This window comes from Lygodium microphyllum, chromosome 11, assembly GCF_053477565.2.
Source record: "Lygodium microphyllum isolate KBCC chromosome 11, Lygodium_microphyllum_v1.1.10, whole genome shotgun sequence".
NCBI lineage: Eukaryota > Viridiplantae > Streptophyta > Polypodiopsida > Schizaeales > Lygodiaceae > Lygodium > Lygodium microphyllum.
The window spans coordinates 113,642,046-113,714,134 of record NC_141145.1 but is presented as its reverse complement, the minus strand read 5'-3'; the positions used below and the strand labels follow the sequence as shown (position 1 = coordinate 113,714,134).

General features: G+C 41.4%; 1 protein-coding gene across 1 annotated transcript; it reads right to left on the bottom strand.

The window, feature by feature from the left end:
- Window positions 1–35,135: 35,135 nt before the first annotated feature.
- Window positions 35,136–38,510, bottom strand: LOC148029254 (chaperone protein ClpC1, chloroplastic-like). Its single transcript, XM_087688027.1, has one exon. The coding sequence runs from the start codon at window positions 38,400–38,402 to the stop codon at window positions 35,601–35,603; it is 2,802 nt and encodes a 933-aa protein (XP_087544153.1). The 5' UTR covers window positions 38,403–38,510; the 3' UTR covers window positions 35,136–35,600.
- Window positions 38,511–72,089: the final 33,579 nt, after the last annotated feature.

The window sequence follows — 72,089 nt, the reverse complement described above, 5'->3', positions numbered from 1 at the left end:
CCTTGATAGTCCGACGGTGTTTGAATCACCGAGAACTGGCGATTCGGCCCTTTCTTGTGTAAAGCGGCATTGACTGTCGCTCTTTCGAATTCTGCTTCCATAGTCGGATCTTCCTCTTCTTCTGCTTCGCATCTTTGCCTATTGATAATGCAGGCAGTTCTTCCTCTTCCACGGGTGGCGGCTCCTTGACCGCGGCCTGCACCTTGGAAAGGCGTTTGACGATGTCCCCCGCTGAGCTTGGGACATTGCCTTTTGAAGTGACCGAGTTCGTTGCAGTGGAAACATCGGAGGTTTCGGCCATTACTTTGAGTAGGAACAAAGTTGTTGACGTTATTTGTCCTTGCTTTCTTCCTTTGTCCCTGATTGTGACCTTGAACTCTCTTCACTTGAGGTCTGAATGCTCCTCTGTTCGGGTCACTATAGGACCAAGTTTTGTTACCCCTTGGTCTAGCTTGCACCTCCTGAATTATAGGTGCCGCTCGAATGAGTGCATCCTGAAGATCTGACGGATGCATAGATTCGAGACGGGTATTTACGGGTGGATTTAAGCCCGCGCAAAATTTGGACACCTGCTACGTCATGTCCATTTGTGGCGCATACTTTAAGAGTGAGACAAATTTAGAGTAGTATGCGTCAAGGGTGAGTCCTAGCTGTTTTAGCTCGTAGAACTCATTCATTTTCTGTGTACGATATGTAGGTGGCAAATATCTCCCCTGCACGGCTTTCTTTAACTTCTCCTAGGTAACGGACCCCTCTGAAGTCCCTTGATCCCTGCACCATTGTTTCCACCATAGTCTAGCTTCGCCGGTGAGTTTTAACTTGGCGAGCATGGCCTGATTGGTAGGTGCAGTACCAGCTGCTTCAAAGTAATCCTCCATAGATTCAATCCAAATTTCAGCATCAGACTGGACGAATCTACCTCTCCCGTCAAACTCGGGTGGCTTTATCTGCTTGAGGAGGAACTTCTTCTCCTGGCTCACAGCAGTATTTGATGTAGGGGGCGAATTTGGAACCTGTACCTGGGGTTGTGCCTGGATAAAAGTTTTCTTAACGTTATTATATGATAATTGACGTTAGCTTATCTTTAGTTCAGCTATCTCGTAAATCATGAAGCTACTTAACTTTTTTAACAACTCTGATGCACAGCCAGATATTGATAAAAGAAGTCCTTATTTATATTTACATGGGCGTAGCCTTATACCACGTCTCGTGTGATGATAATTCAATCATTACATTCAGTTTGGGGAGAACAACGTTGTATTGCATTTGTCTACAGGAACTGTGTAATAGTAGGGTTTTGGGTCATGGATATTTAGGAATCGATAATTCATTGGAAGTTCGGGATACCCTTTTCGTTGGAATCCATACTTCTCATGGCGGCCCAACACTTTAATCCTGTCGGCTGGGATTACACGGGTTACTTCCTCATATACATATGAGTTCATTTCAACCCTCTGACCTTGGATATGTAAAGTCAAATTTACGTGAGCTTCCACAAAAATGAACAGCTTCACGACTTTCAAGTCTTCCAACCACTTGATCCTCTTTAGGTTGGTCTGTAGATAAGCGAACCGGTGGGCAACTATGTAGTAGATTCCTGAAGACCCCGTCCATCTTCGTTCTATGTATAAAGGTGATGGATTATAAATCTGCTCCAGGATGTTCATCATCCCAATTCTTTGTCTATAAAGCAGAGAATGCATTGCAGTCATAAACATGACCCGAAACACCAAAAACTTGTTCCATGCTTCATAGTTCTGCAAGACAGCATTTGAAGATGAGGAAATGTTTGGACAGCAATAATTTCTTTATTTCATTTTATTGAGAATTCATAAAAACAATTCCGTTGTTGGTCGGCTCTGATACCAACTGTAACGTGTCCCTAGTATCATCCAGGACACGTCTTAGCAGTCCATCGGAAAGGATGTCTAGAAGGCTCCGCCCGGCACTCCCATGGAATGTTACGGGTTTTGCGATCTAGTTCTTCCCACGTCTGCCACGTAGCGGAAGTATCCTGGCCGTTCCCACTTAGGATCGACCGGAATTAGGGTTTTCCTAATGGGTCATTGGCTAACAGCAACTAGCGTCAGACCCGAGCGAACTACTTTACGCAGAAACGCCAAGTCCGAAGCGGATTCACGCTGCACTTGGTTCAAGGAGAATGGGAAACGAGAGGGATGCAAAGCTCAACCTCTCTGCCATAAGGCATAGTCCCATTCCGTTCCCCTAAAACAGCGTAGATCGGGTAAGAGGTAACTCGAGGTCATCGTTCTCGTTATTCCTTTTTGATGATGATGATCATTCCGCTGTTCTTCGAGATTTTTGAGAAAAGTTCCCGGCTAACTGGGACCACCCAACCGTAGGATGGACCCATGGCCCATCCTCCGCACTTTCCTCGGTTTGTTTTAGTTACGTAATTATCTAACACATTAATTTGACATATAACAATCAGCTTCTTTAATTAACCTTGTTAAGCACTGGTTCCTTCACGTAATCTTATCACGTGACATAGAAAAACAACATCAAGCAAGTTCTTTTAACATTTCATCATTTTATCTTTGAAATACAAGGAGTTCCGCCCGTAGGCTTTTCCATAATCTGCTCGAAGGCTAACAAGTAATCTCCAGGGATCACTATTCCGCTTTCGCCCGTCAACTAAAGTGCAGAGTCGTCATTTCTATCGAGTCTGAGACTGTTTCAATGCTATTTTATGTGTTGCCCAGTGCTACAGACGCAGGCATGGAGTCGCTACTCGGGAAAACCTTCAAAAAGAAGACTCACTGCAATGTTGATTATGAGTCGCAGCACATCCACCTAGCAATCGGCAACGTGCGCATTGTCATAGCTTTCAGCAAGGGCTACGCGACACCATCACCATCCATAGGGCCACCGATAGAAACATCCGTAGGCAAGATTAAAGGGGGGTAGTGCGCGTTCGCCACTCCCCGACTTCCATAAACCGCAGCCCACAACAACCAAAGCAAGGACCCAATAGCCTCGCTTTCAATGGGTGCCTAAACAGCTGCAACAATCGCCTAGGAGTCGATGCACATATCTGCATAAGACCCAAAACTCTAAACCTAGGAGGCCAAGACGCAATCACCGAAAGCGCCCCGTGATTAAGCAAATATGGGTCCCTAAAACCCTCTTGCGTGCGCAAGGCTACTATGAGGGAAATGCCTCACTGTGGATCCCTAAGGCCCTCGCGGCCAAAGGCACTAGTCATACGCCACCCTCAAGCTTGATCAGTCCACGTCCCCCAACACCTCAAGACCATAGGCTGCAGTGCTCTCTAGAGCCCCAGCCATCCGACTCATCTACGCTTCGGCCCAAGAGAGTCGCGCAAACCTATCGGCCCAAGCACTAGCCACCGTCACAAGTGGCATCATCCGACCAAGTCAATCCGACTCTCCGCAGCAAAGCCGACTGCAGCAGCCCAGCTGCTGTGACTGATCCTAACCCGCCCATCTTCCAAACAGCCCGGTTGTAGGCTCAAGAAAACTCCCAACCGCAACTATGTACTGTCAAAGCCTCTAGTTCTAGCAAAACTCAACCGCCCGTCGGCCTTATGCCCTCCTATGAATGGAAGTCATTTCTAGCGCTAGCCGCTGACCTTGCAGAGGACACCGGAGATGATGTGGTGGACTGCATCAAACAGCTCGATGCCACCTTCATGTCGCTAGCCCTCAGCTATGACCGCTTGGACTTGGGTCTATTAGAGGAACCCTTTGCAATGGAAGTGCGCAATATGCCTTGCTCTTGGGAGACTTTTGAATTCGCCTTTGCATAGGCTTCTCGCTCTGCTACTGAGTTGCTCGGTAGCGAGGTCTCCAAAGAGCAAGCCATTAAGCAATGTCTCATTACGTCATACGATCCATGGACCACTTCTGCTATCACTAACCAAGAGATCACAAGGTTATCCCACCTTGCTGATACTAGATCACCCTTCTTGAGGCAGTGGTACGCTCTTAGGTTGCAATGGGAGGTTGACGGATGTCGCATAATAACCAACACCGAGCAAAGCCGAGCCATCAAAACAGCCGATTATGATCCCACTTACGTTGCGCCTACCTCGTATAGAGTGTTAACCACTCTCCGTGGGGCAACCCATGGACGAGCACATCAAGGGGCACCCCTACCTTGACCGTCTCCTAACAGAGGAAGAGCTCCACATTGCAAGTAGGGTCGATTCTGGCAATCTCCTAACTGATGTTCTGACATACATCACGCATGTCGGTATCCGCCCATTTGAATTAGACAGGGAAGCTCAGCTAGAGTATAACCCCAACTTCTACACCTGGCTCCTACACAAATAGACCGACGCCCTTTATGCTGAACGCCCTTGGCCTCTCAACCTCCAATCCTGGGATGAATTCTTCTCGTTCCAAAGGGGAAAGGGGGTAATAAGGTGGAACGTAAAAAATAAACAAGGGAAATCTAAAAAGTAAACCAAGTATGAAATGTCAGTTAAATTTGAAATGCAAGGGTAAGATGTGATGGTAAAAGTCTGAAAAGCAAAGTTAAGGCTATGTTCAATAAAATCTGCCACGCTTTTATTCCTCCAACAAATTAGGTGTCAAAAAGCACTAAAAGTGGAAATGGCTGAACTTGCAGGTAGCGATCATGGCAAGCCAGGACAAAGCGGGCAAGCTCCCCTTCTCGGAGGAGGAGCAAGCGAAGTATGGCCTTACGGTGGAGACAAGAGCCTTCAACCAGTTGAAGTTCTGTCACGTCTTCAACCTTGAAGACATGGCCATCGAAGAGCCGGCAGTACGCTAAATCATAGATCAGTGCCACCTGTAGAAGTACCTAGACGCAGTGAGCCGGAGGGTGGACTACACCCAGTGCACTGACTTCTTGCACACCTTCAATAGGAACAGAGGCACCATCACAGTGCGCAAAAATGAAGCCACCAGACAGGTGCAGATCGAGCTGACCCCCGAGTTGGTGGAAAGGGCACTAGGTCTGCCGAATAAGGTGGAAAGAAAGCCGAAAAGAGACATCTACGCCATGTTGGGAATGGACAAGGTAAAGGTCCATACCAATGATGGGATTAGCCTGGCGGACATCCCCAACCCAGAAATCTAGCTGCAGGCAAAGATGGTGCACGCCTTGTTCTCAAGCCAAAGGTACAACAGCATAATGAGCTGAATCAATGTACCTCTACTACTCGACAACATTGCGGAGCAATCACTGGACGAGGTGAACCTTAATGGGTTTGTGAGGAAAATAATAGAGGCTTCGGCTAAGGCCCTGGCAATAGGAGGAAGAGCCATTGGAGGGGAGTCCCCGTCGTCCCAATCAACCCGCAAGGCATCATCCTCCAAAGCCGCAACCATAGGGCTTGGAGGTGTCCTTACAGCCATCATCCAAGAAGCACTAGGGCAAGGACGAGAAGGAGGAGACAAGAAAGGAGGTGACGAAGGAAGTGACGGTTCACTGTCACAATCCCCACCTCACACAGAAGAGCAGCGAAGGTCGTCAGATGAAATGGAGACGGACGTAGACGAAGAGGGGGAATCCCAGAGCACCCCACAGAGGCACGCGAAACAACGAACCAAAGCCTTGCATGGAAAAATGGAAGAGGAGCGAAAGAAGAAAGAAAAGGAAGATCCGGAGAGGGCTCAAAGGGAGTCAATCAAGGATGAGGATGAGAGAAAAAAGAAAATCGAAGAGGAGCTGAGAAGGAAGGAAGAGGAAGAAATAGAGCTGGCCACCCGTCGCTCCATCGAGGAGCAGCACAAAAGAGACGAGGAAGGTGCAGAGATCCTGCACCGAACGGAGGCACCTGGTTCCAGTACTAGTGTGCCGAAAATCGCACCCCTGCCCCCAGCAGAAGGAAACGGAAAAGATCCGATGATGCCAACTCTCCCCCTCTTCATACCTTCCATGCCAGCCACTCCTATCATGACGACACCCACTGCCACCGCCACCCAAGGTTCCACCCAAAAGTCGATGAGAGCAACATGGTCACTTGGCTACAATTCCTGGTGGAACGGGAGCTGGCAAGAGAAGCGGCCGTGGCCACCCCAGCATCAGGAGTCAAAAGGGCAGCCACGGCTGAACAGGAGCCAAGGCCGGAGCTAAAGAGGCAGAAAACAGAAGACGTTGTCACCACCACCACCATGCCCCACCCCCCACCTCTAGCAGGCCAATATGACGAATATGTTAAGGAGCTGCTCTCGCAGTTAGAAAGGGCCAGGGAAGAAAGGAGGACAGCCGTGGAGGAGCTAGCAGCAGAACGAGAATTAGGAGCCACTCTCTAGCTGGAGAGAACAAAGCAGATAACAGAATACCAACGGGAGATCGCTGCGCTCAGGGAGGAAGCCAGCAATAAGGATGCAGAGGCATTAAAGGCCCTAAAGGAACATGACATTGCTTGGGAAGGAAGGAGAAAAATCTTGATGGAGTGTCTCAACGGGGAGAGGGAGACCAATGCTCACCTGCGGCGCAAGAATGATCAGCTATCTGCAGTCAACCTGGAAGCACAAAGCCAGCTTGACAAGATCAGACAGGAGGCTGCAGAGTTGGACCAGTTAAGGGAAGAGCAGGTGCGAAGGATGCAGGTGAAGCTGGACCAGCTCAATGCACAGATCGCCGATGAATGCCAGGAGCAGTCCCGCCTGCACCGTGAGCTCGAGGCCCAGTAGCAACAACTCATGGCTATGACCCTCCATCAGGGAGAGAGACTGGAAGATATGGAAAAAAGAGCAAAAGAATGGGCTCTGATCACAATGAGGGGAGAATACGGGACTTGGCACGCCAGCTAGCCAAAGCCGAAGGAGATAGGGTGCTGGCTAAGAATCAGGCAGAGGCAGCCCAGCTCTCCATGATAGCCCAGCAGCACACCTTCCTCAATATACTGCTCCACTCCACCAAACCGGAAGGAAACAAAGCCAATGATCAGCTGTGCAGAAGAAGTTAACCATTGCACGCAGAGCTCTAACAGCAGGCCTGCACATGCCACTGCAGCTAGGAAGCCCACCGCAGAGCCTAGAGGAGCAAAGAAGATATCTTGCACAGGTGGGCCTGACGGCGCAGGAAATAGATGAACTCGGTTTCACAGAGGCAAAGGCACAAGAAGATGTGCAAGCAGAAGGGGGTGAACCGAAATTCGATATGGGACCTCAGGAGGAGGAATACGTCCCACCACCCCCTCAGCCACAACAAGTGGAAGTGTAGCCTCCTGATACGTCTGCTGAGAGAAAAGCAGCCCAGGCTAACCGCAAGAAAGAAATGGTAGAGAAGGCAAGGAAAAAGCTAAATGTTAGACCTATTCCAAGACAGCCTGCCCCTCTCCTACCACGCCCTCAAGTTCCCCCTACTGAATTCCATGCCGAATTGATTATCTGGGAACAGAGGGAATATAACCGCGACCCCTTCGACTTGAGCTTTGAGTTTCCCGCTACCTTGAACAGATTATTGCCCATTCAACTTGTAAATGACATCATCGCTATGGGTGCAAGGCTCAAGGCCAAGTGGTTAGCGGAGCGAGAGGCCCATCCAATTGCTTAGGGAGCTGAGGACCGCGAATTTTGGCAGGATAAAGTCCTCCAGGTGCCTAGATCGGTGGAAGGCTATAATTGCCAACCCACCTGGAGAAGACGCATTTTTGACGTCAACCTTAATGCATGGATGGCATTTTGCAACACCCTCCCTTCTGAGAGAAATGACCCTACTTTCATGCCGTATCCTAGAAGGGTAGGGGTCAACTTTATTTTGTCCATCCACGGCAGGTTCGACTTTCCCATTATCTATAACGCCAATAGCACCTCCCATAGGGATGCCCTTCTCTTCACCCTCCCTGATTTGTACAGCTCTATAGATAGATTTCTTAGCGATTTCACCTCTCCTGTCCTGACCCCGCCTTCATAACCACTTGTAATTATCTTAGACTAATTAGGATCCTAGTCCACCAAGAGCCCGCATCTCAAGAACGCCACCTCCCACCCCTCTACTTTGACCCCAATGCCATAAATAGCAGCACCATGATTCGCCTCATGATACGCGCTTCTCTTTTGCCATCTTTCTGTGTTGCAGTGCTCGAAGATATGAGCGACAGCAAATTCACCCAGTGCAACCACCCTTCCTTTCTACCACCACTCTCAAAACCCGCCTCAACCTCAAGGGCTACTTGTTGAGTCATAGATTCCTTAACAAGGCCCCCCGCCCTCCGCCATCCCCTACCCGCCATTCGGATGATGAGGAGTAAACTCCCATCATGCCCTTGTATCACATGTCTCCATGTATAAGCCTCTTTATGTTTTTTTTTTAAAAGAAAGAAGCACCACAATCACTGCACCTAGGGTTCTCCCTAGCCCCCTCCCCACTTCATACTTAGGGCACATCAAGGGCAAGACTTTCAAACCTGTCACCCTAAGACTTGCACCGCACCTCCAACGAAGCACGAACTGGGTCCTCAAGTGTGGGACATTACCAAGGGCTTGCCCAAGGTTAGACCCATCTCCCAGTTCCACTGCCACGGGCACCACACACTACACGGCGAGACAGACACACCCTTAAGGAGTGCACAAATTTTCTTACAGGTTATGTTCGAGTTTCAAGAAATGGCTACCCGCGGAAGAGGATCACCCACTGCATCCTTTAATGACCAAAACTTCTTTTCATGTGCCGGCATCCAGCCATCTACATGCTAATGGCTACCATGATTGAACCAAGTCAACGTAGAACTGCCATTGGTATAGATCTTGGAACCTCATCGTCCAATGATCCATGCCCAATGCCTCAAGATCTACGGATCGCTTATTGATTCCACAAGCCTGCAGACCTTCAACTCAAAACTAAAGACCTTCAACTCAAAGACAAGGATCTTCAATCAAAGCCACGGATTTTCAAGGCAAACATCGTTCGGGGGGTTTCTCCAGAATAAATCCCTCCAATACCATCCTCCTAAGGGATTGCTTATTGCTTCAACCGTTTCTGATACTCAAAAGATGACCGGCTACATAAGGGGTGCCACAACACTATGAAAGATGCCGAGTATCTTCATGGAGCCTAAAGCACGCCGGAATCTTTCATGGTCATCGTCCTTAAACTCCATCACCTATCATTCACCCAACCACATTAGAAGCAGTGTCACCCACCTACCTGTTCCGCCTAGCAGCCGACCTAACTAGCCACTACGTCCCACCGCAATGCTATGGGACTGGCACTTGGCTAGGAGGGGGGTAATGTTACCGTGTTTCCCGCAGCACAGAGGAGCGAAAAATAGAAAAAAAATGGAAATAGCAAAAAAGGCACAGGATAAAAGCAGAAAAAGGCACCTTGACCGGTAACCAGTCCCTGAAAAATTTAAATGTTCGGGCACGACCCTCAGAAAGCCTCAGTGTCGGCCCGAGACAACAAAAGAGAAAAAGGGTGCACCATTAAAATGTGGGAGCGCCCCCGAATCTTTGTAAAAGAGTGCCAGGCTCGCTCCTGTGCAAAGTGTATGCATTAGTTGGGAATAGGATAAATTAGAATGATGGAAAATGGGAAAAAGGGCCTAGGCTACGGCCGGCCATGTAAAAGAGGGAAAAGGGGATGACCGCCCAAAAAGGATTTAGGGCTTTGTATATAAAGTTGAAAAGTGAATGAGAAGCTCATTCTTTGGTGTGTGGCAAAAAGATTCTTCTTCTTCCTCTCTTCTTCTCTCCTTCTTGCTTGTGTGTGCTCTTGAGAGAGGGAGTGTGAGAGTGTGAGGGAGTGAGTGTGTGTGGGAGTGAGGGATCAAGAGGTGAAGCTCTTCACCATCTCCTCTTCTCTTCTTCTCTTCTCTTCTCTTCTCTTGTGCGCGTGGCTATGGAGGATGGAGCTTGGAGATGGAGGAGCCTTGAGGATGCTTAAGCTAGCATCAAGAATCGTGGAGCTACCGGAGTGCAAGGGAGAGGAGGGTACTCGATCAAGCATCAAGGTAAGCTCACTACACTCGTAGGATCGACGGCGCGTCGGCTAGGTGAGAGATAGCCATTAGAGCTCACTTGGAACGCTTGAAGTAATAAGTGGTCCGTGGGTCTTGGCAGTTGAGCGAAAGCTCCCACAATGATGCAAACGGGAATGCCTTCTATGCCGCAATCTCAGTCCTCTCTTGATGAAGCGAAAGTAGCTGATATTATTGTAAAATCCCTAAGAAAGTTGAAGGAGGAAATTATGAGTGCAATGCAGGCACCTTTGAAAGAAATTTATTCGATACCAACATAGTCTTCTAGTGCACAACAATCCTCGAGTAGCTCAACTCCAAACCCACCTAGATCTAATATCTGGTGTGGTAAGTGTTATGGGTATGGTCATGTCGCTAATACAAAGTGTCCAACACCTTCAAGACTAATGCCTGACCATCCACCGTTTTTTACCTTTTGCCTTAAGACAGGGCATCTAGATACAAATTGTTGGCACAAGATAGGTCAAGAGCAACAACAAGCTCGTTTAATGCAAAACGAATTACAATTACATGGATCGTAATAATACGACTTATGCGATTGGACCACCTAATCAACCCTTTAGGCCGAGAGGATTTCCAACCCAAGGTAGACCCCCAAGACCCCAAAATAATTACAATAATGATGGAAATAAAGGAAGAGATTCTCCTTTTTGGAGAAATAATGATACTGTTCATAATCCAATGGGGCAAGGGGGACCACAAAGGCCTAGGGGATTGGTAATTTGTTATCGATGCAAACATGAAGCTCATATAGCTACATATTTTCCAAATGCGCATTAAAATTAGGAATATACTCCTTTATGCAAGAGGTGTAGTGGCGAAGGACATCACGAAGAGGATTTCCCTAAGCAAGAAGATAAACAACCTAATGACAACGGTAAGAAAATTTTTAACAAACCTTCAACCTCATCTGTAAATTTAGTTGAAGTAGAAACAACAAGGCAAGGGAATGGAGATAGGTCTAAGTTCATACCCCGTAGGGTGACCTTTAAGGCTGACCCCATGATTGGTGTGGTTACTAGAGCGCAAAAGTGGCAACGAGAGGAGCAAGGTTAAGAGGAAGAAAGTTTACAATTAAAAGAAGCAGCAAGTGACAAATCTAAGGATATAGATCCTAATGTAGAGCTACCTGAGTCAAATTCTCCACAACATTCCCTCTGACCATCCATTATTAACTATGCCTTTAGCAAATCCTAAGATTCAAGTAGGGGTAGCTCCTTTTCCCGAAAGACTGATATCTCCTAAAAGGAAGGAAGTAAAGAGTAGGTAGAAGTAGTAAACAAGACCTATGATCTTTGGGTTGCATTAGAGCAAGCATCTTTGACCATTAACCTTCAGCAATTGCTAGAAACAGCGTCTACATATTGAAAGTAGCTTTATCATAAATTAGTTCGGCATTGAAAGAAGAGGATTAAAATTAACATTCCTAAAGTAACCATAAAGTCTTCCAAAAGAAAATCAATTAAGGACATGAAAATAGTAGATTTGTTTGTGGATCCAGGAGCTCCAGTTATAGAAACTACTATTAATGGCCACTGCTAAATGAAGCCAATACAAGGATTTGAGCTAGTAGCGACGCCGATTAGCGACGGCGGATAGCGGCGTCGCTATTGGCGTCGCTATTTGCATTGCATTTGCGACGCAAATAGCGACGCTCCACAGGGAAAAAAAGCGGCCGAAACCGAGCGCGGTTTTCATTTCGCGTTTGCTCCATTGTGAGTTTTGAGAGCGAGAGCGAGGGAGAGAGCGACGGTCGTGAGAGAAGGAGAGGAAGAAGACTTGTCGCCGTCGCCGTTGTTCGCGAAGGAGAGGAGGAGCCTTCATCGCAAAGAGGAGCCGCCCCACGCTCGCCATATCTCATCGGTGAGTCTCCCTCTCTCTTTCTTTTGCTTGTTTAAGGTTTAGATCACTCTCTTTTGCTTGTTTAGGAGAGGAAATGAGAGAGAAAGAGAGGGAGAGGGAGAGGGAGAGGGAGAGGGAGAGGGAGGGAGAGAAAGAGAAAGAGAAAGAGAGGGAGAGGGAGAGGGAGAGGGAGAGGGAGAGGGAGAGGGAGAGGGAGAGGGAGAGAAAGAGAAAGAGAGGGAGAGGGAGGGAGAGGGAGAGTGCATTCTCTCTCTCCCTCTCCCTTTTGCTTGTTTAATGTTTAAATCACTTTCTTTTTTGCTTGTTTAGGAGAGGAAACGAGAGAGTAAGAGAGAAAGAGAGGGAGAGGGAGAGGGAGAGGGAGAGAGAGGGAGAGAAAGAGAAATAGAAAGAGAAAGAGAGGGAGAGGGAGAGGGAGGGGGAGGAAATGAAAGAGGGAGAGAAAGAAAAAGAGAGGGAGAGGGAGGGAGAGTGCATTCTCTCTCTCCCTCTCCCTTTTGCTTGTTTAATGTTTAAATCACTTTATTTTTTGCTTGTTTAGGAGAGGAAATGAGAGAGAAAGAGAGGGAGAGAGAGAAAGAGAGGGAGAGGGAGAGGGAGGGGAAGGAAATGAGAGAGGGAGAGAAAGAGAAAGAGAGGGAGAGTGCATTGTCTCTCTCCCTCTCCCTTTTGCTTGTTTAATGTTTAAATCACTTTATTTTTTGCTTATTTAGGAAATGAGAGAGAAAGAGAGAAAGAGAGGGAGAGTGAGAGGGAGGGGAAGGAAATGAGAGAGGGAGAGAAAGAGAAAGAGAGGGAGAGGGAGAGGGAAAGGGAGGGAGAGTGCATTCTCTCTCTCACTCTCCCTCTTGCTTGTTTAATGTTTGAATCACTTTCTTTTTTGCTTGTTTAGGAGAGGAAATGAGAGAGAAAGAGAGAAAGAGAGGGAGAGGGAGAGAGAGGGAGAGAAAGAGAGGGAGAGGGAGGGGAAGGAAATTTAAGATAATAGACTTATCGATAATGGTATGCAATGTGCTTTGCCATGGGCCACGTACATTGGTGACTCTTTAAGATGGCTTAAAATTGGTCATGTCCTTCATAATGTCCAAGTAGGGGATCTAATTGTGATATGCATAATTCATTGTTTTTGTATTAACTTTATAGGCATAACAAATTAGAAATCATGCCAACTAGTCAACGGAAGGACTAAAAGAAAATGATACCCTAGCTAATGGTCATTACGGTACTTCATCAAAATGAACCCAAAAGTATTGTTATAGAAAAAGAATCCCTTAAATTGAGTATAGGATATTTTCTCTCAGGTCTTATGACTATGAGTAGAATTGATTGAAATAAATTTTATTACTATAGTTGATAAATTTCATAGATGGCATTAATTTTAATACGCGATCCTAGGACAAAAAAACCACATTTCTAAGATGCTTTTTGTTGAGACTGATTTATTATTAGACTAAGAGATCCTCAATGATGCTCATAAATGGATTACTTTCTCATCGAAGAGATTGGGATGAGTGTTTATATGAGGCATTATGGGCCTATAGAACCACTTATAAGGTGACAGTGAAAAATACACCCTTCAATTTAGTTTATGGAACTAATGTTATTTTTCCAATTGAACAAGAGTTGCCTACTTTACGAATTGCCCTCTTATTACGATTAGGTGAGGCTGAAATGTTGAAGCAAAGAATTTTATAGTTGGTGAGGTTAGATAAGGAGAGACTTGTTAGCTTTACAAAGCTTAGAAGCAATGCAGAAACATCGTAAAGCTTGGTACGATCAGAATATCAAAATACGAGAGTTTAAATAAGACGATTTAGTTTTATTATATGATAGTCGCTATTACAAATTTCCTGGGAAGCTAAATATTTTTTGGTTAGGACCTTTTAAGATTGTTAAAGTTTATGATAATGGTTCTCTTGATATACAGGATACTAATGCTGAAAATGAGATTTGTAGTGTTAATGGCCTCCGCCTTAAACATTTTGTGACTTAGTTTAGCTAGTTATAGTTAGATAAGTGGTTAGAATGACCCATTAACTAATCTATATTTGGATTTCTTTCTTTTTTGGGGTTATTTTTTAATGGGATGCAGGTATGGCTTTTCTGTGGATGGATGCGCTTTATCCTCATCTTGATGTTGATAGCTCTGAACATGTTCATGTTGGGCCTTATAGTATTCCGCGTTTTGAGACACATGACAGGTTCTTATATGCATCGAGAGAAGAGGCATGTTGTGGTTCTTCTTTTGTGATTATTTTTTGTTTGCAATACCATCCACCATTTGATTGTAGATAGTGTCATTGCTATCTTTTTGTGCATGCTCAGCTCTTGTGTTGGCAGTGTCACACATACTTACGACGCTATGGTACCACTGCCATGCAGGATGCTATAGGCTACACTTATCAGTGCCACGATTATGATAGTGTATTCTCACTTGAGCATGGTGTTGTTTAGTCTAGGGTGGGTAGAGAGCAGCAAGAATTTTCCCGCTATCAAGCTGCTATTTACCATCTTACTCTATCATATCCTGATGATCAAGTGAATTGTCCATGTTGGGATTATATCTGTTGGTATATGGATGCGACCGAGGGCTATTCTTTAGGATGTTTACCAGTGGCACCTATTCCCTATTATGACGATGTAGCTAAGGCTCCGCTCCATGATGTGATGGAGGTTTTTAGCGATACACCTGATAGCCGATCTATGACCTCTGATGTGTCTACATTCGATGCTATTTATGAGCATGGTTTCATTGATAAGCTTGACTTAGATAGTGTGGATGATTTTGGATTAGGGGTATTGTTTGTAGTAGAAGATTTAGGGAGTTTGAATATTTTAGTTTAGATATTTTGTTTTTTTAGAGTCTTTTGGGGTTTTTACTTTATTCTACATATTTGAAAAAAACATACAAAATAAATACTCCTTTGAAAGAACAGAACTTTTGGTTTGGTTGATACCTTTACATTTTAGGTTTTAGCACACTTAAGTTTAGTTAGTCTTCACATGGTTAGGTAGTTAGTTGCACGCACGGTTGGGATACTCCTTCAGTGCTAGGAGATCATTACAAGGTAGTTTGACTAGATGGCCGATTTCTAAAGGCGTTTCTTTCTTCATTAATCTAATATATTAATAGGTTAGTGGTTAGTGGTTGAGTTCTGTGCAAGTTTGATGATTGTTGCAATTTGCGAACCACTACATGATTATCTTAGCAATTATCTTGGAGTTGCAATACCCATATACATAATAGGTTGTTTCATATCTAATTTATCTCTTTATATTCGTTTGAAATAAGGGAAAGTTAAAAATATAACTTGATTGCAATCATTTAGATTTTTTCAAACCTAAATACCTAGAGGAGAAACACAAAACTCAATTTTTCAAACACAAATACACCGCAATAAATATATAACCAATTCAATCTTTATGAGGGTCCACCCACATGGGATGGGGCTTTAACACTAGAGAGTGATTGCAAGGGGGTGATGTGTGTGCATAACATAGTGAATTTCATTGTATGGAAGTCTGATTAGGAATCCAATAGAGTTTTTTCCTATCTTTTTGTCGTTTTCTTAAAGATGTTGGGGTAGCTAAATAACAAGGTTCTCTCCACGAAATTTTGACTACTAGGAGTAGCGTGGACGAGAGATGTTGAGCTGATGAATATCTTTGCTTATCATTTGCCTAGCCACAGTGACTAGTATCATGTGCTAGATTAGATTCCTCGAGCGAAGTTGTTGAGGTGAAATGTTTGATCGTTCAATTAAATGATGCATTCTTAGCCTTCTAGTTGATCCTTTATACAAACAAAACTTAAATTCCAATCCAAACAATAAAATTTTGGAAGAGTCTATATATTCATTCTTCGGAAGGCAAGAAAATAAAATTAAAAAATAACCAAAAAAATGCCCCGAGACTACAGGATTCAAGGAAGAAAAGAACAAAACAAAAAACCAAAAGAAGATAACCATCGCCTCTGAGGTGTTGGTAGGCTGTAGGGATTTCCTTGACAAGTGCCCTGCATCCAATGCCTTGCTCTTTGGGGTGGGACCTTTTGGGAAGGAGAATCAATATATATACTATTTTGGCATTAAAAGAAAACCACTATCATCAAGAAAAAATAAAAAATAAACAAATAAACAAAAACTCTGGCCAATTGGAAGTTAGGGACCATTGATTGGTTGTTCTAGTAGAACATGGAGGGTTAGCAACTAAACCATAGGACTCCTATTTGGTGTTGTAATGTTAGCTTGCTTTGTTTGGGTTCTTTGCTAGGCATGGACCTTATCAGTGAGGCTATTTCGAAAGCAATATTCCTAGTAGGATAGTAGTCTGGCATTTTCTTGCCTAGAGGGATTATTGTTGTTTAGTATCTCTAGAAAGCTTCCTAGTTGGTATATTTTATGTACTGGATGAAGCTATGCTATGCACTTAAGTGGGGAAAGTGAGTAAGGAAATGTTAGTATGCACAAGTTTTTACACAACTTAATTGAATATTTGCTTTGATGGATTTATAATATGACACCCGTAAATGTTTTCCTATCTTTTCAATGTCTAGTAGTTTTCTATGTGCGGTTTTGCAGTTCTTATAGATGTGCTCGCGAGGATGCTTCGCAATTGAGTGAGGGAGAGTATATTTTTCTTTTGAGGTTACGCCACATTGCTTATGGTAGCTATGTTCGTGATGCTCAATGTCCATGATGTAGATATGCTCGTGAGGACACTTCGCAATTAAGTGGCGGAGAAATGACAACAGCTAGAAACAATGCCTAACATTGCAAAAAAAAATTAGCAAAATTGTACACAATTGGCATATTCTTACCAACTTTTTACATTAATTTAATGCGGACATGGTCGAGATTTTGTCTTTGGAGGACGTGTCTCTGTAGTGTGGCAAGTGGAAAATCTTGGTGCGAAGGAGTTTTGTGCTAGAGGGTGGGCTTAGGAAAATACCATGTAGAATTTGATAATTTTATCTAATCAGAAGGAATTAGAATATTGGCTTGGATGATCACTTGACCTTTCTTCCCATAAAGAATATATTGACAAATCCAAATGAGTTGTTTTTGAAAGGTTAGAGATGGTTGAGTGTATAGTCGAGTACAACTTGGCAAGAGCAAAAGACATGAATTTGATAGCATAGATTGGACAAGTGGTCTTGGTCATTGATGATGATCGTAGATAGGAGTAGTAGAACTGGCAAATTTTTCACTGCATCATACATAGGATACACATTGAGATATGGTAGGGAGAGAGTTGTATTTCCAGGATGATCACATTAAATATCAAAGGAGGGGAGGGACAAGTCAAAGAACAAAGGCAATGCTAGTGTGGACAAGGAGAGTCACTACTCTACAATGCCAAGTATATGAGAAATCTTCGAGTAAGTGGAGTTAATGACATGGATATAACAATTAGTGGACCTTGAGTATTTGAGTTAATGTGACAAGATAATAACATGGTTACTTATCCATGAAGAAATAAATGCAAATCAATATTGAGTTGTAGTGATCATCCATGCACTTGCCACCAATTTGATGTGCAACTTAGAGATTGGAATATGGAGAAAAAGGGCATCTTAGATGCTTCTCATGAATCCAGAAGATGATTTTCCCTTTTAATATAGTGCCACCATATGTGGAAAAAACCTTCCAAATGTAAGATGGAAAAATAAATGTTATGCTCATCATTCCTAGGGAAGATGTCAAAGTAGGATTCTAACTTGGAAACCCACTCCTCGGATCATAGAGAGATGATGACTTCCCATTGTACTTTGATGAAACAATTTTTTCTCTAAGCTTCCTTTCATGAAAGCTTTGCTATCAATTTCTAAATTTATGGTAGTGATTATCCAATTTGACCCCCAATATTTGAAGAAATCCTTTTAAAATGTGGTTGAGAGCTTTTCTTAAATATGCATGTAGGTAGAGGACCCTCAAAATTCAACCCACTTATAATTACAATACATTCTCTATTTCTTTGTGACGGTTCACCAACTTCAAATTGGCTATTTGGGATGCCTCTTTGTCCAATAATACCTTGAGAATTTCAATTGAGTGGTTGGAATGGAACTCTCATATCCATACTTTCCTGAGCCTTTTCTCTATTCTCCTTCTCATCCATTTGGAATGACATCCGTTAGGCTATTTGAGAGGTAAGTTGGGAATTAGACTCAACAATTTTATCTATTGTAGACTTGGCTTGATTACCATCTAACACCATTTGTTCCGTTTTTTATAATAGTCTACTATGCCTATTAGTATGTCTTGCCTCATATTCACACATGATATTGTCAAGAGCACTAATTTCTACTACATTGGAATATCTTCAAAGGCTCAATGGGGTATAGTTTCCATCATATACTCTCTAATTTTCAGCATGTACTCTTCCTAGGCCTTAGTCTTGAACTATACGAGTCTAATTGTTGTAGAGGTTTTTGATTTAAACCAAATCCCTCAATCTTTTCTTTGAGATGATCATTTCACCACTATAACAAGTTTTTTTTTTAATCCCATGATTGAAAATGTAAACTTGAACTATGCAGTCATGCACCCTATCTAGACCTATAAGAGCCCTATTTAAGTTGTAGATGACATGTAAAGGCTATTCCAAGCCACCAAATCCTATAAGGACTCTAAAGGACCTGTGGAAAACCTATAATACCTATATATAACCTTCTAAAGGGAATGGTATCCCGACAATGACTTGTATAAATCTTGTATAGCCTTGAAAATTCATTATTTTACCTTATTTTAATATTCAAGAGTCTTGAGTCTCCAACAATGCTTGGATATTCAATCCTCCATGAGAAATACATGTGTAAGGGGTAAAACACCAAGCAAAGGTTCCCTATATGGGCTCTGAACCACCATGGAGGGTGCAAAGTTCCTTCTCGGTCAGGGTTGTGCACCCCTTCGCGATATTTAATAGTGAGAGAGGGCCATCTCTCTTTTGTGTGCTATCTCCCTTGACATCCACCTTTTTCATCAGTGGGAATATCAACATGGCATTGCATACTATATGCAAACAAGAATTTAGAAACTGCAATTGGGATTGGAAATATCAATGAAATGGAGCAAGGATTAGGATAGAGAGTACCTCTTCATATTAGTGTCTCGTTGATTATATAGCATACTTACTCTTTCTTATATAATTATCAAGAAGTCAACCAAGCATGGGTTGAGGATTAGTAAGAAAAATTGCAAAATGCAATCACTCTTGATTAAACCTTACTAGGTATGTTTGGCTTGATTGCAGTAATTCAAGAATGCAAACAAAAGGCTTATAATTCATTGTTTTGGATATAAGGCTCATTCTAACCAATCACTCTTGATTAAACCTTACTAGGTATGTTTGGCTTGATTGCAATAATTCAAGAATGCAAACAAAAGGCTTATAATTCATTGTTTTGGATATAAGGCTCATTCTAACCAATGAATTAGATTTTATGGAAAATCCAAGCCTTTAATCCCTCTTAATAAGTGGGTGAAGCTCGGCATCAAGAAGTTGATAAAGGCTTAAGTGCTCCAAGTGCTTAATAATGCTTCCTGGTAGCCATTATAGCTTGAAAGACTATCAATCTTTACTCCACAATAGTCTTAACATAATCTCCAAGCATCAAAGATAAGAAATCTCCCCAGATATTGATTCCATGATGGGAGACTCCATTGATGCAATCTTGCTCCAATGTCTTTAACTTCTTCAAGAATACTTGCCGAAACATAATGCATCACCATGTAATAGTTGTTATTCGCCACTTTAGAGTAGATATTCACTCCTTTTAAGTGGTGAAGCACCACTAAAATTTGGTGATGTGTCACATACATTCAAAAAGTAAAGTGATACACCATTGTTAAATGGTGTCTCACCTCAAAATATTTATCACCACTTCTAAATGTGGAGCAATACTAAAAAGTGATGGGATAGCACTCAAAAGTCTTCAGTACCACTAAAAATTTGGGAGCACCACAATGTATTACCATGAAAAAGTGGTTCACCATGTTCAAGTGGTTATTCACACTAATTTTTAAGTAGCGGAGCACAACAAAATGTCTTGCAATATTGAACCCATTCAAAGAAAAAAAGGAGTCATGCATCACTTTATAGCAATGTGCTACCACAAAAAAGTCAACACCATTGAAAAGTTGGGAGCATCATAATGCACCATCACACAACAGTGGTTATTCATTACTTAAGAGTGTTCTTCACCACTTTTAAGTAGTTAAGCATGACTAAAAAGTGGTGGTGCTACATATATTCAAAGGATGGAGTGATGTACTAGTTAACGGCAATCACATACCATTTTAGAGTGCTAGGGTACCATTGAAAAGTCCTCAACACCACTAAAAAGTGGAGATCGCCATAATGCACCACCACATAGCAATGGTTAGTCACCAATTCAAAGTAATCACATACTAATGGTTGGCTGCACCATAACTAACCATGAAAAAATGAAGTGTTTCACAACTTAATAGTGGTCGTATACTACTTTACAATGGTGGGATACCACTCAAAATTCATTAATACCATTGAAAACTGGGGACTACCATAACGGACACCATATAGCAATGGTTAATCAGCAATTTAGAGTTGTTCTACACCGCTTTTAAGTGGTGTAGAATCATAAAAAAGTGGTTTAGTGTTTTTCACTTTCAAAAAATTTAGTGTTGCACCACTTAATAGTGGCTATGCACCACTTTATATTGGTGGGCAACCACTCAAAAATCCTTAGCACCACTCAAAAGAGGGGAGCATTGTAATGCACCACCAGGTACTATCAATTGTAAGTGGCCTTCTACCACTTACAAGTAGTATTAGACCACTTCAATTAGTATGCTTCCATTTATTAGTGGTAGAAAGTTATTTTTTGGTACTTAGTATAAGTCTACTTACAAATTGTTTGCTACTACTTCGAAGTAGTATATTACCACTAACTAAGTTGAAGATTACTTGTAAAAACATTTCAATTTCTTTTGTGGTAGATAACCAATTTGTAAGCTTAACTTGTCAGTGGTAACAAACAGAGATATATTTTATGAAGGGATTTTATCATTAAGATGTCAAATAGTATGCAACATCTACATTGCATTAATAGCCTTTGCTATATATGTTACATTCTTAAGTTCATACATTCCCCAAGGAGTGTTACCTGCCTTTATATCTTATATGAACTATTGAGCCTGTGCATCTTGTGTTATCTTTTCCCGTACAACTCCAAACCTCCTTTCTCTCACACTATAAGCTTGTAGTTCTACCATCCTACTCAGGCCCTTTGACATTTTATTAGTAGAACCAAGTTTATGTAAGATTTATATGTTGAACTTGACAAGAAAGTCCTACCACACCTGGCTTGTTAAGGAGAGAGCTTGAGCTGGGTTTTAAAGAATTTTGATGAAATATTATCAATGTACACCTTGGTATGCTTTTTCATACATATTTTCTCACTAGAGGTACTATATTTGTACATATCTATGCATTCTTGATATCTTATTATATTTTTGGGCTTCACCTTTGATACCTTGCCCCAAATTTTCTAGTTGTTGTTTGACACCCAAAATGGCATGACACCAATGTTAGGCTTCAAAATTGATTTTAACCTATTTTTATGCATGACTTTTCTATAGGAAAAGGATATTGTATTTTAGAAGTTTTAAAATTTGCATAAACTCAATTATACAAATTGCATGCATGCAATGTTCCTTCCCTTGTGAGGCATACCCTTGGCAAAGTCCAAGGAAGACCCTTTTTCACCTTGCTTCTTCATTGTAAAAACAATCTCAAAACATCAATAGAACCATCATGAATGATGGTTCATATAAGCATGCATGCAATCCACAACATCTACATGATACACACCCTAAACCTATATGTAGTGGCACATGTACTGATTGCATGTTGTGCAAAACAACAAGACAAAACAGTTCAAAAGTAGAGAAGAGAAGACTATCTCATGCTTCAAATATGACTTGCTTCAACAAGACTTCTTGATGGGAGAGAGAGAGAGAGAGAGAGAGAGAGAGAGAGAGAGAGAGAGAGAGAGAGAGAGAGAGAGAGAGAGAGAGAGAGAGAGAGAGAGAGAGAGAGAGCAGTGAAGAGATCTATGTCATAAAATATTTTATCATTCTACTTATTGGATCATAGGTTTTCCCATTCTTCTATCTCAAGTGAAAGCAATAAGCTTAAATATCCAAGTGTCAAGGATATTTAGATAGTAAAGCACGATTTACTATCCAATAGTACATGGCTCAACAACTTGCTTGTTTGCCTAGTATTTTGTGAGAAAGCACCAATTGTAATAAGTGGAGCTTTTATTATTTATGACATAAAAAGGATAATCATAATAGGCCATGACTAGTTGGTAGGAGTGCTAGTAATGATGCTACTAATCCTTAACACAAAGCAAAGAAGCTATAATCCAACCTCTGAGCAACGGTAGTAAATCCATGGGCTTTGAGATGAGGTATTTGTAATATACATTAACATTGGTATCATTAAGGACTCATCACTACTTACCCAAGTTTTGCAGTCAATTAGATAATGCTAGAAGCATATTGTGCAAGGAATTTTGTTCATGTATTAGCAAAAACTCACACATGTGTGTGCACATGTGCATGCACACACATGCACTTGTGTGTATATACAAACAATACCATAGAGTTGTACTCTCTATCTATGTGCTTATGTAGAGGTGTGTACTACATTGTGTAGATACATGAAAACATGCATGTACACTCAATGTATATGTACTAGCACACATATGCATGTACATACACATATCTACGTTAATACCATGTAGCTATCATCATTATGGGCTTGCACGTGTGAGTGTGCGCGCGTGTTATTTTAGCTAGAGATATATTTCCACATGAAGTTATATTTGGTGTAAAGATATGTATATGTGTGTATGTATGTTCATATATGTGTGATGGATACATGTGCATATTTATGTATATCATGTGTGTAAACATGTATAAGTGGAACTCTATGGATGTCTACACATGTATATATATTTACATGTACATATATATGTGCACACATGCATGTGCAATGTATGCATATGTAGTAAACTAATCCTTAGGGCCATGTTGCCAAGAATAACCTCTTGTCCAACTAAAGATACGCTCAATATTTGATGCAACAAATTCTTTATCTATAGATTTTTTGTTTACCAAATACCATATAATAACATTTTTCTAGTGAAAGGGAATTGATTTACTAGCTATAACTAGGAAAATCATGGGCAACAATGATTGATAAATACACGAGTGAATACATTGAAATGCATATGACGCCGCCCTTACTAATACATTTCATTCATGAACTTTGTGTGGCATCCTTTCTTAATTTTTTTCTCACATGCATCTAAGGTCAATTTATGCCCCAAGCCATGTTTGGCTAAGGTTTATCTAATTCCATAAATGCTCTCCTTTATGGGCATCTCAATTCTTAGTCTTCTCATTTCTACATGTTATGGCTTGTTGCTGCCATAATTATTATTCTATACCTACCAAAGAAAAGCTAGCTACAATAGAAAATAGCTAAACCTTGCAAGACTTCATGCTTGTTATCCATGGATACCAAAGAATTGACAGTTCATTGCCCCAAAAATATGCCAAATATCAATAGTAACCCTACAAAATGGATGTATGTCGTTGCTAGTTTCACAAAATGTGTTGAGAAATAACAAATGATGTATGCTCTAGGAAGAGATGTCCTGAATCCCATATGCATAGTGAGGAGAGTGGAGAAGCTAGAAAGCTATAAAGACATGTACTTGGTTCACTTTTCAATGCAATGCTATTGTACTTTATACTTAGAGTCTATAACTCTAGCCACTCAAGATTGTGTTTATGAGTCCAAGCTAATCTATCTTGGAACCTAATTCACTTGAGTGAAATTCTGTGTCTAGTCATCAGTCTTCTTCATTTCTCTTGCTTACGAGTTCAAGCCTCCATAGCTAAACTGTGTTCAAGATCCATATTTGTCAACATGGTATTAGAGCCATGGTGAGCTCAGTTTAGCTCTTCTCCCTGCTCCCCCAACTTCTCATAGCTCATGACAAGTGTATAAGTTCATCTCCTACTTCATTCTCACACATCTCTTCTTGGCCACCATAGCCAACCTGCACCCACTCACCTTGGAGCCCCTTGATCTCCCAGTACAGGCAATATCTCATTGAAATTTATTCTGCCAACTTCTTCCCGTGCTCCTAGAGCTTCTCTCTGGCATCTTAGTTGCTGACATTGGTGCACTATACCTCCAGCATTATGGATATTCGTCGAATATGTCCAGACTGTGCCTGACAAGCTATCGTACAGCTGTGTGGCCTGCACACGCTGCTGCAATCCGACTCATGACCATAGGGCTTTTAAAGCCTGGTATATATAAGCCTTCTCTCCATCAAATCTTTCGTCAGTTGATTGCATGTACATGCTGCTACACATGAAACAACAGTCGAGTACATAAACCCTAATACAAGGCAGCCATACCTTATGAAGTTCAAGCTCATCTTACACTTCAGTTTCTCACTTTCTTCAACTAATTCAAGTTGCTGCCATTCTGATCTGAGTTCTAGCTTAGTCCACAACACTGCAAATCAGTAAGGGGAGGAGATCATTGAACAACATCTAGCTCAACAAGAAGATTCAACATCAATAGTATCTCTTGATACTCAATCAGTGTCTCTTGGCACTTGTGTATTTAGCTCACTCATGAACAAGCCATTCATTGATTTTACCTCAGCTACTCAAAATCCTATTCTCAGTACTTGTAATGATTTAAAGCCCTATTGATCAAATCCATTTGTAAATTTCTATGTAAAAGGATAGACACTGCCCGAGTGTTCTCGTGGTAAGACCTCCTTCTAAGATGACTGAACTGGGGCAGATAGCAAAGTTTAATGGTGAAGGCTTTCACGCCTGGAAGGAGAAAACCATGTATCATCTCATGAGGAAAGACCTCTGGGATCTCTTTGAAGAAGATGATGCAGAAGATGCTAAAGAGGAAGATACTATAGAAGACCAGCCTAAAACAAAGGCATGGAAGAAGACGAACAACAAAGATCTAGGTATTATTGCTTGGGATCTATCAGATGATGTATTACACCACATCTCTGGCATCAAGGATGCAAAGAAGGCATGGGAAGAACTTGACAAAATCTTTGGTACACAAGCAAAGAACTCAAAGGTAAATTTACTTATGCAATTTTATAAGTTGGATGTAAAAGACAGCTCCTCTATGATTATACACATCAATAAGTTCAAGAGCCTTAAAACTCAGCTAGCAAGTCTTGAAAAGACCATTGATGAGGATGAGGCAATAGCAGTGCTACTTGCCAGTGTTAATCACGAACCGTATGAGAACCTTGTTTCAACACTAAGTAATGTTCCCAGTCTCTCACTTAATGATATTGAGCACTCTCTTCTTGATGAAGAGAACAAACAGAAGAACAAGAATGCAAAAGATGGTATTCCATCATTTAGGGAAAATCTCTTATACACCAAAGGAGCTGCTGGACCCAAAGGAAGAGGTCAAGGATTCAACACCGACAACAAAAGTCGGATGACATGTCATTATTGTGGTAAGACTGGTCATATAGCCAGTGAATGTTTTCACAAGATAAGAGCACAGCAGATGCAGAAGGACCACCACCAAAACCAATTCATGAATGAAGAAGATGCTTCTGCTACCATCAACAACTCTGACAGATTGTTCTAAGGAATTTGTTCCCATAGTGGATCTCTATGTTTCCCTTAGTGGATTCACTCTTTAAAAACCCTTGCCAAAGATGTAAAGTCTCAAGCTTTAACTTGACTAGGCTGCCTATGAGCTAGTCTCTTGGGCCATGTTATCATGTAGGGGGAGCAAAAGCCAGCAAGTGTAGGGACTCATGATTTGAGGGGAGGTGTTGAGAAATAACAAGTGATGTATGCTCCAGGAAGAGATGTCATGAATCCCATATGCACAGTGAGGAGAGTGGATAAGCTGGAAAGCTACAAAGATATGTACTTGGTTCACTTTTCAATGCAATGCTATGTTGAGATATCGAGCTCCACTCGTGATATGCCAAGGTGACCGTTGTGCATTTATGTCACCGACTTGTCAGTTGTAGATGGGTTGGTACACCGCCCATGAATAATAGCTACGTGACAGCTATCCTTATCTACTCTAGTTTGTGGCTCAGTTAGTATGCCACCTTAGTTAGTTGAGTTTGGTTTGACTTTCATATATAGGGTTCTTATATTTCTTTGTATGAGAGTTCTTTTTGGCTTACACAACTAAGAAGAGGAAAACTGTTTTCAGCCTCCACCCTTGTGTGTATTCCCCCATTGTGCAAGCAAGAAAGCTACAAGTGAGACTCTTTCCTTCTCTCCCACAATCTTGGCATGGTATCAGAGCCTTGTTCGTGGTAAGGAGCTCAAGAAAGCAAGCCAAGCTCGCGGTGTTCTGGTAAGAGGAGCAGTGTTGCTTTCATTTTCTGTTTTGGGAGCAGATCTCTACAGGTAGCACAGCCGAAAATTGCAAGAGTGCATTGTCTCAGGTTGAGACGCCCTTCGCAGTGAAGCAAGAGGGCAGTATATGCTGCGGGAGAGGGCTTTAGCCCATGGTGACCCTGTTTTTTTTATTTGAGGCCATTTTGGAGCCTGTTTTGGAGGGGGAAGTTTTCTGCACGCACTCAAGAAAAGGCCCTATTTTATGCTATGCGACCACTGTTCTACAGGTCGGTGAAAAGTTACTGTAGAAATTGCATCGTATACATGTGCGCAGAGACATTGGAAGTTACAGAATCATCCATGTTGCCTGTTGATGCAAAATCGTCACTAGGAAGTGACTGTGTGGTCAAATACCACTTTCGTCAGTTTTGCAGATTAGCCCTTGTGAGGCTGAAGTTGTGTTCTTTGCAGTGACAGAATTTTTTGCAGTGTTCTGTAATGGCGTTTGATTCTCTTTCACAGATTGTCACTGAAAAGCTTGACAAGAACAACTTCCAAGCATGGAAGTTTAGAATGACGAATTTCCTTATGGGAAAAGGATATTGGGAATTTGTTGCAGGAAATGAAGAAGAACCAGTTCTTCCTGATGTTCCCAATCAACAGCAAATACAAACATTTAAAGCATGGCATGAGAGAGCCAGGAAAGTTATGTACTGGCTGTCTATTAGTATTTCAGACTCTATGATTGTGCATATTTAGGATGCAAGTACGCCAAAGGAGGCATGGGATACTTTGTCAAAAATATATAGCACAAATACGCAAGCCAGGAAAATGCAGCTCAAGCAAGAATTGCATTATGTGCAAAGAGAAAATATGAGCATCAATGACTACCACATGAAGGTGAAGAAGATTGCAGATGCACTTGCTTCCATTGGGTCGCCAGTGGAAGATGATGATTTAGTTTCTGTGACCTTGAATGGTCTAGGAAAGGATTATGCACAGTTTCGAACATCCATTTCTGTCCGTGAAAGATTTCCTGATTTTGAGGAGTTGATTGCTCTTCTAATTTCTGAGGAGCAGAGAAATGGTGGTGCATCTTCTTCAGAAGGAACTTCAAAAGAAGCTATCTTCTACTCAAATGCTGGAAGAGGTAGAGGCAGAGGTAGAGGAGGCCGATCTAGAGGCCGTGGTAGAAATCAGAATATGCAGCAAACTCAAGAAAACCAGTCCTATGGAGGAGGACGTGGTAACTCTAGAGGCAGGGGGAGCCAAAGAGGTCGTGGTGGATGGCAAAGAGGGCAAAATGCAAACAGCAATGTTGAATGCTACTACTGTGGTAAAATGGGTCATATGGCTAAAGACTGCTATAAAAAGTAGAATGACATCATGAATGGAAAACTGCAACAAGGGAATTATGCATCTTCTAGTAGACAGGGTGATGACAGAAATGAGCATTTGTTTATGGTGCAGCACATGACCAATTCTATGACAAGTGCAGAAGAAAGTAAGGATGTGTGGTATGTTGACTCAAGTGCATCAAACCGCATGACAGGTCATGCAGAATGGATGCAGGATGCAAGGAAAATGGAAAAACCAGGATTTGTGGAGACCGATGATGATACTGCACATCCTATTGTGCAGATTGGAAATATTCCTTTGTCTATGCAGGATGGGAAAAAGAAATACCTGTCGGATGTATTTCATGTTCCGAATATCACCAAGAACCTGGTTTCAGTCGGTCAAATGGTTGAGCAGGGCTTGCAAGTCAGATTTAATTCCCATGGATGCTTTGTTGAGGATATGAAAAATAAAGGTCGCTTGATAGCAAAAGGAAAGAAGAAGGGCAGAATGTTTACATTGGATGCAGACATGCCTGAATTGAGTGCAACAATGTTTGCACATGGGACCGGTGTAGTTGCAGATATTGATATCTGGCATAAACGCATTGATCATGTTAATGTACAACGACTTAAATCAATGCAGGCCCAAAATATTGTTGCAGGATTGCCAAAATTCAAGGTTGCAGAAATGCATAAGATATGTGAAGCTTGTCAGTTTGGAAAACAAGCAAGGAAACCATTTCCTAGACATGTTCAAGAGAGTAAGAAGCCATTGGAATTAATCCACTCTGATGTGTGGACTACTAAAGCTTCATCTCTTGGAGGTTGTCATTATTTTGTCACTTTTATTGATGACTATAGCAGAAAAGTTTGGGTGTATTTTATGAAAAAGAAAAGTGAAGTTTTTGGGCATTTCAAAACTCTTAAAGCTGTGGTTGAAAAAGAAACAAGCCTGCAAATAAAATGCCTAAGGTCAGATGGAGGGGGAGAGTACCTCTCAAATGAGTTTGCAAGGTTCTTGCAAGAGCATGGCATAAAGCAGCAATATTCATGCAGTCATACCCCATAGCAAAATGGAATTGCAGAAAGAAAAAACAGGCATATTGGAGAGGTATCTTGTGCCATGCTCAATGAAAAAGACCTGCCAGATTTTTATTGGGCTGAAGAAGTTGCTACAGCAGTCTACATAATGAACAGGACTCCCACTGTAGCAATACATGGAATGACTCCAGAGGAGAGGTATACTGGTAGGAAACCAGATATTTCTCATTTGAAGATTTTTTGTTGCATTGCCTATGTTCATGTGCCAGATGAGTTGAGATCCAAGTTGGATCCAAAAGCTGAGAAGTGCATCGAAAGGGTATAGATGTTATAACCCTTCTACTCGTAAGTTTACAGTGAGCAGAGATGTTGTTTTTTATGAGATGAGTAGCTGGTATAAACCAGTAAATGTGATTGATAATGTAGATGCACAAAACGGTAATGCTGCATAGAATTCACAGCAGCAGTCACAAAATATTAGTGGACCTGGAGCATCCTCTAGCAGTGGTTCACATTCTTCGCCATGGACAGGCAGATTGAGATCAGCAGAATCTTCTCAAAGCAATGCAGATAGTGGTATTCAGGTATCACGAAAAGGAAAAGAGAAGGTAGATCAGCCCATGTTTGATGTGAATGCAGGTCACTCTTATGTGGATGGTGAATCCAGTGGCTCAGAACAGAGCATTGATGATGAGTTGGGTATTCCTTCTATTGTTACACCTGGAGTAAGGAAGACCAGGGATGTTTTGAGAGCACTTGGGAGTGAACCTACTTTGCATAGGTCTACCAGAGCTAGGTATCCTATGGATAGGCTGAAATATGATGGATTTACAGCCATTCACTATGCATATATGGTCAAAATGATACAGGAACTAGAACCCACTTCTTTTGAGCAAGCCATGGGAAAAGAAAAATGGGAGAAAGCCATGGATGAAGAAATGGATGCCTTGGAAGCAAATGCTACATGGGAATTGGTACCTTTGCCTAAAGGTAAGAATGCAATTGGCTGTAAGTGGGTTTATAAGGTGAAGCACAATGCAGATGGTTCTGTGAACAGATACAAGGCAAGATTAGTAGTCAAGGGGTATGCACAAACATATGGCATTGATTATGAAGAAACATTCAGTCCGGTTGCAAAGATGGCAACCGTAAGAGCAGTCATTGCTATGGCTGCATCAAAGGAATGGTCTTTACATCAGTTGGATGTAAAGAATGCCTTCTTGCATGGTGATTTGCAAGAAGAGGTCTATATGGAGCAACCACCAGGTTATGTGCATGCTATTCATCCTGAGTTTGTTTGCAGGTTGAAGAAAGCATTGTATGGCTTGAAGCAAGCACCTAGAGCATGGTCTGACAAGATAGGACAATATCTTGTCACTATTGGCTTTCAGATTTCCAAGGCAGACTTCTCACTTTATGTGAGAAAAACAGAGAAAGGTATTATGCTACTTGTCATTTATGTTGATGATTTGATTATGATAGGTGACAGTGATGAAGATATCCTTCATGTGAAAATGCTATTGAAGCAGAAGTTTGAGATGAAGGATTTGGGAGAGCTGCATTATTTCTTGGGCATTGAGGTGATTAGATCACCAAGTGGGATACAGCTCTTGCAGAGGCAGTATAGATTGGACATGCTGTCCAAATATGGGATGACATGCTGTAAGCCTATTTCAGTTCCTTTGGAGCAGAATGTGAAGCTGAGCGCAGATGCAGGTGAGCTTCTGGAAGACCCTACTATGTACAGACGCATAGTAGGAAGCTTGATTTATATGACTATTACCAGGCCAGATTTGAGCTATGCTGTTGGACTGGTAAGTCAGTTTATGCAGGCTCCAAGAAAACCGCATTTGGATGCGGCTAGGCGCATACTTAGGTATGTGAAGTCCACATTGCAGTATGGACTACTTTATGAGACTGGGGTTCAAATACAGTTGCATGGATACACTGATGCTGATTGGGCTAGTAGTATTTCGGATAGACGATCTACCAATGGATATGTGTTCTCTTTTGGGAGTGCTGCAGTCACTTGGAGCAGCAAGAAACAGCCTACAGTTGCCTTGTCGAGCACAGAGGCTGAGTACAGGGACGCAGCAATGGCTGCATGTGAGGTAGCTTGGTTGCATAAGCTACTTTATGATATGCATCAGCCTCCTACAGATGGGCTAGTTGTCATTTATTGTGACAACATGAGTAGTATACACTTGGCAAATAACCCAGTCTATCATGCTAGAACAAAGCACATTGAGGTGCATTATCACTATGTGCGGGAGAGGGTTTTACTAGGTCTTATTGATCTAGTTTATGTTAGCACAGAGGATCAGGTAGCTGACATATTCACGAAGGCATTGGGCGCAGAGAAGCTGCGCAAGTTCAGAGACCTGCTTGGTGTGCAGGAATTGGGATTGAGCTCGAGGGGGAGTGTTGAGATATCGAGCTCCACTCATGATATGCCAGGGTGACCGTTGTGCATTTATGTCACCGACTTGTCAGTTGCAGATGCGGTTGGTACACCGCCCATGAATAATAGCTACATGACATCTATCCTTATCTACTCTAGTTCGTGGCTCAGTTAGTATGCCACCTTAGTTGAGTTTGGTTTGAGACCCATATATAGGGTTCTTCTATTTCTTTGTATGAGAGTTCTTTTTGGCTTACACAACTAAGAAGAGGAAAACTGTTTTCAGCCTCCACCCTTGTGTGTATTCCCCCATTGTGCAAGCAAGAAAGCTACAAGTGAGACTCCTTCCTTCTCTCCCACAATCTTGACATGCTATTGTACTTTGTACTTAGAGTCTGTAACTCTATTCACTCAATATTGTGTTTATGAGTCCAAGCTAATTTATCTTGGAACCTAATTCACTTGAGTGAAAGTCTGTGTCTAGTCATCAGTCTTATTCGTGTCTCTTGCTTACAAGTTCAAGCCTCCATAGCTAAATTGTGTTCAAGATCCATGTTTGTCAACAAAATGCGCATGTCATACTTATTTATTACATTTATTTGAGAAATGTTAATGCTATTCCACACATTTGATCTCCCATTCAATCATCCCCTACAAGTGCCAAATTAAATCTAAAATAGATCGATTGATACAACCAACAAGCAACATGTACCTAGCGTATGGCCGCAACCTCTCCACTAGATTGGTAGTGCCCATGCCATACTAGAACATACAACCAAATTCCGATCATAACATGTGCACCACATCCAAGCATCCCCACACCATCCATCTATGGCATACATTTTCTAACATGTGGATAGGTGGAATACTTCATTCATGAGCTTTAAAAATTTCAATTCAAATTGAGCACATGACAATATGCATATCAAGTTAGACATTGAGGAGTACAAGGAAACTTGCAACTCCTTTAGCACTTGCTCCATCACAAATAAAATTCTTATGTAGAGTAAGTTTGCAACTTACCACCTTCCTTGTTACGTGTCCAAAAACCAATAATGTGGATCATTTTGGATGGTAGATATAATTGCACTCTCCAATGCTACATTTATCATTAACAATGCTAATGGTCAAGCAACCCCCATATGAGAAAAGACCAAGAGAAGAGTCATTTTTAAATACAATGCTTTGTTGATTTGTGCCTGGATCACTTGTGCATAGCATGAACCACAATGATATCCCAACCCCAAAGGGACTGGGTGTTGTAGCAACAAACAAAGGACAATCATACATAGTTTTGAAACTGGAGTCTACATCCCACAAGTTTTTGGGTGCATCACACAGTCGTCTCTCTCACAACTACTCATCTTGTAAACTCTAAACACGCGGCCCTTTGCTCACATCAATTAGGCTTTTAAGTTTCAAAATCACGAAACCTTTTCTTGCCTCCTTAACTCCATTGCCTCCAATGCGTTGCAAGCCAGTCATGAGTTGACATGTTGCCTACAATCGCATGCACCATTAAACTATCTACTCCTACACCCAACCATACATGAGTTGACAAGCCAGTCATGAGTTGTCATGTTGCCTACAATCGCATGCACCATTAAACTATCTACTCCTACACCCAACCATACATGATAGAAAGCAATGAAAGGCACACACCATTTGTTCAACTTAAATGACATCATTTGGACCTCTTTGGGAATCATGAAAACCCAGCAAATCACATGATCGAACTATGAAACATTGGATAAATGGAACTACTCGTTTGACACACTTAGCTTTGTGATATGATGGCATGTATCCACATCACTATCACATGTAAGTGGTTAGTGTATGTAAAAGAAAAGCATGCTTTGTGTGTGTTCATGCACATGCGCGCTAGTAGTAATGTGCACACACACGTGTGAGGGGTAGTAATGCATATACACATGCATATGCACACACCGGAGTGTGTGTGTCTGTGTGCGTGCGTGCGTGCGTGCGTGCGTGTGTGTGTGTGTGTGTGTGTGTGTGTGTGTGAGACAACAAAGCAACGACAATACAAAACAAAGTCTAATAGGCCTTACAACATGAATTGATAAGAGATTCCTCATAAATGCATAAATGTCTTCAAAAGTAAGCATCACAAGGGGTGTATCCACTAGCCTACTAGGGGCCCATGTGATAGATAAAATTAAATGAAATCAAAACCTAATGAACCAGGTGCAAAACTAGATATATAGATGTGGCGCCTATTACAAAACTAGCTAGGTAGATGATTAGTGAGGACTAGTACAAACTAACCAATGTCATGGGTGTCAAAGATACAAACAAGTTGCCATCCATTGTTCATGCCACATAAATGATACATTGATTTACATCAACCATCAGGTCTTTTCTACACGTTTGTCACTATGAAAATTTCCTCCCAATCATTCTCCAAGGTGTTGGGAGTTGGATTCCAAGAAGGAGAAATAGGAAAGATTTATTGTTTTATGGGTCAAGTCAAAGGAAACATGTGGAAGGAAGTGGCATAGTTTTGATAAATACTTCAACAAGACCAACCATACTAGATCTTTGGGAGCCATCCATGACTGCAAGAAAGAGTATGAACTAGTTTATCACATCTAACCTGATTGAATCAATCTAGTTATGCCTTATGATTTGATCATCTGACATTAGCTTAGAAGTTTGTCCCTAGTGGATTTGTTGTTTCCAAGCAATCACTAGATAAGGAGAAACCCCCATTCACTACACATAGTAGAGACCATCATAGTGTATGATGCTAGTAATACAAGTGTAAGGCATGTTAAAAGAACCCTTACCTTAGTAAACTGAATGAGATGGTTGGTATTCATGAGAGCTTGATAGAGGAAGGGTTCAACATAGCCATCAAGGCATTAGACTCTTCTAAGGCAGCCCTTCCAATAGCCTAACAATCAATACTATCAATATGCCTTTCACAAGCTAAAGAAGTTGAGTATGACCGTCGATTCAAGCCCATAAGCGACCAACTAAAACAACACATACAATACCTTTCTTACATCTAGGAAAGCTATTATTTGGTGCTAATATATCAAACATATAAGTCAATATCACGTGCAAGTAAAATAAAGAGCTGGCCTATTTACATCTAGCCTTTTCAACTCCTAGACTACATGAAACTTTGAAAGCGGGTATTCCGAGGGCATTTCCAGCTGTGCATATGGTCGAAAGATTCTAGCTTGCATAGAATTGTTCATAGCTTCGATAGTAGTGGCCTGAATAGACAAGGGTTATAAAAAAGGATGTATTGTTTCTAGTCGAGGAGATGTATATCCACATTTTACCCATACGCAACAGTAGACTTTCTTGAGTGCACACGCACGTGCATTCACACATGCATAAAAGATTTGGTGTTGTAAAATAAATGCCCATGTAAATACGTACAAGTGTTGGGGGGAGGGAATTTAAACCATTTGAAAAAGCATATACATTCAAGAAAATTCAGACACAGGAATGCCCATTTAAATTGACTGCCTTTTTGAAAGATGGCAGGATGAGCACCAATCCCATCTCTGTAGAGGAAAATTTTTGCATGCAAGCCTTGTGAGAAGAAAAAGGCAACTAGGGAGTGACAGATTAGCCATGGATGAAATACATGCGTACATAAGGATTCATCCATAGGACTTAAAAGGAAATGATGAAATTTGGCTAATAAAAACTTGCTAAAAGTAGCAGCTTTTTTAGAACATACTGATCCCAAGTAAAGCACCTTAAAAGCTAAGACTACCCAATGATCATCAGTACACAGTGAATCTTACTAGTTTTTGGTACCAGAATTAATAGTTTTAAGTCAAAACATCCACATTCATCTCCCAACACAATGAACAAAACTTGAAGCAATTAATGGCATACTGTGAAATAGAGCAATGTCAAACCCACAAAAGCTACATTATCTCAAACTTTCAAGAATTCAGATCTGTCCATTTTAAGCAATACGAGTTTCTTGAAGCATGTCTGTGCATGCATTACCAAGGCCAGAGCAAATGCAAAAGTTCAAAGAATTGTGATTTAAAACAGTAAAATTGAAAATCATTGAACGCCATGGAGGCTCAAAACAATCACAGGCTAAATTTAAACAAGAGAAGCCAAACAACTTCCTAATATTCCAAATAGCTTTCAAAGATACTGGTACATGTTATAATATTACAGTGAAAAAAAGTCACATTCTGACCCACTGCAGGCTTCAACTGGCACTTAACTGTGGTGGTTACTATTGGCCCAGTATACACAACAACAAACAATCGCGGCCAAGTCTGGTTACTAGTTTCTTGATCAACTACAAAATTGGACCTCCAGTTCCATGAGAACATCACCTTCCAGCTTTCTCATCTGGTCACATGATAAGGTGACTGGAAGGATAAGAAAGACATGATATACCTGTTCAGTTGACACATGATTCAACAGAGTAGCCCAGCAACTTGGACTTTTACTGGAAATATTTGGTAACCATACACTATGGTGGTAAGGTCTTATGAACATTCTGCATCTCTAGCTTATTGATAAAATGCCAAGAGGATTCACAGTTGCTGAATAAAGGCTTTTAAATACTTGTACTTTCTCTAAGAGACACCAGCTGGGGCATCAATGGCAGCACTTGAGGCAGTTCCAGTGGTCCCATTCAAAATGGTAACATTACCATCAGTATCCACATCAATGATTGCTGAATCACCTTCTTTGATCTCCCCTGCAAGCATTCGCTCAGCCATGCTGTCTTCTAAAAGCCTCATAATTGCTCTTCTCAAAGGTCTTGCCCCATAACTTGGGCTATATCCTTCATCTACCACCCTGTCCCTGAATCTTTCAGTTACCTGAAGTTCAATCTCCTTCTTCTTGAGGCGCTCAAAAACTTCCTTCAACATTATATCTGCTATATCTTTGACTTCAGTCTTAGTCAGCTGCCTGAACACAATAATTTCATCCAACCTGTTTAAAAATTCAGGCCTGAAATACTGCTTGAGCTCCTCATTAACAAGACTCTTGATTCGGTTGTAGCTGCTGTCTTTTTCACCATAGTCAAGCTGGAAACCAATCCCACCCCCACCCTTCTCAATTACGCTGCTGCCAACATTTGATGTCATGATCAGGAGCGTGTTCTTAAAATCCACAGTTCGTCCCTTACTATCTGTCAGCCTTCCATCTTCTAATATCTGAAGCATCATGTTGAAGACATCTGGATGAGCCTTCTCAATCTCATCAAAAAGCACAACAGTGTAAGGCCGACGGCGCACCGCTTCCGTGAGTTGTCCTCCTTCACTGTACCCCACATAACCAGGTGGTGAGCCTATGAGCTTAGAGACAGTGTGTCTTTCCATGAACTCACTCATATCCAGTCGAACCATTGCTTCCTCTGAGCCAAAGTAATAGGCAGCCAAAGCCTTGGCAAGCTCAGACTTTCCAACACCAGTTGGACCTGAAAATATGAAACTAGCGATAGGCCTGTTAGGGTTTTTCAAACCAACCCGAGCTCGCCGAATGGCACGACTAATTGCCTTGACAGCTTCGTCCTGGCCTATTACTCGCTTGTGAAGTGTCTCTTCCATCTGGAGCAAGCGGTTTGACTCGTCAGTTGACACTTTCTCTACAGGTATACCAGTCCATGCGGACACTATTTGCTGAATATCTGCTTCAGTCACAACTGGGCTAGAGTCCCCAGCCTCACTCTCAGCCTGTGCTTTCTCTTTCCCTTTTTCAGTAATAGCAGAAATCTGTGCCTTTAATTCCATCTCCCGATCACGAAGCTCACCTGCTTTTTCAAAATCTTGTCCTCTGACTGCTTCATTTTTCTCCTTGGTGATCTGCCTAAGCTCTTTGTCAAGCTCCTTGGCCTCCTCGGGAAGCTGGGCATGCTGAAGCCGGACACGCGACCCAGCCTCATCAATCAGATCAATTGCCTTATCAGGAAGGAAGCGATCACTAATATACTGATAAGAAAGCTGGGCAGCCGCAACTAATGCCTCATCTGTGTATCGTAACTTATGATGGATTTCATATCTCTCTCTCAGACCTTTCAAAATTTGTATGGTCTCATCCACAGAGGGTTCAGGAACTTGGACCGGTTGGAATCGCCTTTCTAAAGCAGGATCCTTCTCAATATGTTTCCTATATTCATCAATAGTAGTGGCTCCAATACATTGAAGTTCACCACGAGCTAAAGCAGGCTTCAGAATATTAGCTGCATCAATTGCTCCCTCAGCTGCACCGGCTCCAATCAAAGTGTGGACTTCATCTATAAACAGTATGATATCATCTGCCTGCTTAATCTCCTCCATAAGCTTCTTCAGCCTTTCCTCAAATTCTCCCCTGTACTTGGTACCTGCAACAAGGAGACCCATGTCAAGCGTGATAACCTTCTTCCCCTCAATAGTTTCAGGGACATCTCCACCAGCTATCCTTTGAGCCAGCCCCTCAGCAATGGCCGTTTTACCAACACCAGGCTCTCCAATAAGACAGGGATTGTTCTTTGTCCTCCGTCCCAGGATCTGTGTCACCCGCTCAATCTGAGGTTGCCTGCCTACAACTGGATCAAGCTTGCCATCCTCGGCCAATTTTGTCAGATTTGTACCATACTCTTCCAAAGTGGGCATCTTAGCATTGCTACTACCACCTCCCACACCTGCACCAACAGCCTCTGTGCTTTCACCAACCATACGAATGACTTGAGTTCTGATGTTGCTGGGATCAGCACCAAGATTCTCTAGCACTCTAGCAGCCACTCCTTCACCTTCTCTCAGAAGCCCTAAGAGGAGATGCTCTGAGCCAATGTAATTGTGCCCCAACTGCCTTGCCTCCTCCAGAGAAAGCTCAAGCACTCGCTTTGCCCGAGGTGTGAAGGGGATTTCCACTGCAACAAACCCACTGCCACGCCCAATGATCTTCTCTACCTCAACTCTAGCTTCCTTCAGGTTTACTCCCATGGATTTGAGAACCTTAGCAGCAATTCCAGTGCCCTCCCCAATAAGACCTAGAAGGATCTGCTCTGTACCAACAAAGTTGTGCCCCAGGCGTCGCGCTTCCTCCTGTGCCAGCATGATAACCTTGATGGCTTTCTCGGTGAAGCGCTCGAACATGGCCACAGCAACGCCGCGATTACCTTTGCCACGAACGGCTGCAATGGCAGAGGCAACGGCGGCATGCAGATCTTTGCCACGGCTTGACTTGCCATCGATGAAGGAGACTCTGCGCAAACCAGAGAAAGAACTTACCTGATCTAGGGTTACGGCGCAGGAGGGAGGGCCTTGGCGGGAGGACGCGAGCTTGGCTGAGAACCTGCTGTGGCACCGTGTCTTGGGGGCGCCCTGGATCTGGTCATGGTCGATGAGGCGAGAAGGGAGGGCCGATGCGGCAGACAGAGCTCCAGCCATAGCTTCCAAATGAGAAGAAGGCCGAGGAGAGATTCTTTGTTCTGTTTCTTATCTCCGTGTCTTCTTCAAAAGGAGGATGCAAAAAATCAAGGTAACGTGTTCAAACTCCACACCATATCATGTATAACAGCCCGACGTACACGTTAATTCCTAAGACTCGCACTGATTATTGAATTTGTGCAAGTGCATGGTTTACTTGGTCGGAAGCAATGGAGTTCCCCTTGTAATAGGCCTAAATTTAGCATGATGCCCAATACTTTGATAGCTAAGTCTTTTGGAATATCTTTCCTTTATCTCGATCAAGCCTCAAGTTATCTAGTTATCTAAGTATGCCATACATAACATTAAGGGAGAATGATGGATAGCATCTTTAGTAAGACATGTCATCTAACAAGCAAAAAATTCTCTTAATTGTTTTGAGAGGAAAAATAGATAAAAGCGAGCATAAGAGCCTTTAAAATGGGGGGGTTTCAATCCACTTGTTTAAGTCCATCTCTCCTTAAGATTCATCTCTCTCCCATATCACCCTTCATGAGGTGGGGTCCACCAAAGATAGGCATGCATGGACCGAGCGAGTCCCAGGTAACAAATTGTCACATTGGTCAATTGACCTACACATCATGGGGCTCTTAAGTGCTTAGCCTAGTGATACTTTGTTATTAGCATTGTTTGTAAGGGCATTGGGTATGATGCCCAAAAAGATATTGATCCGAAAAGAAAGGCATATCTACCCTCCAAAAGAATGACAAATTCAAGAGTGATTGGCTATAATGCTATAATTTCATTTATTGGATGAAGTTCATTTTTCACATCCCCCTTTAGGCCCACTATTGCTACAAAATTCTCAACATCGTACAAATCACTATGCGTAGCTAAAGTCCAATCGTGGCAAAAGTTATCTGCTCTTTCTTTGTGAAGAGGTTTAGCATGAAATACATCTACTTCTCTATTGCACATAAAAAATCAAAGGGGCCTAATTTTGGTGTCTTGAAGGATATAAGTCAAGACAATTGATCATCAACATCATAGCATCTTCTTATGGTTAGTTAGTTGTATAAGCCTACTTATGAAATTCTTAGGTAATGAAATATGAAATTTTTCATACTTATACAACTAATGTCACGCTAATCAAGCTTATATATCACAGCAAAATTCATAGCTCATAAGGTCCTATAACCAATGTGTGACATTTGGCCTATGCTTTGCTATTCCACACAAAGTTGATAAAATGCCCTTGTGCTAGCCTTGTTCCTTTACCATTATAGTGTACGATTCTATATGAGGCTCATGGCCTACCATTTGTAGGACATCTAGACTATACAAGGACACTAACTCAATCTTCAAAAGTTTTTTTGGGCTGATCTAAAGATTGATGTCCTAAGGTAAGTCACTCAATGTCTTCATGTTAAAGAATTAAGGGAGAAAGAGTGAATGTCCCAAGAAAGCTTATGCAATTAAATATTCCACAAATAAAGTGGGAGAGTATTGGTATGGATTTAATCATAGCCCTTCCCTTGGTCCAAGGTGGTTATTATAACTCAATCATAGTAGTAGTCAATCAGTTATGCATGAGGAGGAGGCAGAGAATAGGATGTTCAAATCCTTTGAAAGAAAATGGAAGTTAAAGAAGAAAATAAGGGGAGGAAGGGGGTCATAGATCAGCACCCCCTCCCAAGTCAATGTCACCTTCAAAAGATGCCACCCACCTAATTCCCCTCCCTCCACTTGTTCCCCCTCCCAAAGGATCAGTGACCTCTTCCCCCCATTACTCCTCCTCTACATGCTCATAAAAAACATTATGAATAATCAAATAAATAAATACTTTAAGATTACCAAAATAGAAAATAAGGCAAACCCCTTCCCTCCCTTCTCTCTCAACATTCTCCCCTAATTATTTTTGGCTTGCGGTAAGACATTAGTGGTAGGGAGGGGCATACGATTTTCTATTTAAAGAAGAAAATAGGAAAATAGACAATATAGATTTACATTCATGAGTGTTTCTTGTGTGAGCTTGTTAGTTGGCAAAAAAGAACACCAATAAAATAAAAGATTAAGGAACCCTTGCTCTAATAAAGTAAAAATGGTGGGTCTCTTGCATGTAGCTAGCCTAGTGGTGTGAAATGAACCTCCAAATATAGTGTGGAGACTATGAATGCTTTATATCAATTATATGGTTTCACATCTCTCCCCCTTTTTGCCTCTATTTTTGCCTTGTATGAAGATATGGCGTTCTCTAATTTCAAGACAATATTGCCTCTTAAATGTTAATGCATATGGTGTATATGCATACTTTATATTTGTAAATTATCTATTTTTCTTGTAGTTCTTCAATGTTTTGTCGTGCTTTATTCTCCTAGCTGTTGTTATTTTTACTTGTATTTTGATTGGCTATTATACATGTGATTCTTACTTGCAATACTATTTAAGTTGATTGCTTTGTGGAAGCATGGCATCGTGGTAACATAATTGATTCTTGCTTACAATGCTCTTAGGTCATTCTCTTGTCAAAGCATGGTATCACATATACTTTATATATTTGTAAACAATCACATTTGGATGCAAAATGAATATTGATAGAAATTAACAATAATGTTACATGGGCAGATCTAGTCATTTGGGAATTGCCCCTTTGAATTTGGCTTTGTTCCTAGATTGACAAATCTCTCTTAGGGTCATGATTATGTTAGGGGTAAAGGCACCTCTGCCTAGCCGCCCATGTATTACTACACTGACAGTACTTGCACCTGCATACTGCAAGTGGTGAGTGCCCATCAGTGTCACTTCATTCTTTAATCTTTCAATGAAATTTGAATAAAGGGAAGGCCGGTCACACATTGTGAATGTTGGAGTTCCCACATTTGGAGTCTCTCTCTTTCTTGCTCTTGCTTCATCCGCCATAGCTCTCACCTTCGTCCTCTCTTGCTCGATCCTTCTCACATTTCAACTAGTATCATAGCTCCCTAATGCCATAGAAGCTCCCTAACCATCAAGTACTGCCCAGCTCCCTTTGCAACATCAAAAATGTAATTTCAACAGGTTGCCCCATTTTCTAAGTCTTATAAAAAAATGTGGCCTTCGTCTCCAACACCTCTTTAGGTCATTGGCACTATGCAAAGGTCTCATTTGAGGCATATGAGCATGCTTGAACCATGGCATTGACATTTGGGTCTGATATACTTCAATCCAAGACTGTCATAACAATCCACAGGCAGCCCCAAACAGTGGTACATTAGCATTTGATGTTTATGCTTGCTTGGTGCTAGCTATGGATGCCATTTGGTACCTCAGTCATGCCCGGATGTTATGGAAAGCTGTGCATATGATATGCCATTGATTTGATGCTGATTTTGGCCCTATTTATGCTCAGTTTGATAGTGAATTTACTGCTGTAATAGAGTAGGGCTGAAGTGTTAACCCCAAGTCGAGATGGCGGAAAAAGGAAGGAAAAAACATAAAAAAATTGGAAACAGAGCAAAGATACGCAGGCGACCTCCAAAGCTAAGCCAGGGCAAAAAGTGCAATTTTAAATGAAAGGGACCTCAAAAAACTTGGAAAACTCTTGTAAAAGAGCGCCAGGCTCCCTCCTGTGCCAATTGTAAAATATTAGACGGGTGTAGGCTAGAGGCATAAGGCTAGAAGAGGAAAATAGAAAAAGGACCTTGCTACAATGGCCGGTCATGTAAAAAAGGGATGTGCAACAATAAGCCCTACCCTTCTCCGGTGCGATTTCCTAATCCTAACCTACGCTAAATGCAACAAGAATCAAAAGCAAAAAACTGACATAATTTCTCCATGTTTCCCAATCATCAAACAAACAAAATATCCCAAAATACTTACTTGTTTTGAAGATCAAAAACACCCAAACTTCCTACCTATCTCAAACTCCATTTCGGGGATGAATCCCTTACTTCGATGCTCGATATGAGGTGCGCAAGTGCTCAAGCTTGAATCCGTTGGTCCCAGCAACGGAACCAAAATGTAGTGGGAGCTCACGCTCAACTGCCAAGACCCACGGACCACTTATTGCTTCAAGCGTTTCAAGCGAGCTCTAATGGCTATATCTCACCTAGCCGATGCGCCGTCGATCCTATGAGTGTAGTGAGCTTACCTTGATGCCGATACGAGTTGCCTCCTCTCTCGCACACCCCGGTAGCTCCACAATCCTAGATGCGAGCTCAAGCATCCTCAAGCCTCCTCCATCTCCAAGCTCCATCCTCCATAGCCGCGTGCGCGAGAAAAGAGAAGAGAAGAGAAGAAGAGAAGAGGAGATGGTGAAGAGCTTCACCCTCTTGATCCCTCACTCTCACACACTCACTCCCTCACACTCTCACACTCCCTCTCTCAAAGGGCACACACAAGCAAGAAGATGAGGAGAAGAGAAGAAGAAGAGAGCTCTTGTTAGCCACACACCAAAGAATGAGCTTCCATTCATTTTTTGAACTTTATATACAAGCCCTAAAATCCCATGGGCACAAAACAAGGCAAAACAGGGCAAAAATCGTGAAAAAAATGGTAAAAAGCTCACTTGTGATGCCTAAGATCGGCAAGTGAGTGATTGGGGACATCAACACCATACCTGGGAAGGGGTATAAGAGCCAAGAGGCCAAGGGAGAGCTCATTTGTGACCATTTCAGTGAGAGAGAGAGAGAGCCATCGCACGATTCGATCCGATTGCACCATTGACGAGCCTACCGCTCTATTCAGGTATATGAATTCCTTCCCCTATCCCCCTAGATAGGATCTGGAGGTTTATGCTTGCTATGATTGATTAAATCGCAAGAATCGAGCAAAATCAACCTCTCGTTGTTGTCGTCACGCCGCGTTCGGTCCGTCCGAGCAATTGCTTCTGGGCCAACGAGTCCCAGAATCGGCCCTCGGCCCTCTTTCGTTCGGCCCACTCGGCCCGAAACCCTAATCGGCCTAGGCCCAGACCTACTCGGCCCATCCGAGTTGACCATTCGGACCATTGACTAATTCGGCCCTCGGCCCCGTCCGAGCCAAACCGTCCGAGCCAACCTGTCCGAGCGACTTTTTCCGAGTCTGCACCTCGGCCCGTCCGAGTCTACCCTGTCTCCGAGTCACAAATTCGGCCCTCAGCCCATGTACATCGGCCCGTCCGAGTGACCCACTCGGACCCTACAATTCGAATCAGCTGGGCCGAGTGTAAATTTTTATCAAATTCTTAGAAATTTGACCTGACCCAGCTAGAGCTCAGTAGCGCAAACTGTCGAAAGTCCTTCTGACGCGCTCAGAACTTAATTCTGGCACACGGAATAGACAAAATCGTAGGGAGCAGCTGCTTAGCAGCTTGAAGTAGGCAGCAGCGAGACCCAGAGACCTAGATGCAAAGCACTGAGCAGTTAAAACCTGATTGGCCAAAAACAAACGAGACAACATATTAGAAAAACCCTAAACCCTATCAAGGCCGCCAGAAAATTGACTAACAAGCCTATCAAGCCCGAAACAAAGCGAGAGTGCGTAAGAAGCTTCGAGATTGGCTGCACTCACCTTGAATTTCCGCACTTGAATGCACTTAAGGAAATTGAAAGCCTGATTGAGCACAAGTGCATGAGAAGCGACACGCACACTGAGTGACCATGAATTGAGGATTGTATTCAATAACTGAAGGAACTCACTCAGATAAACTACTCAAGGAACCCACTAGTAGAAGAGGACATAAGACGTAGACAAACCATCAATGCGCAAAGTAGGACCAAGCAAGTGGCGTCAACGACGTGGATTTGACAAATCTACTCAGCCTGGTTGACAGTTTGGTGGAGCACGACAACACGACTATGGCAGAAGGAGGCTCGAACCATAGGTCTAATGAGGAACTCGACTTGAACGTCTTCTCGGAGGCTATTCAGCACAGCAGATAGCTGATCAGCAGCTACGATGCACACGCCCGGTACGAGCACTGCGGCAGGATGACAGACGCTATCATCGCAAACCTAGAGGAACAGAGAAAACTAGCCCAAAAGGCTTTGCAAAGCATAGTCGAATACAATAGGGACCAGCAGGCTAGGAGCCAAAGGTAAAGCACGAAGTTGCGTGAGGTACAACGAGTGCTGAACTTAGCAGGTAGAAACCGAACAAATTACGAGAGAGCCCTAGAAGGAGACTTGACGTTGAGCGAGCTTCTCATGAAGCGACTGCTAGATAACACGATAGCAGAGCAAAGTGTCGTGGCACTAGCGACATCGATGCTTGCAGGATTAGGAGTAAGCCAAGGCTCAAAAAGCCAGTCTAAAATCCCTATTGTTGCCAAGCAACTCGACAAATACCAACCCCATGATGATCCATACAGCTTTGTAGAGCAGTTCGAGCAAGTTTGCGAAGCCAACGACCTGACTCAACCCTCTCAAGCGTTCGTCCTCTGCTTAGGTGACAAGGGAAGGACTTGGTATACAAGCCTAGATGCCGAGCAGAACGAGCCAAATTCAGTGGCCTCAAGGATCTGTTCATTAAGAGATTTGCCGAGCCTGGATACTCCAATAATCTGCTAGTACGCTTGCTGAACGTCAAGCAGAAAGAGAAGGACATTCGCGACTATGTAATCCATGTGAGGAGTCTCTTCAAGAGAATCCCTATGGGCGAGCGACCGACTGAAAGAGCAGTTTCGACTGTATTCATCAGCGGAATTCGAGACGAGGAGTTATATAAGACTTTGGCAGGCAATTTGAGCTTGCAGCGAGATGCGCTAGCTAGAGTGTTTGAGGAAGCCATAAGAGTCGATGATCAGCTGAAAGAGCGGAGCTCCAGGAGCTTGAACCTAGAAGAGACCAACTCACGAAGCTCAGAGAGAGCGTCAGCCTCTAGTGAGCGATCAGTCCCATCATCCCAAGATAAGGGGAAGGCCATCGAGACAAACCAAGACTTGGCTCATGTAAAGATGGAGTTAGCCAAGTTGTAAGACATGTTGAGACGACCAACACGCCCACACGTCCAATGCATGTACTGTGGCCGAAACCACTTGCCAGCCGAGTGTCAAGACCCTAGGTCAAGACCTTGTGCTAACTGCGGTAGGTTCAGTCATAACGTCGCGCATTGTAGATTACCAAGAATACTTCCGTACTCGCAACCCTACGGTCAGCTTTACCTAGCGAATAGGCCGTAGCCATTCTTCGGAAGGGGAGCCCCATTGGCCCTTCCTACGCCTAACCTCGATGGGGAGGCTACACCTATCCCATTGTGGGTCATGACCCGTGCCCAGACAAAGCAGGCCGGCATATCATTGCCAGGACCTAGCAACCTTGATGCAGCTTCGATAGGGAAGAAAAGTCGCAAGCGGAAGAAGAAGAGGTTGGAAGCTAAAATTGCACTAAAAACGGAGAGCGCTACAACTCTGCCTACTGGAAATAAGATCTCTGACGCAGAGGTAGAGACTTCAAACCCTAAGATGGCCGAAAAGGGAAGTGCTAAGGTAGGGGAATACCCATATCTGAAGCAACAGTTAGAGGCCATAGAAAAAGTGAAGGAATGGGTGAAGGAGGCTTGAGAGCATCTAAAAGACATTGAACCCATCATAGAGGACGAGATCGATGATCTCTCCAGCATAAGCATGCCAATCTCACCTCCTCAACCAAAGTCGGGAGAAGCAACTACACCACAAGCAGTACCGCTAAGGCCAAGCATTGATGCTACAGGGCCACAGATCAATCATCACGGCCATTGGCCAGGACAATCTAGGCTAGGAGAAAGATGAGCACCCAACGATCTCCTGACCACGTTGGTGACTACCCCTGTAACACTTAGCTGGGAGATCTACTTAGGTAGCATCCCACCCTATGGCAAGATCTTAAGCAGTGGGTTGAAGGGTCACAAGGGCAGGTCACGGCAGACCTTCATGACCATGGTGCAGAGACGCAAATACCGAGTTTGACGTTGCACTCTATGCCTAAATCCTTACACATCAATGCCTTTTGGGAAGGTTTCGAGATGCATGCGGTCTTACCGGTTCTAGCCCTAGGCGATACAACGAGAAAGGGAATTGTGGACACTGGAGCTGGGGTTAGTGTGCTTAGCCACGCGGTGCTTTAGACTTGGGGAAACCTGCCTGTCGAGATTGCTAGGTTTAATGTCACATTAGCAAACGGTATGAGAGTCAAGCCATTCGAGGTGCTTAAGAATTGGCCAGTGAAGATCGCAGGTGTCCAATTCTCTGTGGACTTTATAGTCATGAAGGGAGTGGACTACGATATCCTATTAGGCCGACCTTGGATATGCAACGCTAGAGTCATCGAAGATTGGGGTAACGGCTTGATCTTCCTTGGCAATAGAACGGATGCCGTGAGAATAGAGATGGACACTTGGAAGACCTCACTAGTCGACTTAGATGCCATCTCTACTATGCTCAAGGGTAACACCCAAGTCAAGAAGTCCTATGGGTCCTTGACCAAGTATATCCCATGCCCAAAGGACGAGCGGGATTGGATGCACGTCCTTGCTACAATCGACCTACCGTTCTCAGATCATGAGGCATATGAGCAAGCCATCAAAACAATCGGCAAGTCTAACGACACACCCTCCGTACCAGTCTGCATGATGGCAGGAACCCTTTGTGGGAAACCTAAGCCTGTCAACTTCCAAGTCCCAACCAACAAAAGGGAACTCCAGGAGATACTAGAATACTTAACGGACAAGCTAGCTGGCAATCCAGCTGCAAACTTCAAACTACTCCAGGATCTCTTAGATGAATCCAAGTGGCAATGGACCAGAGTGCATGACTTAAACCTCGTGTATAACTGGGCCCTAGTTCCTGACCAACAACAAGAGATATACCAAGCCCTAGGAGACGATGAGCAGTCTGACGAAGAGGATTCTAACGACGAATACGAAGACTGCCAATCCTTCAGTGATGAAAGTGAGACCGTGGAATACGACACTGAAGGGCAAGAAATAGAGCAAATACAAGCAGACTCCAAGCCGCAGAAAAAGAGTATCTTCAGGATAGAGTGAGGAGTCATGCGCATGGAATGTGATCGTGCCTGGTTGGAACACATAGGAGCCATAGACCTTGAGCAAGTAGGCCTAGCCCAGCCAGGAACGACATTAGTGCTTAGGACAGAGTCGTTGTTCGAACTGCGCCCACCAGGGGAGACCACCTCTTCTAGCGAGGACGCGGAGTTTGACTCTGAGTCGGAGGTTAGTTCGGACAGTGATCCAGAAATCCCTAGGCCACCCACGGCCAGACGCACCAAGGGGGACCTATCGTCCACCTGAGGTGCAGACGATTAAGGCAAAAAAAGGCAAAACAACCCAGGGATACACGAATGGAAGAACAACGAAAACTGCAAGACCTCCCTAAATGATTTATGAAATTCAAAAAAGGGGATAGGGTAGTAGTTCTGTTAGGTGCCAAGCGTCAAGGGAAAACGAGCGAACCGATCGAGGGACCAGCCAAGGTCAAGGTGGTGAACCTAGCCCAGGAAGGGGAAACACCTCGACCAGTCTTCATTGCCGATGACTTGACTGAGGAAGAAGAAACGAGTCTTGTCTCTCTCTTGCAAGAGTACATAGACATGCTCGCCTAGTCCTTAAAAGAGATTAAGGGGGTAGATTCGAGTGTCGTGACTCACAACATACCCATGATGCTAGCAATGCCGGTCAACAGTGACTGTACCCTATGAATCCAAAACATGCTCATGCTGTCAAAGAGGAGATTGATAAGCTAATGAGAGCGGGATTCATTTACGAAATTGAACACACAGACTGGGTATCGCCCATAGTCATCGTGATGAAGAAGAATGGAAAAATCCGAGTGTGCGTTAATTACAAGAAAATGAACGCTCCTACTAAGAGGGACAACTATCCATTGCCGTACACCGAGCACATGCTTGAGAGAGTGGCAGGCAAGGAAGCCTACAGTTTTCTGGACGGCTTCTCAAGGTACAACCAGGTGCAAGTGCATCCTGCGGACAGGCACAAGACTCCCTTCACCACTGAATGGGACGTCTTTGCTTACATAGTCATGCCCTTCGGGTTGACTAATGCCCCTGCCACCTTCCAACACCTCATGTGCACCATCTTTAAAGACATGCTTCGCAAGGAGTTGGAATTCTTTGTCGACGACCTCTGTGTCCACTCGACCTAGATCGAGCGAACACTTAGACAAACTCCACGCAGTCTTTGAGCAGTGCCGCTTATATCGTCTCTCCTTGAACCCCGTAAAGTGCCAGTTTTGGGTAAAGCATGGATGCATCTTAGGGCACATGGTGTCGAAGAACGGCATTGCCACTGACTTCTCGAAAGTCAGGGTTATTGTTGACCTTCCACCCCCAATCAACTACAAGGGAGTTCAATGCTTCCTAGGCCATACGAGGTACTATCGGCAGTTTGTACTGAACTATGCATTGATCGCCAGACCTTTGTACAAGCTGCTGATCATCTTCGAATGGACCGAGGCATGCCAACGAGTATGTGAAGAGTTGAAAAAGGCTCTAACCACAGCTCTAATTCTACGAGCCCCAAATTGGACCATTACTTTCCACGTGCATATCGATGCTTCTAAGTTTGCCGTGGGGGCAGTGTTGTGCCAACCTAGCGAACACAACTTAGACTATCTAGTGAGCTTTGCTAATGGACAACTCACTGAGACGGAAGTGAACTACTCGACTATAGAAAGAGAAGGATTAGCCATGGTGTTTGCTGTGAAGAAATTCCGGCACTATCTATTGGCCACACCTTTTACCTTTTTTGTGGACCATCAAGCCCTGCTCTATCTAGTAAACAAACCTTGCACTACAGGACACATAGCTTGGTGGCTCCTTCTGGTCTTGGAATTCAACTTCTCTGTGGTTGTATGAAAAGGAAAATAGCACTACATGGCTGACCATATGTCACGCATTCCCACGGGAGAAGCCACTGGACAAGGCATTGTTGACGAATTACCCGACGCCCATCTATTTAACCTGTCCAGCGAGAGAGATTTATTCAAGGCTGATCTAATGCCATATTGGACGGATGACATAGTCCAAGTGCTTGAACATGGATTGCCTGATCGACCAATAGAAAAAGCCCGACTTAGGCGATTAATCCTTAAGATCTAGCCCTATCAGCTGATCGCAGGCCAACTCTATAGGCTGGGGCAAGATGGATTGCTGCACAGATGCATATGCGAACATGAGATGCACGATGTGCTCTCAGAGGCACACAGCGGCATTGCTAGAGAGCACTTTAGCAGAGATACGACAGCACGAAAGGTATTGCAATCTCAACTGTGGTGGCCCACGCTTTTCTGCAATGCAGTGCGATTCGTCAAGTATTGTGACGAGTGCCAATGGATAAAAGTCCTGATTCGCAAGGATCAGATGGAGTTGACCCCAGTTATTGCATGACAACCCTTTGAAAAATGGGGAATTGACTTCATAGGACCCATCAGTCCTGCGGCACAGTATTCACAGGCCACGTACATCATTGTGGCCACGGGGACTACCTCACGAAATGGGTAGAGGCAAGAGCGACACGAAAAAACGACGCTACGATGACTGCCAAGTTCTTATGGGAGCAAGTGATCTCGCGATTCGGCTGCCCCATCGAACCGATCAGTGACCAAGGCACGCACTTCATCAACAAAGTGATAGTGCATCTCCTGTCCACCTTTCTCATCATCCATCGCAAATCCTCGCCATACTACCCTTAGGCAAACAGTCAAGCAGAATCCACGAATAAGATTCTTGTCAATGTCCTGACCAAGGTGGTCTCAGCCTCATGCAATGATTGGGACAACAAGTTGATGGCAGCTTTGTGGGCTTACCGCACAGCTTATAAAACGGCTGTCGGTCAAACCCCCTTCAGGCTGACCTATGGAACTGAAGCAGTTCTACCATTAGAATTCTTCATTCCTAGCCTGAGAATTGTTAGAAATCAAGCTCACCGTCAGTGTATCTTCATCTATGATCGACATCTATGACAGCTAGTGTGTACAACTGTCTACATGTGACTACATTAAATAAGTCGGGTTAGTAGTCAGTCAGTGACCTGACTAGAGTTAGTCAGTCTAGTCTACATTTACACTAGGTCACTTTATCTTGTAGTGTGTGTGTGCTTTTCAGTATAGTGTGTGGAAATGAAGGAATGAGCTTGAGAGCCTGAAGGCTCATGGATATGGAGTCTTTCCCTTTCTCTCTCTCTACTCTTTGAACATGGTATCAGAGCTTCATCCATGAGGCTGTGGGAGAATGGGCATGACAACTTGCAGTGCAAAGGAGATGGAAGTAAGGAATGAGGAAGAAGCTGGACACTTGCAAATGAAGCCATAGTCAAAGGGACCTCATTGTTTTCTTACTTTAGCTAGTTTCATTCTATCATGAAGAATCTGCTTCAAGAGGGTATTGTGTTTCACAATAATTTGCATCCTTTATTTTTGCTTGGCACTTTACATGAGTCGGGATGTATTTCGCACTACGATCTGTACCAACAAACTTGATGGGCTGAACTTGCAAGATGTAGAGAATGCTCTTTTGATTGAAGAAATTAATAGGAAAAACAATGATGCTTCTAGCAATTCACATGCTTTATCTGTTAGAGGTGGCATAGGTGGCAAGAAAGATAATGATCATGGAAAGGACTCTTAGAAGTCCCGGTCTAAGTCACGTGGATGCACCAAGTCCCATGGACGTAAGTTTGATCTTACATGCCATTATTGTGGGAAAGCGGGACACATATGGCAACAGTGCCATAAGATGTGCGATGACAAGCGCAAAGAAAAGGGAAAAGAAAAAGTGCAGGAGAAATCCAATGATCGCAGCATTATACCAGCAAAGTCCAACGTAAAGATTGAGGAGATAAATGTCATGTAGCCTAAGGAGTCCGTGGTGACTACATCTTAGCAGCCTCTTCATGTGATGCTTCTCAGCTGACTGAGGCTCAGTCTATTCATGCACAGTGTTGGCTCTTGGATTCGGGTGCATCTTTTCATGTGACCCCCTACTGCGAGTGATTTCATACCTATCATAGTATATCTAGTATTGTGCGCTTGGGTGATGATCGATCTCTTGCTATTGTTGGCATTGGTGATGCCACTCTATAGTTTCCCTCTTGTAGCACTTTTATTCTGCATAATGTACATCACATACCTGCACTGACTAAAAGCCTTATGTCTATTAGGCAACTTGATGATGTAGGTTATCATATATGCTTTGGTGATTCTGTATGGAAGATAACTCGTGCAGGCTTGTTCTTGCAAGAGGTGCTAAGTCTAGTAGCCTCTACCCCTTGGTTGTATCTAGTACTATTGACCATGTTTTGTTAGTGGATTCTATCCCACATGTATCTCTCTGGCATGCTCGTCTCGCGCATATGCCACTTAAGGGAATGAAAATGCTTAGTGCTTTGCAGTATCTTTTACCTTTTGACTGCTCGCATTTTGAGTCATGTGATCATTGTTTATATGGCAAGAAGATTAGGAATTTACATAAAAAGTTTGGTATTCCACGTATGGGTGAGCCTTTGTCTCTTGTGTATTCAGATGTATGTGGACCCATGCCCTGTCATTCATTAGGGGTGCACATTTATTGACGATTATTCATGTAAGTTTTGGGCTTATCCCATAAAGCACAAATCTGATGTCTTGGCTGTCTTTCAGTGTTGGCTTGCTTTAGTAGAGAATCAGTCTGGGCATAGGCTGAAATTCGGGGTATTAAGCGTCAATTGATTGCCCCTTACATCCCTCTCCAGAATGGTATGGCTGAGTGTATAAATAGGACTATCCAAGAGAGGGTTCGCAGTACGCTTAGCCAAGTAGGCTTACCATAGCATTTTTGGGCTAAGGCAGTCTCTTCTGCTGTGCATATCATTAACAAGTCACCTTGTAGTGGTATTGACTTCCAGGTTGCAGAGGAGGTATGGGCAGGAAAGCCTCCCTCATATGCTTATTTGCATGTCTTTGGATGCGAGGCCTTTTGCCATGTGCCCAAGGATAAACATAAAGCTGGATCCTAAAAGTATGAAATGCATCTTCCTTGGCTATGGAGATGTAGGTGAGATGGGATATCATCTTTGGGATTTGCAGGTGCGGAAAGTGATCCGTAGCCATGATGTTGTGTTCCATGAGGACAAAATGCATATGCTGAAAGGTGAGAAGGATCAAAGCTTTCTTGCAAGTGAGCTATGGCGGAGAGCAAGAGCAATAGGAGAGAGAGACACACATGGGAACTCCAAAAGTCACAATGTGTGACCGGGCCTTCCTTTATTCAAACTGTCACTAAAAGAATAAAGAATAGAGTGATGGTGATGGGCGCCCGCCACTTGCAGTGTGTAGTGGCCGGTACTCTTAGTGTAATAATACAAGGGCATTTACGCAAAGATTCCTTTACCCCCAATCTTGCCTTATACGCCAGCTTGGGGTTTCTAGGGGTACTTTTCAACTTGTACACCCATTTGCACGGCAAAGTCTTCTTGCCAACAGACAAGGAAACCAAATCCCAAGTCATATTCTTATGTAAGGAGTCTATCTTAGACTGCATAGCCCTCTCCCAGGAGTGATTGTCACCCCTACACATAGCCTCATCATAGGTGAGAGGCTTTCCTGCATTTGTAACCAAGACATAGTGCATGGAGGGCTCAAATCTATCAGGCAGATGCCTATCTCTAGTAGACCATCTCACGCAGGCTCTACTGCCTATCCAGTATCCTATCCAACACCCTGGCTATGTGTACAACTGTTGTTGCAGGCTATCCAAGTGGCTGTGTAGGAGCATGAGGCTCCTCCTGGAATATAACCCTATGTATCTCCACCACCTTCTCAGGCTACCTATGCATCTTGTCTTCATAGAAGACTACATCATGGCTGTGGATGACTTTCCGCGCTTGCGGATCCCAGAGGCGGTAACCATCTCGCCTGCATCTCCATGGCCAAGGAAAATGCATTTGATACTCTTAGGATCCAGTTTACTACACTTGTCCTTGGGCATATGGCAATATGCCTCACATCCAAAGACACGTAGATGTGCATAAGATGGAGGTTTCCCAGTCCATACCTCCTTTGCAACCTAGAAATCTAAACCACTGAAAGGTGATCTATTTATGATATGCACAGTTGTACTGACTACCTCATCCTAAAAGCTCTGTGGTAGGCCTGCATTGCTAAGCATACTACATACATGCTCCTGGATGGTTCGACTCATCCACTCAGCCAAACCATTCTAGGGTGGGGTATAGGGAGCGGTCAACTGATGCTTAATGCCCCTCTCGTCACATAGTTGCTCAAAAGCACGTGACACATATTCTCCCCCATTGTTAGTTCTAAGGCAGCCTATGCCTAGTCTGGTTCTCAACCAATGCAAGCCATCTCTGAAACACAACCAATGCATCTGACTTAAGCTTAATGGGATAAGCCTAGACTTTACACAAAAAATCGTCAATGAACATCACAAAATACTTTGCACAACCCATAGACTAACATGGCATGGGCCCACAAACATCCGAATGTACCAATGCCAAGGGCTCACTTATGCACGTCCTACCAAAACATGCATATTTGTAGTTTGTCTACCGTAAAGACAATGCTCACATGGATCAAAACATGCATAGTCAAGGGGGGGGAGTACTACAAACCAGAAAGAATTTTCATTCCCTTCAAGGACATATGGCCCAAACAGGCATACCAAAGAGATATATCTGGGATTGAGCCCACTAACAAAACATGATCAATAGAGGATCCATCAACTACAAGAGGATAGAGGCTACCAGCCTCGGCACCTCTAGCAGGCACAAGTCTACCATGGGTGATCTTCCAGGCAGAATCCCCGAAAGATACATGAAACCCAGCATCATCAAGCTGCTCTCCTGCAGACAAAAGACTGTGTGTAAGCGCAGGTACATGACGTACATCATGTAATAGAAAAGTACTGCCAGGAGAGAACTGTAGCTGTACATCCCCAATGCCAACAATAGCAAGTGACCTGTCATCACCCAAGCGAACTAAGCTAGAGACAGTGTGGTAGGAGTGGAACCACTCACGGCAAGGTGTAACATGAAATGAAGCACCAGAATCCAAAAGCCAGCACTCCGCATACATAGAGTGAACCTCGGTCAATGGTGTAGCATCACAAGAACTAGTTGCAAGTATGTACTCCCCATCGGAGTCATCAGTCTGCATGACATTTATCTCCTCTATTTTTACACTGGATTTCGCAGGTACCATGCTGCGATCAAATGAATTTTCCTGTACTTTGTCTTTCCCCTTATCTTTGTGCTTCTCATTGCGCAACTCATGACACTGTGGCCGTATATGACCCTTCTTGCCGCAATGATGACATGTCACATGAGCATTTCTCCCATGAGACTTGCTGCGCGACTTACCATGCGACTTAGACCTAGACTTCTGCGAGTCTCTGCCATGTCCATACCCATGGTCATTCTTACCATCTCTACCTCTAACAGTCAAAGCATACGACACATGAGAGGCATCCGAGTTCTTACGGTTGATCTCTTCTTGCAAAAGGGCACTCTCTACATTAGGCAAGTTCAAAAGAGTAGTAGGAGCACATAAGGCAGTGTTGAATACATCCCATGACTCACTCAGAGTCCCAAGCAAAAACAATGGAGTAACCTCATCATTAAAGGTAATGCCCTATAAACTCAAGTTCATGAGAATAGCATGGAACTACCTCAAATGAGCAGACATCGTCATATTCTCCTTCATGCGCATGTCCATAAGTTGCTTCAGCCAATACATATGACTTGCTGGACTTTTCTTGTCATAGAGATTCTTGATTTTATCCCAAAGCTGCCAAGCACTCTATGCTTTCTCAACCACATTGTAATGCACATGTTCAGTGAGAGACAAGATGAGGGTGGACTTGCATAACTCATCAAGCTCATCCCATTTGTCATCAGTCATAGTTTCAGGCTGCTCGGCATGCATCCTTAGTGGCTTTATCTGTGATTTCTACACCAATACATGCCAAACTTGGCTCTTCTAATAGGCATAATTCGTACCATCAAGCTTAGTGATGTTGAAGATAGCATTGTCAATGGAAGAAGATGCCATACTGCAGTCCAAAATGGTGCAGACAGTTCAAAATTGCTTGATGTTTTCTGCTATAAACAGTCAAAATATCACCAAAATCAAGGCAAAATGACCACGAACTAATAGCTGATGATGCTACCCACCAAGTACCATCAAAAGTACATAAAATCAAGATGATTCAACATGAAAATTTCACATTAGTCCATGCATAGCTGCTTACTGTAATAAATTAAAGCCAAGTACAATGAGAGCAAATTGTAAGCAAAATAAATGCACTAAGGCAACCACTGACTGTCACAACATAACCAGCATTAAGCGGGCATAAATCAGCATGTGATAGTCATAGGGACATCGCGTAAACACCTAAGCATGTCAAACGAAACCGTTAGTAAGCTGGCATACCCCCTGTGTAATAGGGCAAAGTATACACAACACTTGCAAGACCTGACACAAGGAGGTGTATGCTCAAGGGGAGTGCAAAGCCCAAATCAGCCCAAGTACATGTATGCAGACCATGGCATATCAACCATGCAACATCCAAGTGAAGAAGATCCCAGTCTCATAAGACTCAAAGCTTAATAGCATAAACCACCTGCTCAATGTCTGTCAAGCATCCAAAGATTCTCCCATTGGCACAAAAGCCATATGGATCAAGCCAAGAAGCTCAAGAAAGGCATATTATAGCACCAGTGATGAAAGATCCAAGACCAAGCATCAATAAGACATCATGAGCATATAGGCTCTGTAGCCTCCAATTATAGCATCCATAGACATCAACTGTATCCCAAATATAACTTTGGCAAGCCAAGAAATATCCAAGTAAGTTTCGAGAATCCAAATGCAAGCCAAGACAAGGCTCTAGTAGTAATAAGCTCCAAACAATGTAACTAGCATGTAGTAGTGGCATAGGCCAAGCATGTCAAGACCGATCAAACATAGGTAACATACATGCCATATGTACATCCAAGATGGTGCATCAAGTGCATTCCAAATCCGATCTCAAGCTCAAATGAAGATCTAGAACCAAAGACAAGCTCAATGTCATACCTCGAAGGTCAATACTTCATTGCATATCCCAAAGACATAGCCCGAAAGCAATAGGCATAACCAAAGGCATGTAAGATAGCTTCAGCCCACTCTATTACATCAAAGATTTATTATTAAAACTGATTATTTTCAGCAAGAAAGTCAGTCCAAAATGATGGCATAACATGTGTCTTGCATCCCCAAAACAATCGAGCATCAATAAGTACCAAATCGGTTAAGTAGAAGTGCCCAAACAAGCATAGCATTAGATGCCACCGTTACTTATGCATAACATGACTGCGGGACTGCTGTAAACAGTCCTGGGAATGTAGAGATCAGACCCAAATCTGATGCCAATGATCAAGGAGGCTTCAACACATGTTAGAGACCATAGCCAAGCATAAAGAAGCATGACATAGCCATCACTAAGGAGTAGGTGTGCTGTTGCGTTATGCTGTCCATGAATCATAAAAAAAAATGGCACAAATTTACTGATGTGTTTTGCTACTGTTGTACATCCACATGGCCTCAATGGCAATGATTTGAGGCTCCAGGGGGTGCCCAAGGGGGCACACAATAAGCCTCAAGTGCCCAAATGCAAGGGGAAGCAAGATACAAGCTCCAAGTGATTGAGCTATGGCTGCCTTGATTGACTGCAACCTGAGAACTGAATAAAAGCACTGAAAGAACACTTCAATACCTTTGTAGTAATGCCCTGAGGGTGTCTCAATAGGCCGGGAAGGTGCTCGGGAAGCGGGGGAGTGACAGGAGCTCAGGAAGGTCGGCTATGGCTCCCGGGAAGGAGACTCACTGGTATAGGCATTTGAATAGAAGCTGTGAATGCTACAAACCAAGCTCGGGAAGTCGGGAATTCAAGCTTTGATACTAGTTGAAAGATGAGAATGATCGAAGCTTGCTTGGAAGTGAGCTATGGCAGAGAGCAAGAGCAAGAGGAGAGAGAGAGAGAGACAAATGGGAACTCCAACAGTCACAATGTGTGTTCGGGCCTTCCTTTATTCAAATTGTCACTAAAAGAATAAAGAATAAAGTGACGGTGATGGGCGCTCGCCACCTACAGAGTATAGTGGCGGGTACTATCGGTGTAGTAATACACAGGCGGCTAAGCAAAGGCGCCTTTACCCCCAACATATGCAACCTGAGAAATTTGTTGAGATACGTAGGGTTATCTTTCAAGAGGAGCCCCCTTGCCTGGACAGCTAGCTAGGCAGCCTACACCACAGCTGATCCTCATGGTCAAGATGTTAGACAGGATATTGGACAGGCAGCATAGCCTGCATTGAGGCATTCTACTAGAGATAGACGACCTCTTGACCGCTATGAGCCCTCCATAAATTATGTCTTGGTTACAGATGCAGGAGAGCCTCTCACTTATGATGAGACTATGTGTAGAGGTGACAGTTAATCCTAAGAGAGGGCTATGCAGTTTGAGATTGACTCATTGCATAAGAATCGTACGTTGTCAAAGAGTTTACTGTCCATGATATAAATCATGGGATTCCTATAAACACATAAGAGTTTCACTGGAAGTTGTATGAGATATTTGCATACAAAATTCAGGCATTATTATCCAATATCTACCTTAGTTATACAAGTTCTTTTGTATTTAGCATATAATTTGTAGATATACCATATACATTTATGAAAATTAAGTCTATGGGAACCTATAACTTGGACATCTGGAAGTAATTGACAGTCTGCTGGATAAATCACATTAATTCAGGTACAAAAATATGGACAAAACCCAAAAATATTGCCAAAAACTGTCAAAAAGTCCACTAGGTCCACATGGGACCAAAAGTAACTGACTTAGGTGACCAACAAGTGACTTAGGCTGGTCAAAAAGTGACGAGGGTTAGAGCAGAGAGCAGCCCGCGTTTTTCGGTGCAAAATGCGGGCTGCACTGCCTGAGGAAGACTGGAGGAAAGCTGGAGCTGAGATGCATGAAGTGGAGCATGCAAACTGAAGATGAATAGGCCCAACTACTGAAGATGTAAACTTGGTGAGAGCTTCACTTCTCTGCCTCTTTGGTCTGACGAAAATGCATGCTGAAACTGTCTGTAAAAGAGGGGAAATCTGAGAGAAGAGTATTCAGCCTGCTCTTATGCACGACTTCTCTCATCTTCTCTACCTTATTCTTGGTCCAATGAAGCCTGACTTGTGCCCAAGTACTTGAGTGACTTTGGGGCAAACAAAAGGGGAGCATATTGAAGACTTATGGACTGTTATAGGCTGGAATAACCAGTCATAAACAGGGCAGCCCACTATTTTGATCTATTTTTATGAGCAAACATGGGTTTTTTATGGTTGTAATAGAGGAAAATGACCTCTTTTCTTCAGGACATTGTTCATAGATGATCAAGAGTGCTTCTTCTTGAGTTTATGCACTCATTTTGAATTTGTTTATGGGCTGGAATTTTCTGTTTTAAAACAGGGATGAAGCTAAAAATATTCTTTTCTCATTCATTTCATGTATCTTTGGTCCAAATCTTGGATGCATTTGTTTCTAACATCAATATACTTGACCCAAAGTATTGAAATCCATCTTTGTACATGAAATAAATGCCATTAGAGCTTGCATTTGACATTCATAAATGAATTGAAAATCTGAAAATATCCTTTATGAAATGATGTATGTATCCTGAAGCATTTGATGTATTCAAGTTAGTCTTAATCCTTCTGTTCATGTATGCTAAGTACAAAGTGAGAAGGCTTGAATTCCTCTTCCATACCTAAATTCTTTCTAAACCCCGAATCTTGTTAAAACCCAATCCATTTTTCCTTTTTGAATCTTGAATCCCAAACTCTTCTTCTGCACTAAAAGCCCCGGTGGTAGACCTTCAACTCTTAATGCAATGATAGTGGTGAACCCGACGTGAAGGTTCGCTACAGAAGAAGAAGTCCAATGGGATATTCATCAAGCTCGAGAGGAGATGCTTTGCAACAGTTGGTTCGTCTAATGCAAGAGAGCCAACAACAACAGCTGCAATTTTAGCAGCAGTTGCAATTGCAACAACAATAGAGACAAGAAGAGGAGCGGATTGATGCTGCTGCCATTAAGGCCTTAGAAGCAGTTGGGCATGAGCTCAAGCAATTTAATGGGAAAAATGTGTCCTCTTTTATCCATCTCTACACGGACAAGATGGTCTTCTTTGGAGTTCCTCAACATGCCTGGAGCCGTTACTTTGCCCGCCTGACTGTGCATGGTCTCCAGGACCGAATTCATGGTCTTTCCCAAAAAGATGCAGGATGGACTGTGTTCAAGAAGGCTCTTCGAGAAGAATTTTTCCTTGAAGTTTCTGGCCTTATGACAAAGAAAATCTTCACCGAATGGGTTGAAAGGCCCAGTAAGGGTCTAACTGCTACTGCTCTTCATCGAGAGTTTGAAAGCAAATTTGCCCAACTAGATCCTGATGACCAACAAGGTATGGAAAGTCAAAAGATTGAGTTATTTTTAAAAGCTGTAGATTCTTCTCTTCAGGAGAAATTAACTGACCGACTTGAAGACCCTGACTTTGAGTCGGGATTAAAGACTGCTTGGAGTGATGTCACTGAAGCAGTTAATATGATTGCTCGAAGAGAGCGATTGCGCCTAAGATGGGGATCAACCCCTGTAACAACTGATTCTATGAAGGAGCCTGTTCCAGCTTCTCGACCTCCTGTCTCTATGGTCGAGCAACCAAGAAATTTTGCTGTTTCTTCTCCAAAGAAGGATGTCATGGATGAGTTAATTAAAAGCATTTCCAATCAAAGGATGTGAAGTTCATGAGAAAAATGAAGAACTCAATGAACTTGGATGTCGAACGTTTGTTTTTGATCATATTAATGATTGTGCTCAGATCCTGTCTAAATTAGAAGAAGTTCATCTTACTCTTTCAGGAGCTAAATCTGTTTTTGGAGTTGAAGAAGTCCTTGTGGTCGGTCATATGTGTGGTCCATATGGCCGAAAGCCTTCTCCATCTAAAATAAATGCAATCAGCAAGATGCAAGAAGAATGTACAAATGTTTCAGAAGTGAGAAGATTTCTTGGTGCATGTGTCTTCTACCTTATTTGGATACCACATTTTGCTCATGTTGCTGAAAGTCTTTATCAGCTCCTAAGAAAGGGCCAAAGGTTTCTATGGACAAAAGAACACACTCAGGCTATTCGAAAACTCAAGAAAATGCTGACTTTGGCTCCCACCTTAAAGAAGGCCAACTACTCTAATGGACAGCCCATTATACTCACAGTGGATACAAGTCCTATTGGAATAGGATGGGTAGTTGGTCAAGACGACCTTGAAAGCAACAGATATGTGATCCGCTTTGGAGCAAAGGTTCTTAATGAACAACAAAGAAGATATGCTCAAATTAAAAGAGAGCTTTGGGGAGTAGTAATTGCATTAAAATGTGACAGGGAGTACTTCATGGGCGCACATGTTATAGTTGAGACAGATTGCCTTCCACTCTTGGGCATGATAGCCAACTGTTCCACTCCTGACATAGCCATGCTAAGATGGATAACCTATATTAAATCCTTAAATCCCGATTTGAAACATATTGCAGGTAAAGATAATCCAGTTGCTAACATGCTTTCACGTGCCAGATATACGGATGAAGAAGAAATGATGGATGAAGAAGAATCAGAGTTTATAAATGAAGATGTTAATGCAAGTACAACAAAAATTACAGCAAGAACAACACGTTCAGCTGATAATACAACTTTTACATCAGCAAGGATGGATGAATCAACTAAAGAAGGACAATGGACAGCTAGTAAACAGCATATACCATGCTTTGTTATGGTTTGTTCACACTTTAAAGAAGAATATTATGCAGATGATTGGCTAAAAATTGGCCAATTTTTGAGTACTATGACAAAGAAGGAAGAATGGACTCATGAAGAGTTCAAGAGGATTAAGAGAAAAGCCAATGGGTTTTTTCTTAAAGATGGCTACCTTTGGAGGCATGCAAAAAAGAAAGGAAGAGCGCCTGTTCGTGTCCTAGGTGACAAAAAGACACAAAGACACGTCATGCAAGAATTTCATGAAAGCCTATTGGCTGGTCATAGAGGCATATGGGGTACTTTTGCCAAAATAAAAGAAAAATTTTGGTGGCAAAACATGTATAAAGACATTGAGCATTTTGTTGAGTCTTGTCATGCTTGTCAAATGTATTCTATGGTAAAGCATAGAGATGGGCTTCAGCCTACCTATCCTTTATCTATTCACTATAGATGGGTTATTGATTTAGTAACCATGCCTACAGGAATTTGGAATATGAGATATCTAGTACTTGCTAGAGAAGATCTCACAAATCAAGTGGAAGGAAAGGCCTTGACAACAAAGTCCACTCATGCTGTTTGTAGATTTTTACTTGAAGAAGTATTTTGCAGGTATGGATGTGTTGCTAAAGTAACTGCTGATAGAGGAGAATTGGATGCTGATGAAGCTCGCCATTTCTTTGCTCAATTGGGAATTAAGCTATCTCTTACTTCAACCTACAATCCTAAAAACAATGGTAAGAGTGAAAGAGGTCATCAACCAATTCTTAAAGCTTTAGCAAAATCATGCAAAAGAAAGTTGAGGGAATGGCCTAGAATGTTACCATTCGCATTATGGGCTGATAGAACAACCCATAGTGCAGTGACATGATATATGCCAGCTGAACTCATGTATGGACAGCCACCTATTATGCCTATTGAGGAATCCATTGTCACATGGAGTATCTTGCCTTGGGATGAAGGCATGAACAGGGAAGAATTGATGTCTTTACGCATAAGGCAACTTGAAAGAAGACCAGAGGATGTTAAAATAGCCATTAAAAGGCTAAAAACAGCAAGATTAAAGAATAAGAAGAGGTTTGATAAGCACCATCGACTTCATCCAAGAGCTATTCAAGAGAATGACTGGGTTCTTGTTTATGATAGCAGCCTGGATAATCAATATAGTGCTCATAGGAAGTTAGCCAAGCGATGGTTTGGACCATATGTTGTAAAAGTAGTACATAATAATGCTACTTACTCTTTGGCTGAAATGGATGGGACTATGATCAAAATTCCAATAGCAGGGAAACGAATCAAACTCTTCAAACGAAGAGAATCTTCAAGTTATAAACTTGATGACTTAGAAATGAGTCCTCTACTTAAAGACATACAGGAAGGAAAAGACTTAGAGAATGAAGATGAAGAAGAAGACCCTCCTTGACCTGTAATCTTATGAAATGGCACATGCCGGAGGATGTGCAGGTTAGGAGGGGGTAAATGTCAAAGAGTTTACTGTCCATGATATAAATCATGGGATTCCTATAAACACAGAAGAGTTTCACTGGAAGTTGTATGATATATTTGCATACAAAATTCAGGCATTATTATCCAATATCTACCTTAGTTATACAAGTTCTTTTGTATTTAGCATATAATTTGTAGATATACCATATACATTTATGAAAAATAAGTCTATGGAAACCTATAACTTGGACATCTGGAAGTAATTGACAGTCTGCTGGATAAATCACATTAATTCAGGTACAAAAATATGGACAAAACCCAAAAATATTGCCAAAAATTGTCAAAAAGTCCACTAGGTCCACATGGGACCAAAAGTAACTAACTTAGGTGACCAGCAAGTGACTTAGGCTGGCCAAAAAGTGATGAGGGTTAGAGCAGAGAGCAGCCCGTGTTTTTCAGCACAAAATGCAGGCTGCACTGCCTGAGGAAGATTGGAGGAAAGCTGGAGCTGAGATGCATGAAGTGGAGTATGCAAACTGAAGATGAACATGCCCAACTACTGAAGATGTAAACTTGGTGAGAGCTTCACTTCTCTGCCTCTTTGGTCTGACGAAAATGCATGTTGAAACTGTCTATAAAAGAGGGGAAATCTGAGAGAAGAGTATTCAGCCTGCTCTTATGCACGACTTCTCTCATCTTCTCTACCTTATTCTTGGTCCAATGAAGCCTGACTTGTGCCCAAGTACTTGAGTGACTTTGGGGCAAGCAAAGGGGGAGGATATTGAAGACTTATGGACTGTTATGGGCTAGAATAACCAGTCATAAACAGGGTAGCCCACTATTTTGATCTATTTTTATGAGCAAACATGGGTTTTTTATGGTTGTAATAGAGGAAAATGACCTCTTTTCTTCAGGACATTGTTCATAGATGATCAAGAGTGCTTCTTCTTGAGTTTATGCACTCATTTTGAATTTGTTTATGGGCTGGAATTTTCTATTTTAAAACAGGGCTGAAGCTAAAAATATTCTTTTCTCATTCATTTCATGTATCTTTGGTCCAAATCTTGGATGCATTTGTTTCTAGCATCAATATACTTGACCCAAAGGATTGAAATCCATCTTTGTACATGAAATAAATGCCATTAGAGCTTGCATTTGACATTCATAAATGAATTGGAAATCTGAAAATATCCTTTATGAAACGATGTATGTATCCTGAAGCATTTGATGTATTCAAGTTAGTCTTAATCCTTCTGTTCATGTATGCTAAGTACAAAGTGAGAAGGCTTGAATTCCTCTTCTGTACCTAAATTCTTTCTAAACCCCGAATCTTGTTAAAACCCAATCCATTTTTCCTTTTTGAATCTTGAATCCCAAACTCTTCTTCTGCACTAAAAGCCTCGGTGGTAGACCTTCAACTCTTAACGCAACAACAACGTGGGATTTGGTTTCCTTGCTCAGTGGCAAGAGGGATTTGCCTTGCAATTGGGTGTACAAGTTGAAAAGTACCCCTGGACACCCCAGGCCGACATACAATGCCAAATTGGTAGCAAAGGGTTTTAAGCAAGAACATGGTGTTGACCTTGATGAGGTCTTCTCTCCTATGGTTAAGATCACCACCCTCTGCTTGGTTTTGGCTTTGGATACATAGCTTGACTTGGACTTGTATCAAATGGATGTCAATACGACATTCTTACATGGGGACTTGCATGATGAGATTTACATGGAGCAACCTAAGGGCTTTGCAAATCCTAGCAGGGAACACCTAGTGTGCAAATTGAGGAAAAGTCTTTATGGCTTGAATCAGGCACATAGGCAATGGTATCATAAGTTCGATGCATTTATGCAGTCACAGGGTACAGCCGTAGTGCTATAGATCCGTGCTTGTACACGAGGAAAGCCTGTAATGGATCTTTATTGATTTTGGTACTCTATGTGGATGACATGCTTTTGGTAGGGAAAACACATGATGAGCTAGATGCTCTTAAGGCTTTGAGATGAAAGATTTGGGACATGACTCTCATATTCTTGGTATGCGCATTACGCGTGATAGGCATCAAGGACTGTCTATCTATCACAGAGAGAGTACATTCATAAAGTCCTTGAGCACTTCCATATATAGGATGTAAAGCCTATTGGTTGTCCATTACCTTCTCATGTGAAGGTATCACAGGCCGATAAACCATAGATAGATGAGTAGAGAGCCGAGATGGCCAAGATTCCCTATGCATCTGTAGTGGGCAGTCTTATGTATTCCATGATAGCCACCCATCTAGATATTGCTTTTGTAGTTGGTGTTGTGGCACGTTATATGGCTACACGTAGCAAGAGGCATTGGGATGTTGTGGGTATCATGAAGTACTTGAAGGGCATTACTGATATGTGCATATGCTATGGTGGCCAGGATACACGAGTCGTGGGACACACTGACTTTGACTATGTAGGACATGCAGATAGTAGGAAGTCCACCTCTGGCTATGTGTCCACTTTTGTTGGAGGTGCTATTTCATGGATGTCCAAGGTGCAGAAATATATGGCCCTTTCTACTACACAACGGCTGAGTATGTTGTAGCCACAAAGGCTTGCAAGGAGGCCATTTGGTTGGGTCGTTTGGTTGCTGACCTTGGTATTGCATATGCTATCCCTACACTGCATTCGGATTCTGTGAGTGCTATCCAGCTAGCCAAGAATGCGGTCTTTCATCATGCGAAGACAAAACACATTGAGGTGAGGTAGCACTTCATTTGTGGGGTCATTGAGAACAAGTCTATTGACCTTGTCAAGATCTCAACTGACCAGAATCCTGCATACTTGCTCATGAAAAGCCTCTCTACAGAGCACTTTGCCTTCCTTAGGAAGTTGATGGGCGTTGGATGAGATGACCTTTCCTCATCCTCTTGTATCTATATATATGTTGTACTGCCTTTTTTCTTTTTTCTTTCTCACTCCTCACAGAGGCAGATTTGCCTTTAAGTTGGAGGTTGTTGGGGGTAAAGGCGCCTCCGCCTAGCCGCCCCGTGTATTACTACATTGATAGTATTTGCACTTCCACACTGCAGGTAGTAGGTGCCATCACTATCACTTCATTCTTTATTCTTTCAGTGATATTTGAATAAAGGAAAGACCGGTCACACATTGTGATTGTTGGAGTTCCCACATTTGGAGTCTCTCTCTTTCTTGCTCTTGCTCCATCTGCCATATCTCACACCTCCGTGTTCTCTTGCTTGATCCTTCTCACCTTTCAAATTCTAATGAGGTGGACCATCATCTCCTCTTCTTTTGGCATTTGCTTATGTTCCCCAAAAATGTAGTATTTGCCTTGTAAATCCAACAAAGAGGTGAGATGTGTGAATGGAATGTTGCACATACAGGCTGGCCCTGTCAATGCACAAAGCACCATCTATTTTTGTGCATGAGACTATAAGGCTCCCTGGCCTTCCTTCTCACATTGTATGCTGGGGATGCACTACTGCACCATCAATTGCACACAATATATACAACCTTCACATAAGTGGTTGTGAGGATTACATCAATGGGGATGAGGACACACATATCACTCTGTTCAAGGCACTACACTACAAGGCTCCTTAGCCTTCCTTCTTGCACCTATGCTAGATGGGTTGGGACGCACTGATACACCATTAACTATGCACGCTGGTATACTCCTTCTGAACCATCCTTCTTGTCGATTTCTAAACCAAGTGTGAGATACAGGTTCCAATCCTTCTCCTTGAGTGATGTGAGCCTTGGGCGAGCAACTGATCTATCATTCAAACATGAGTGACTATCGAGATTGAGTGTCATATTCTTCACCTTCTTTGACGGCTTACCGGATCTTCATTAACAATGCTACCTCCTTAGGTGCTGCTGCATGGTCCCTGCCATGCCACAATTGTGTTTTCTATCCAATTTTTACTCATTCCAACCATCCGATTTATTATGATTAATTATTAATTGTATTTTCTTACGCATTTTTTCACTTTTTCCATGTCAACGTGCCTTTCTTCCATCGGAATCATGTTTTGACTTGACATCCCTATTGCCCACCATTCCTTGGACATTTTCTCTTTTTGTTGCCCCTTGTTTTAACTTGGGAAATGTTTGGAATTAATTTTTGTTTGAATTTTTGGCTATGTTTTTATTGTTTTTTCCATGTGAACCATCCCATTTGCCATCAGAACCATGTTTAAACTAAATAGCCCTCTCTATCTTGTCACCCCAAACATTTTTCCTTCTTGTTGCTTTCTATTCACACTTTTCAAATTTTTATCATTAATTTTTTACTATGATTTTAGGTTTTATTTTTCTATTTTTTCCATGCAAACGGGTTCTATTCTCGTCGGAACTATATTGGTTTATCAATAAACCTTGTAGAATATCTTGTACAAGCTTATCAAGAAATGGCATCCATCCTTGATTTCATGAAAATAAATGCTCTAGGAAAATCCGGTATGAACTCTACATCTATACTACTTTATTTCGGTTGTAGGCGTGGTGAACTCCCGAACCTCCATTTTTGGCCCTGAACTTGTTCTCTCCCCAAGCCTATATTTGAATTTCAATTTGCAATCATCTATGCTTGAGGCATTGAGGTCATTAATGCATGCATACACAATGTATTTTCTCCCTTTGCCTCTCTCTTTCCCATTTTCTCTCGGGTCCAAGGAGCAAGCTCGACATTCGCAGGTAGGTGGGTGGTCCAGGGAGCAAGCTTAGGCAGGTTGACTTTGTGCATATAGCTCTCTCTCTCTCTCTCTCTCTCTCTCTCTCTCTCTCTCTATGCACCGGTCGTCCTCGTCGTCCTCCTTCGTAGCCGCAACCCCGATGCCATCGTCGTTGTCATCATTGTCGTCTTCCTCATTGTCCAGGTCCTCCCCCTCCTCCGCAGCCGCTGCCTCGGCGTCTCTCTCCCCCCACGTAGCATGCTAGTCGGGGGAGAGAGAGAGTTATTTTAATTAATTAGTTATACTTATTTTAATTAATTAAGTTATTATTAAGTCATTTTAATTAATTAGTTATAATTATTTTATTTTAATTGGTTAGCTCTAATTAACGCTAATAATTTTTTAAATAGTTAGTAGTAATAATAATAGTTAGTTATAGTTATAAACTAATAATTAATTATTACTAATAGATTAGTTATAATTATTTTAATGAATTAATTTATTATCAAGTTATTTTAATTCATTATTTATATTTATATTTATTTTAATTAGTTAGTTGTTATTAACATTAATAGTTAATAAAATAATGATAAAATATTAATAGGTAGGATTACTAATTAAAATAATTAGATATATATATATATATATATATATATATATATATATATATATATATATATATATATAAGTGTTAGTTGTTTGATTAATAGTTATTATTATTATTATAGTTCATTCAGCTTAGCTTATTTAGATATATACATAGATTGATTAATTGATTTTACTTAGTTGTATTATTATTATTATTATTGGTATTATTTGGATTAGTTTATTTAAATAGAGATAAACATATAAATATGCATATAGTTATTAGTTTATTCTTATTATTATTTTGTTATTCAGATTAATAATAATTAGTTATTGTTATTATTTGTTATTATAAATACTAATTACAACCATCCATATGAATAAATATTAGGTTATTAGTGTTATATATATATATATATATATATATCCATTTGTTATTATATATATATTAGTTTTTGTTATTATTATTACTATTATTATTATATAATTGGTATTATTTCAATTAGTTTATGTAGAGATGTTTTATTAGTTTATTATTATTAGTTGTTTGTATTATTATTTTATTTTATTATGGTATTATTCAACTCAATTTATTTTGATATTATTAGTTGTATGTATTATTAGTTTATTAACAATTAATATTAATAGAAATTAATATTATATAATATTAGTAATTAAATATGATAGATATTAGTTAGTAATTACTTTAATTTAATAACTAATTAATTAAATATTGGTAATTAAACATGATAAATATATGATATTGATTAATATTGTAATATAACATTTATAAATAAAACAAATTAACATGATAGATATTAATTAGTAATTACTTTAGTTTAATAACTAATTAAAACATGATAAATAGATATATAATATTGATTAATAATATAATATAATATTAATAAATTAAAAAAATTGAGAGGATAGATATTGGTTAGTAATTACTTTAATTTAATAACTACTTAAATATTAGCAATTAAACAAGATATATATTATAATATTATATATATTAGTAATTAAACATGATAGATATATAGTATTGATTAATATTATAATATAATATATTAGTAAATTAAACAAATTAACAAGATAGATAGTAGTAAGTAATTACTTTAATTTAATAAATAATTAATTCAATATTAGTAATTAAATTAGATAAATAATATAATATAATATTAGTAAATTAAACAAAATAATAGGATAGATATTAGTTAGAAATTACTTTAATTTAATAACTAATTAAAATAGGATAGATATATAATGTTGATTAATAATATAATATAGTATTAGTCAATTAAACAAATTAAGAATATAGATATTAGTTAATAATTTCTTTATTATCTGATTAATTCAATAATCAGATTATTGAATTAATCAGATTAATTCAATAATCAGATTATTGAATTAATCAGATTAATTCAATAATATTAAAAAAATTTATTATCATATCTCATATTTTATTATTTTCTTAAACCAAACAAATGAACATAATAGGTATTAGTATTACATTCATTAGTATATTAGTATTAGTGATAGTGGTTAGTTTAATTAATTAATAAAATGAATAATGGTTATATGAGTATAATTGTAGTTATATTTATATTATAATAATTAAAGTTATAGCAATAATAATAATAATAAATTGTTTATTAATATGTATTTTTATTAAATTGAATAGTATATTAGTATTAGTGATGATAATTAAGTTAATAAATAATAATAATAATAATAATGAATAATAGTGATATTATAAATATAACTATAATAATATGGTTATAGTTACAATTATATATTATAATTATTATATTGTAATATATTATAATGATAGTAATAATGATTGTTATAGTAGTAGTAATAATAATAATAATTCTTAGAGGTTGATTAGTAATAGTAATTAACATTGATGACTATTAATTATTGATTAAATGATAGTTACTAATAGTTATTGGCTAATTAGTTGTTATTAATATATTGATTGATTAATAAATTGATAGTTATTATTTATTTATTGATTATTGATGACAATCAATTAATAATCAATTAATTGTAAAGCCATTATTATTAGCTATCAATTATTCTACTTTATTGATAGTTATTAGATTAGTTGATGATTGATATTAATTGATATTAGATAAGTTCAATTAACATTTATTAAAAATTATAGTAATAATTAATGGCTATTTAATAAGTTAATATTTAGTAATAGTAATAACTATATAACCATATATTAATTATATAATATAAATAAGATAATTATGTAATAGTAGTAGTAAAAGTAATTTGATTAAGGCTTTGGTTGATGTTGCTGTTTGTTGTTGTTTTTGTTGGATATTTGTGAGTAGGCGAGTATTTTTTTGCAGCTGTGTGTCTTTCGAGTGATTTTTTTGTGGCTACTATTGCTCAGGTTTGTGGTCTCTCTCCTGTAATGTTGGTTTGTGTTGTTAGGAGAGAGAGAGAGAGAGAGAGAGAGAGAGAGAGAGAGAGAGAGAGAGAGAGAGAGAGCTCTGAGAGAGAGAGCTAATAGGTTGCTTGATGTCTATTGGTTTTGTTACTGGGTTGGCTCGTTGTGTAGAGGAAGAGATAATGAGAGATTATTAATTATTAATTGAATTGACTATTATTTAATCAATTATTAGTTTTGTTGATTGTTGCTTTTTGGTTGTGGACTCTCTTTCTTTTGATGTAAGTGTGAGGGTAGAGAGAGATAGATAGATATTAATTAATTGGTGTTGATATAATATTAATAATTAATATAATGTTGATGTTGATGTAATTGGTTTTGACGGCAACATGGGCGAAGATTATTAATCAGTCAAATATGGGAAAGAAGGGGAGGGAGTGAGAGAAAAGTTGATTGATTGATTAATCATGGACGCACACATGCTCTCTCTTTCTCTATCTATCTTATAATTTGGGGTAGGTTAGTTATTGGTAGGGTGGTAGGTTAGTTTTGTTAATAGGTTAGTTTTGTTTGTGTTAATGATAAGTTATGAAGTGGGTTAGTTTTGTTAGTAGGTTGGTTGGTTGGAGAGAGAGAGAGAGAGAGAGAGAGAGAGAGAGAGAGAGAGAGAGAGAGAGAGAGAGAGATCTCCACAGTTTGAAAACAAATGGATATGGTGATATGTTGTATACATTCGAGTAAGAAATGTAGCTCTCTCTCTCTCTCTCTCTCTCTCTCTCTCTCTCTCTCTCTCTCTCTCTCTCTCTCTCTCTCTCTCTCTCTCGTGTAGGGCATGAAGTATGAGTATTTTGATTTAAGTTTAGGGTTTAAATTTGGATTTTGTAGGCAAACTCTATATATGTATGTATGTGTGTGTGTGTGTGTGTGTGTCTCTCTCTCTCTATGCTTTTGAAATTGTGGGGTTTTTTAAAATTAATGTTGGATTTATATAGAGAATACCCATCCACACAGTTTAAAATATGAGGATCTACATTGGATTGGAATAAACATTTTAGGATATGTGTTTTAAGACATGGAGTGGAAGATATCTTTTACGTTGATTTTTAAACATGGAGTGGAAGATTCTGTAGTAACTTTAAGACATGTATTATATTGTCAACCCCTAAAGGTACTAGAGTGGAGCTAAATTATAATACTATTTATTTATTCATGACTTTCATTATTCAGAGATAGAACTATTCTTTGCCTCACTCATTGCGAATCCTGGGGCATTATCAAAAACCTATTATTGATGTTTTTAAACTTAGGAAGTTGTTTAGTGTGTGAGCTATAGTTTTATTGGCAGGAGCGGGGAGTGTTGCATCGTCCTAGGGCATGATTTTCTAAGAAAATATATTGTATGGTGTGCACCATATAACCTTAGGTACACCAATTAAAAAGGCAACTCACTGGTCATTGTAACATTGGGTTCACCAAAACATCCATCCTTGACTTTGCTCATTGCAATTCGTGAGTGGGTATAACTATAAGGATCTTTGAATCTATTTACGAGTTGTGAACAAAGACAAGTTACTAAACTTAAGACTAAGGGGGGGGTTTTGCATCATGATGGATGTATTCATAGGGATGTTGAAATGGATACATCAATTGTGACAAAAACTCTAATCTCTCACCTGGAGAGCTATGGGAATTTGCACCTTGAAGACCCACTTAAGTCCTATGTGTGGGATAAAAAAATTGAAACCTCACTCCAGATGCTACTTGCTATAGCAAATCCTATTGTAATTGATCATATGGTCTAATGCACGTG

Excerpts from the sequence above, each read along its gene's own strand:
- LOC148029254 (XM_087688027.1), bottom strand. The coding sequence starts at position 38,402 with ATGGCTGGAGCTCTGTCTGCCGCATCGGCCCTCCCTTCTCGCCTCATC.